Source organism: Ursus arctos, unplaced genomic scaffold (assembly GCF_023065955.2).
Source record: "Ursus arctos isolate Adak ecotype North America unplaced genomic scaffold, UrsArc2.0 scaffold_24, whole genome shotgun sequence".
NCBI lineage: Eukaryota > Metazoa > Chordata > Mammalia > Carnivora > Ursidae > Ursus > Ursus arctos.
The window spans coordinates 1,265,976-1,329,847 of record NW_026622919.1 but is presented as its reverse complement, the minus strand read 5'-3'; the positions used below and the strand labels follow the sequence as shown (position 1 = coordinate 1,329,847).

The 63,872-nt window shown below is 60.9% G+C and overlaps 5 protein-coding genes and 1 long non-coding RNA gene across 13 annotated transcripts in view; 1 reads left to right on the top strand and 5 right to left on the bottom strand.

The window, feature by feature from the left end:
- Window positions 1–15,700: 15,700 nt before the first annotated feature.
- On the bottom strand, window positions 15,701–22,383 carry LOC130544729 (uncharacterized). Of its 2 annotated transcripts, none has more exons than XR_008961261.1 (2): window positions 21,703–22,383; window positions 15,701–18,817 (listed from the first exon to the last, which is right to left on the bottom strand). It is a non-coding gene; the product is annotated as an uncharacterized LOC130544729 (long non-coding RNA). The 2 variants fall into 2 exon arrangements; XR_008961262.1 differs by having other exon boundaries at window positions 22,117–22,383.
- Window positions 21,403–29,250, top strand: GCGR (glucagon receptor). Of its 6 annotated transcripts, XM_048212325.2 has the most exons (16): window positions 21,431–21,546; window positions 22,864–22,955; window positions 23,241–23,350; window positions 25,119–25,295; window positions 25,377–25,479; window positions 26,238–26,345; window positions 26,425–26,546; window positions 26,634–26,740; window positions 26,817–26,973; window positions 27,059–27,218; window positions 27,289–27,349; window positions 27,586–27,655; window positions 27,978–28,066; window positions 28,176–28,314; window positions 28,388–28,429; window positions 28,770–29,250. In XM_048212325.2, exons 4-16 carry the CDS (start codon window positions 25,227–25,229, stop codon window positions 28,998–29,000), a joined length of 1,458 nt encoding a protein of 485 aa, XP_048068282.1. In that variant the 5' UTR covers window positions 21,431–21,546; window positions 22,864–22,955; window positions 23,241–23,350; window positions 25,119–25,226; the 3' UTR covers window positions 29,001–29,250. The 6 variants fall into 6 exon arrangements, with proteins under 6 accessions (XP_026339669.1, XP_044234669.1, XP_048068282.1 ...); XM_026483884.4 differs by lacking the exon at window positions 23,241–23,350 and having other exon boundaries at window positions 21,403–21,546; XM_048212312.2 differs by lacking the exon at window positions 23,241–23,350 and having other exon boundaries at window positions 25,020–25,295.
- A 4,918-nt stretch (window positions 29,251–34,168) lies between these two features.
- Window positions 34,169–42,907, bottom strand: MCRIP1 (MAPK regulated corepressor interacting protein 1). The gene is made up of 5 exons (XM_026483887.4): window positions 42,830–42,907; window positions 36,223–36,278; window positions 36,012–36,130; window positions 35,269–35,370; window positions 34,169–35,072 (listed from the first exon to the last, which is right to left on the bottom strand). Exons 2-5 carry the CDS (start codon window positions 36,228–36,230, stop codon window positions 35,008–35,010), a joined length of 294 nt encoding a protein of 97 aa, XP_026339672.1. The 5' UTR covers window positions 36,231–36,278; window positions 42,830–42,907; the 3' UTR covers window positions 34,169–35,007.
- A 438-nt stretch (window positions 42,908–43,345) lies between these two features.
- On the bottom strand, window positions 43,346–47,377 carry PPP1R27 (protein phosphatase 1 regulatory subunit 27). 2 transcript variants are annotated; one of them, XM_026483881.4, is made up of 4 exons: window positions 47,321–47,377; window positions 44,241–47,094; window positions 44,005–44,155; window positions 43,346–43,686 (listed from the first exon to the last, which is right to left on the bottom strand). In XM_026483881.4, exons 2-4 carry the CDS (start codon window positions 44,428–44,430, stop codon window positions 43,563–43,565), a joined length of 465 nt encoding a protein of 154 aa, XP_026339666.1. In that variant the 5' UTR covers window positions 44,431–47,094; window positions 47,321–47,377; the 3' UTR covers window positions 43,346–43,562. The 2 variants fall into 2 exon arrangements, with proteins under 2 accessions (XP_026339666.1, XP_057173840.1); XM_057317857.1 differs by lacking the exon at window positions 47,321–47,377 and having other exon boundaries at window positions 44,241–47,276.
- A 1,411-nt stretch (window positions 47,378–48,788) lies between these two features.
- P4HB (prolyl 4-hydroxylase subunit beta) lies at window positions 48,789–58,857 on the bottom strand. Its single transcript, XM_026483880.4, has 11 exons — window positions 58,602–58,857; window positions 57,434–57,640; window positions 55,954–56,087; window positions 55,657–55,794; window positions 51,780–51,884; window positions 51,466–51,591; window positions 51,129–51,329; window positions 50,763–50,883; window positions 50,470–50,651; window positions 50,291–50,377; window positions 48,789–49,702 (listed from the first exon to the last, which is right to left on the bottom strand). The coding sequence occupies exons 1-11, from the start codon at window positions 58,750–58,752 to the stop codon at window positions 49,622–49,624; spliced, it is 1,533 nt and encodes a 510-aa protein (XP_026339665.1). The 5' UTR covers window positions 58,753–58,857; the 3' UTR covers window positions 48,789–49,621.
- A 4,930-nt stretch (window positions 58,858–63,787) lies between these two features.
- ARHGDIA (Rho GDP dissociation inhibitor alpha) overlaps window positions 63,788–63,872 on the bottom strand; it is a 4,075-nt gene continuing 3,990 nt past the window's right edge. The window contains exon 6 of the mRNA XM_026483879.4: window positions 63,788–63,872. This exon is cut by the window's right edge and continues 1,299 nt beyond it. The gene's annotated coding sequence lies outside the window, so the exon portion shown is untranslated.

The following is a 63,872-nucleotide window of genomic DNA, read 5'->3' as shown; positions in this document are numbered from 1 at the left end:
GTGATCGTTTCTAATGTTATAGGGAAACATTAAATAAAGGGTCCGTTTCATATTTTGCTTAGAAGGGAGATAATTATATCGAACCTTGAAAAGAGAATTTTCTTCTAAAGATTTTAAGTCCTCTCTACACCAAATATGGGGCCTGAACCCACAACCCCGAGATCAAGGGGCGCTCGGTCTTCGACGGAGCCAGCGGGGCGCCCCTGCAAAGAAATCTGATTCCAGGAACATATCAAGCGATGAGTGCAGGCAGCACCGCACGGGTCTGATGGCCACACTGGTGTGGCTGCTGGGGACGGGAGGGGGCGTCAGCAGGACAGCCTGTCGTGTGGACACTCTTCAGAAGTGCGCATCCTGAGCGGGCCCTTCCTGGAGCTCTGGGTCCTTGAATGAGGCTGGTGTCGTCTGGGGCCATTGGGGACAAGGGTCGAACCCTGAAATCAGCTCAAACGTGTGCAGAGAGCCCAACAGGCCCTCGCCAGTGACCCCATGGCCCTGGGTCATCCGCCTCTTCCCTCCCCGCTCCGTCCAACTGGGGTGAGTTCATCTGTCTATTTATAAATAGTTGGGTTTTTTTTAAGTGAGCCTCAGACCACAGCACAGACTTGCAGGGCAGGGAAGGGTTTTCTCGCATCAGTGCACCTTCTCCAGCCAGACCCCCCGAAACACCCCGGGCCACCAGACCCCAGTAGTTTCCCTGCTTTACTGGACTGTGACAGCTGAACAGCAGGACAAAGTACGGTGGGGAAACCACTCGTCAGGGAAGTATTTTCCGTAAGAGATGCTCCTGAAAGATGATGGAAAACGGGAAAGTGGAGTCATGTGCTTTTTCTCCCCCCTCCTCTCCACCTGCCCCCTTCCCCCTCCCCCAGGGGGCTGCTACCCAGACCACCCAACCAACTGGCCCCCAGGGGTCAGCTTGTCCTGCTGATGCCATAAGGGGCCCTTTTGGGGAGATAGGGCAGAGGCCTCTCCTCGCAGCCCAGGCAGCCCTGGGACTAGCCCGTCCTGTAGTGTCCGTCCTCAGGGCAGCTCCTGTGTGTCCTCTAACAGAGGCTTGCCTCTGTCCTGCCCTGGACGGGCTTGCTCCTGGCTCCCCAGCAGCCCCTGTTGGGCTCCATCTTGACCCTGCCCCAGATCTCCAGGGTCCTCATCCACTGCCTCCCATGGGCCTGGGGGGCTGCTCCCGGGTTCGGGCCCCCCCCCCCCGGGGGGATCAGTGGGAGGTGTCCCTAGGCCTTGGAAGACCCCGCTCTGCCTTCTGCCCTGGGATCCCCAGAGAGACTCTCACCTGCCTGGGTTTCATTGCTGGGGAGTCACAGAGAAAGGCTGGGGTGGGGGCTGGAAGTGTCGGGGCCTTTCAGCCCAAGAGGGTCTGCTCTTTGCCTTTTGCGAGAACCACGGCTGGCTGGGTGCCCTCCACCCCTTCGCAAATGCTGATCCTGTTGGTTACCTTCCTTCGGGGAGACTGGCTTCTGACTCCAGGTCTAAATGATTCCTCAAACCGGAATGTCAGTAGCAAGCAGGATAGGCTCCAGTTTTCCTGGAGCAAGATACCGTGGCCCCGTGCATCAGCTCCTCCGTGGCCCTGATCTCGGCTTCTGCTGCACCTTCCACAGCATCTCCTGCCGCAGTCCAAGGGCTTCCCTCCAAAACACCTCCTCCTGTGTGGTCTTTGGACTGGACCCCTGCCGCCGTGCCCAGCTTGCTGCTATCTCCGTCCCTTCCTGTCCCCAGGGTGACCAATCCACCTTCCCCCATCGGTTCCGGGCCACCCTGGGCTGTCCCTCTGTGAGTAGGCTACTCCGAAAGGGCCCCTTGCTCTGCTCAGGCTGTCCTCTCTCTCAGCCCCTGGACGGCTTTGTTGCCTGCTCTCGGAGAGCCGGTGGTCCCTTGAAGCAATTCCCTCTCCCTCCCTTTGTGCCTTCCCCAGATCGGGCATTCGCTCTGTCTCTGCAGGCTGCCCCTGGCTTTCCAGGGCTTTCCCTCCCTCCCCTTCCCTCCTCTCTCCTGCTCCCTGTGCACCCACTGTGGGCGTCATCGGGGCCCAGAGCAGGGAGCAGCCCTCCGAGCGGGCCTGCCGTCCAGCCCTGGGTGTGCTCTCTGGAGAAGGTGGATGGCAAGGGAGGAGGTGCTGACCGGTCCTGGGGTCGTGCCGCGGGGCTGGGGGCTGCTGGGCTCCTCCGCACCCCTCAGAGGTCAGCCAGACATCAGCCGCCCAGGAGCAGAGGCCTCCCTGCCCCTCCCCGCCCCTCCCTGCCCCTCCACAGCCGTCGCTGCCGGCCAAGGTGCTCCCACCGCTGCTGGACCTGGGCCCGAGGTGACAGTCGTGACCGTGGCGCTCATGGATGGGGGGCCCCGCTCTGCGGGCTGGGAGGCCCTGGGGCTGTTGACCAGAGTGCCCACAGGTGGCCTCCTGTAACTCCTGTTTATCACCCCACGGCCACTGCGTCCTTCCGAGAGGAACCGTCCCCAACGCGAGTGTTCCGGAAGACCACTTGAAGTTGTGGGGTTTTTAAGTTTATTATTATTTTTCAGCAATCTCCACACCTCACATGGGCTCCAACTCGTGGCCCCCAGACCAGGAGCTGCTCACTTTTCTGACTGAGCTGGCCAGGCCCCCTCAGCTCTTGCAGTTGGTGGACAGTCTCATCGAGGTGTCCCTGACACACGAGGGACTACACACTTCCACAGGACACGATTTTATACGTTGGCCACACCCATACACCCGTGGAACCATCATCCCGGTCAAGACAGTGGGCACACCCGACACCCCCAAGCTCCCCCCGCCCCCCCAAACTTCCCCGCCCCTCCTCCCCCTTCTCACCCTGGGGAACCGCTGGTCTGCTTCCATCACTAGAGAGTTCTGTAACTTTATGTAAATAAAGTCATATAATATGTACTCTTTTTTTTTTTTTTTAAGTAAGCTCTATGCCCAGTGTGGGGCTTGAGCTCCAGACCCTGAGACAGAGCGTCGGACGTTCCCCTGCTGAGCCGGCCAGACGCCCCTGACCCACTCTTTTCTTGTCCGGCTTCTTCACACAGTGACTTTGAGATCTGTCCATGTTGTTCCTTACGTTTCATGGCTGAGAACTAGTCCCTCGTATGGCAGGATAGACCCCAATTTGCTTATCCGCTCCCCTATTGATGGACGTGGGCGTTGTTCCCGGTTTGGGGCGGTTACAAATAAAGCTGCTGGGACAATCTGTGTTCAGGGGTCAGCGCGGACAAATACTTCCATCTCTCTTGGTCAGTGCCGTGAAGAGGTCGCCGCGCTGTTCTCCACGGTGGGAGGTGAGACTCGCCGCCCGTCTCGTAACACTCGGTTGTCAGTCTTTTAACTTTCAGCCATTTTAATGGACGTGCGGTGGTGTCTCATTGTGGATTTACATTTTTTTTTAAACATTTTATTTATTTATTCGACAGAGAGAGAGACAGCCAGGGAGAGAGGAAACACAAGCAGGGGGAGTGGGAGAGGAAGAAGCAGGCTCATAGCGGAGGAGCCCGATGTGGGGCTCGATCCCATAACGCCGGGATCACGCCCTGAGCCGAAGGCAGACGCTTAACCGCTGTGCCACCAGGCGCCCCCTCATTGTGGATTTAATCTGCACTTTCCTGGTAACGAATGACTCGTAGCGCCTTCTCGTGTGCTCACTCATGTGCCACCATCCGTCCTCTTTAGTAAGGGGTTTGCTCAAATGCTTTGACCGGTTTTTACAATTGAGCTGTTTTCTTATCATTGGGTTTTTAAAACATAACCCCAGCAAACAATTTATTTGGGTATATATATATATTTATTTCAGGGTATATATATTATTTTCTTTGTAACTAAAAGTTCGATTTCAGGCGCCTGGGTGGTGCGGTCAGTTAAGCGTCTACCTTCGGGGGCGCCTGGGTGGCACAGCGGTTAAGCGTCTGCCTTCGGCTCAGGGCGTGATCCCGGCATTATGGGATCGAGCCCCACATCAGGCCCCTCCACTATGAGCCTGCTTCTTCCTCTCCCACTCCCCCTGCTTGTGTTCCCTCTCTCGCTGGCTGTCTCTATCTCTGTCAAATAAATAAATAAAATCTTTAAAAAAAAAAAAGTGTCTGCCTTCAGCTCAGCTCATGATGCTGGGGTCCTGGGGTCCAGCCCCGCACCCCCACAGGGCCCCCTGGTCAGCAGGTGTCTGCTCCTCCCTCCCCCTGTCCCTCCACCTGCTCTCACCCTCTCTTGATTGCTCTCTCTCAAATAAATAAATAAAATCTTTTAAAAAAATTAATGAAAGTTCTATTTCTTTGCTAGATATAGACCTATCAGGTCATCTACGTCTTCAGTGAGCTTTGGTACTTTGTGTTTTTCAAGGAATCTGTTGAATGTGCTGGCATGGAGCTGTTCATAATATTCTCTTAGGACCCTTTTAGTCACTCCACTGATTACAAACCGTTCACATTTTCTAAGTTTTGCATTTACGGCTACAGCACGTTTCCTCTGACATTGATCTCAGCTCTATTCCACATTTCTGATAGTGTTCTCTCAGGAGTCTGGGTGGCTCAGTTGGTTGAGCGTCTGCCTTCAGCTCAGGTCATGATCCCGGGGTCCTGGGATCGAGTCCCGTGTTGGGCTCCCTACTTAGCGGGGAGCCTGCTTCTCCCTCTGCCTCTGCTGCTCACCCAGCTTCTGCTCTGTCTCTCTTGCTCTCTCTCTCTCTGACAAATGAATACATAAAACCTTAAAAAAAAAAAAAAGATAACAAGAAAATCCCCAAGCTCTTGAAAACTGTACTACACACTTCAAAACAATCCATGGATCAAGAGGACATCTCAGGGGCGCCTGGGCTGTTCAGTCTGTGAAGCGTCTGCCTTCAGCTCAGGTCATGGTCCTGGGGTCCTGGGATCAAGCCCCACATCGGGCTCCCTGCTCAGCAGGGAGTCTGCTTCTCCCTCTCACACTCCCCCTGCTTGTGTTCCCTCTCACTGTCTCTCTCTGTCAAATAACTAAATAAAATATTGTTTTAAAAAAAGAGGACATCTCAAGGAAAACTGGAAAAAAATTAAAATGAATAAAAATGAAAGTGCAACATGTAGGACTTTGTGGCTGCAACAAACACAGAGCTTTGAGGGAAACTTGTAGCATTAAACACTTGGACGAGAAAAAAGGAGATTCCACTTTAAGATCTAGAGGAAAAAAGAGCAAAAATGAACCCTAAGCAAGGAGAAGGAAAGGAAATAATACAGATAGCAGAAATCCATGAAATTTTAAGCAAATAACAGAGAAAATCAAAGAAACAAAAAGTGTTTCTATGAAAAGGTCAATAAAGTTGACAGGCTTCCAGTGAGCCTGACAAGAGGGGATCTCACAACAGACCCTACAGACGCCGAAAGGCTATTAAGGGAACACAGTGAACAGCCCTACACACAGACGCTTGGCGACTTAGATGAAAGGGAGCAGCTCCTAGAAGGGCACAAACGACCACGGCTTATCCAACTTGAAGTCGATCACTTGAACAGCCTTGTGAATGTGAAGGACGTTGATTTCAAAATTTTAAAACTCCAAAGAAAGAAAGCTCTAGTCCTGATGGTTTTGCTTGAGAATTCTGCCAAACACTGGAAGAACCTTACACAACCTCTTCCAGAAGCTGTGCCGGTTCATCTTAGGAAACTAGTATTGCCCAGACGCCATAACGAGACAATGCGTCACAAGAGAACTACGGACCAACATCCCTCGTGAGTATAGATGCGAAAACCCTTAACAAAACATTAGCCCCCGGCACTTGGCAGCACCATGACCAAGTGGGCTTTATTCTAGGGACACAAAGCTGGCCCAGCGTTTGAAAAGTCAATGTAATTCGTTGACTAAAGAAGAAGAATTGACAAACTTTGATGAAATTCAACTCCTATACGTGATTAAAAAAAAAAAAAAACTTTCTGAAAACTAGGAATGAGAGGAACTGTAACAACAAAATTGAGAACGTCTCCCCAAAGCCCACAGCTAACATTACACTTGCTGCTGGGAGACCGAGGGCTTCCCCGGAGGCCAGGGAAGGGCCCAGCCTGGGGAAGTTCTCGCCAGTGGCAAGAAAACAAAGCAAAAGGCACACATAGAAAGGAAGAAATAAAACTACCCCGTTTGCCCGTGACATTGTTATCTACGTGGAAAACCCCAAGGAATCTACAAAAAGGGGGAGAAAGTCCTCCTAGAACTAAATGTTTCTTTTAAGCATAAAAAGAGAGATTTTTCACAAGAGTAACATATGCTTAAGAACTAAAATACACACTCGTAAACAACCTCGAGGCCGAGGAGACCATCGCAGGGGAAACCACGAAAACTTCCGATGAGCCACAAGGAAAGTACAACACAGCGGACTGTGTCACCACAGCCTGGGGAGGGAAGTTCCCAGCCGGAGACCGCCGCTTACAAAACCGAAACGGGTGCCGCGTCCGGCTCCAGCAGCTCCAGCAAGAGTGGAGAGAGGCCCAGAGAGAACAGAGGGAAGGACGTACGAAGACCAGAACGAAAGGAACTCAAAACTGACGCTTCAGAAAGACAGGAAACAATCCTAGCTCCGGCGGGACCCACGGGAAACACGGGAGAGGACACGGCGCTCGGTGAGAGCGCAGACTCAAACACTGGAGCGCGGACTCGGAAGCAGATGTGACACACGGCTGGATCGTGTGGAAGACAAGACTGAGCCGATGGTGTTCTATCTGGTGGACGGGACACGCAATCGGACCCTGGCGAAACGGACCCAACGGCCAGGGCTCGGTCAGGAACCGGCAACTTCCCCCTCTGCCCCGCTCCCCCCGGGGACCGAGCGGAGACAGCCAGCGCACACCCTGGCCACGGGCTCGCACGTCTCCTTAGCTGCCCGCAACTTCCCCGGACCAACAGCCTCGGTCACGCCCCAGCCGAACCCAGGCTTGCAGCGTGAGCTGTCCCCTCCTCCGCCTGCCTCTGAGTCTCCGCCAAAATCCCAGCACCGGTGGCGGCCCGAGCTCTGCGCGCACAGCCTGCTCGCTCCGTGGGGACGTCTCCGCCTAGAGGCACCGCTCCCCTGCATGACCGGAAGCCCGCATACACGGGCACGCCGGACCTAGCTGGCTTAATAGGTGAATTCCTACGAAACGTTCACGGACTGCTGCCGGAACAGACACTCCCCGGTCTTCACAGGCCAGGAGGAGCTCAGCTCCAGAATGCACACGCGCGCTCGCAGCTGCAGGGCAGAACCCTGGACAAACGGTTAATAAACTGAAGTCAGCCGCACGTCCGGAACGTTAGCCCTCATGCCCACACTGGGCTTACAGCAGGACTTCAGTGTCAGGAAACGGATGGGCAAACCAGACACAACTTTTGCAAAGTATGTGATAAGAAGTTCCTCATGTACTAATTGCTCCCACAAATCGCTACACCGAGAAACCTGATAGAAAAACAGGCTAAGGTGTTAATCGTTTGTGGGTCATACACCTTGCGTTACCTGGGAGTCTTCGGATCACATGGTACAGAAACAAGGTTCAAAACGACTTGTACGAAAGAAAATGTGGCTTACATAACTGAAAAGCCCGGGCGTTAGCCTTCAGGCATGGCTTGATCCAGGCGCTTCACCCATTCGTCTTCTCCTACCTTAGTACTGCTTTCCTCTGCATGGCTTCCTTCTCAGGCAGCCTCTCCTCAAATGGAGGCCACATTCCACCAGGTCAGATTCCCCATGGGGCGGGGCGGGGGGGAGCGAAGACGTGGATGACCTCTCCCAGACCCCACCTGAGCCATTCGCCTTCCCAAGTCAACCTCAGACTCAGCTGCTCAGGACAGGCTGAGCGACCAAGGCTGAGTTTCCAGGCTCCCTTAGCCCAGGAGTGGGGGGCTGCTGTTCACGGAAAAGTGGGGAGAGACTGGACAATGTTCTGCAGGTAAGAGCTCTGCCCACCGCAGCCCTGCCTGGAAACTAGAACAGCAGTGCAACATGACTCGGCCACGTAGGGAATGAGATCCTGCCATTTGCAGTGACGTGGACGGAGCTGGAGGGCGTCAGGCTGAGTGAGAGAAGTCAGTCCGAGACAAATGCCGTATGATCTCACCGCACGTGGAATTTGAGAAACAAAACAGATGAACGTAGACGGAGAAAAAGAAACAGAGAGACCAACCGAGAAACAGACTCCTCACTACAGAGGACACACTGATGGTTACAGGGGGAGGTGGGGGGGCAGGTGATGGGGATTCGGGACGAGCACCGGGGACGTCTGGAATGTTGAGTCACTGTTTTGGGCACCCACGTCTAATCTTACCCCGGACGTGAACTAACCAGAATTTAAATAAAAACTTGAAACTACGAAAGAAGGAAGGAAAGAAGAAAGAAAGAAAGAAAGAGACATCAAGACAGCTCTGGATCGTGTCCTCGGAGAGCTTCTTCTCCAGGCGAGGGAGAGTGACTGCAGCATCTGTTCTGCGCTCCAGGACACCGAGCGCTGGGGGCGCCTGGGCGGCTCCGTCCACCAAGCATCGACACTTGATTTTGGCTCAGGTCATGATCTCAGGCTCTGCACTTCATGGGGAGTCTGCTTCTCCCTCTGCCCCTCCCTGCACTCACGCTCGCTCTGTCTCTGTCTCTATCTCTCCCTCAAATAAATAAATAAAAATTAAAAAAAAAAAGCCAGAGCCCTCACCCTCCTGGAGACTCCAGCTGGGACGTTCCCCGACTGATTGCACGACGCCCTGGGAGCCGTTCAGGGAAGGAGCTCGGAGACCCTGGACTGGAGTCCGAGGGAGAGCAAGGGGAAGGGGCAGAGGCCAGCAGAGCCCCGGGGCGCACACCAAGGCCCCACGGCGACGGGCAGGCGGCAGCACCGGGCTCCGTGTCAGGCGCTGTCCGTCGGAGGGCCTGGATGAGGGCCGGGGTCCCGGAGGGGAGCACGAGGCTTCCCCTGGCTGGCAGTTCCCCAGGTGAACACCGAGCAGCCCTCTGACCCACAGCTCCTCTCCTCTAGGGCCGTCCCAGAGAGATGAGGTGAGGGGCCCTGCGGGAAACTCTCCCCACGGGGTCGCCGCCCCCTTACTCACCATAGCCAAAAAGCGAAGGGGGCCCGCATGCCCCTGAGAGGATGAATGGATACACACACCATGGCCGTCTGTCCCGCGGAAGGACATCCTGACACACACAACAGCGGGGGTGGACGGTGAAGCCATCCCCCCGGGGATGAGCCAGATGCGGGAGGCGAACGGTGCCCGATCCCTCTGACAGGTGCCCGGGGACAGAGCGTGTGCAGCCGTGCCCGGGCCTGGGCAGGTGGGTTCTGAACGTGACCACCTGGCAGCTACACGTCCCCGAGACTGTCCTAAACCCAGCGACCGTGCGCTTGAAAGGCGTGAACGGGACGGTGAGCCAATAAAGCTGTTAAAAACAGAAAAAGGACAAAAGGACGTGGCCGGTGGCCTCGAGAAGGACAGAGGGACGGCTGGAGCTGGGGCCCCTGGAGGACAGCTGCGTCCATCCGCACCTCCAGCCACCTCCCCTCCCCTCTGGGGAGTCCACTACCCCCGTAGGCTGGAGGAGAAGGTGGGCCCCGGGCAGAGCGGCAGGGAGAGCCTGTCCCTGCATCCCACCTGCCCGCTGCCCGGTGGTGTTGGTACACCTCTGGCCCCTGTCCTGCCGGGAGGTGGGTCCCCCGAGCAGTGGGACCGAGTGCTTCCTCTGGCTGTGCCCCTCTAGCCATGAGGCCCACCAGGCCTGGCTAAGCAGAGCCCACTGTCATTTGCTAGGCAAACGAATCAGTGGGAGAAGGAGCTGGGTGGGGGTGAGCCGGTCTGCGGAGCCGGCCCGCAGCCGCGGGGAAAGCCTGTCACCCCTGAGGTGGCCACTAGGTGGCAGCCACGTGGCGCCCGTGGCCAGAAAGGCCCAGGAGCTGGAGCGGGCCAGGGCCGGGGTCATGACTCAGAAGTGTGCGGCCGGTGGGCTGGGCGAGGTGCTCCCGGCAGGGCACAGGCCTCTGAGGACGCGGCTGCCAGGATGGAAGAGGGGCAGACAAAGGGAAAATCTACCGGAATAATTTCCGGGTTTGCCTGGGAACAATAGTGTTCTGGAAAACCCAAAACTACAGAACCCGGGCCGGGCTTTCAGACGGGGGGGGGGGGGGGGGGGGGCATGTGTCCGAGCGGAGAGGGTGGGAGTGGGCTCCCGGCCCACGGACCCCCCGCATCCCCGGCAGCCCATGCTGGGCAGGTGATCCAGGGGCCCAGCTAGGATCCCAGGGCCCCGCAGTGATTCCCACACAGACGCCAGCGCCGGGCCCCAGAGAGGCCACCTGAGAAGGGGGGACAGGCAGGGCGAGGGACATTTGGGTGGCCGGAGCCCACCTGGGGGAAGAAGGTAGGGGGACATGCCAGACCACACAGGCTGTCTGTCCAGCCAGGAACGTGTCTGTTCCTCCAGACTCCAGCTGGAGACAGTGGGGAGTGTGCAGCAGGAGGGACACCCCCGAGTTTGGGGCAGAGTGTGGAGGACGGCTCTGGCTGTCTCGGGCGAATGGTTTGGGGAGTGTGGTCGTGGGTTCCAGTGGGATGCGGGGCCGGAGGGAGAGGGTGCGGAGGACCACGTAATTGCAGGCCTTGGGGGCAGGTGCAGTGGAGGGGTGCAGAGAGGGACCCAGCTGGTTCCAGCGTGGGCCCCTGGGGTCTCTGCACCACCCCCTCCTGCCCTGTGTACGACCCTCGGGGAGCCAACCGAATGTGGCGTCCTTTTCGAAGTGACGGTTCCGAACCCCGTGAGGCTTACTGGAGAGACCAGGACCACCATGGGGCTCCCTCTCTCCCTAGCACCCTATACCAAGGGCCCCCCATGAGGGGAATTGGAGGACCAGCCACTAAGGCCTGCTTTGCCCCCAAAGGCCGCTACAGGGGCCACACGTGGGTGGCAAAGACAGGGCGGGGGGTTCGTTCTCGGGGACCCCCACCTCCCATGACAGGTCCCAGCACCCAGGCTTGGCCCCAGACCCCTGTGGTCCCTGGAGGCCTGGCCTCTGAGGGCTCTGCGGGCCATTCCCTCCTGGGGATCAGGGTCGGGTAGGACTCTGGGGCCCGCTGTCTGCCCCTGGAAGGCTCAGAGTTCCCTAGTGAGCCCCCACGCGGGCAGGGCACAGCTCCACGCTTCTGGGCGAAGAGCGGTTCCGGGGGGTCTGGGCTCCTTCCCCAGGGTGAGTCAGGGCTGAAGCCTCGGGGGACCGGGCGCCGGAAGAGCAGCTTGGTCTCGCCGAGGCACCCGCGCTTGCTGTGTGTGCGTGTGGCCTGTGGGTCACATGGCAAGACTGGTGCGGCAGCCGGAGGGTGAAGCCAACACGCGCAGCGGGCAGAGCAGACAGTCCCAGAGACAGAACCACAGCCCTGATCGAGCGAATCCTGACGCCGGGCCCTCAGCCATTCAGTGGGACGCATTCATTCTTCCCGCCAGTTTGAGCTTCCAATGACTTAAAGCCAGAAATGCCTTCCCTGATGTGGCCCATTTCAAACACTGGGACCGTTGGTGACAGCAGGGCGTCTCAGGCCAGCAGTGACTGTGCCGCCCGGTCCCGCTGCGGAAAGCGCGAGCTGCCTCCCTGGCCATGAGGACAGAAGAGCACCCGCCAGGTCCGCCCCTGAAGCTGGAGGCTGTGCCCGGACTCCCAGGACGGGAGCGTCTGCTCCGGGGAGCGCGGCAGGCCGCAGTGCAGCTGGTTTCGTGCGTGGGCATGGCAGGTACCGCCATGCTGCACCGTAAAGTCTTTAAAAAATCGTAGCGTGGCCCCAGCCACGTACCAGGAAATGTGCCGTGTTCACGTGGACGGCTCAGTGGCCCTGAGCACGTTCACACCCTTGTGCCGCCGCCACCGCCGTCCAGCTCCAGGACTGCCTCATCTTCCCATCGGGAGCTCTGTCCCCATAAACACCGACCCCCCAGCCCTGGCTCCCCCAGCCCTTCTGTGTCTACGGAGGTGAGGCGTCCACTCATGTAAGTGGAATCACAGTGTTTGTTCTGTGATGGGCCGAGGTCACTGAGCCTGTCCGCAAGGTCCATCCACATTGTGGCAGGTGCCAGAAAGGCCTTCCTTTTTCAGACCGAATAATATTCCATCCTGTGGATGGACCCCACTCATCCACTCATCCATCAGCGGGCACTTGGGTTGCTCCCACCTTTTGGCGCTTGTGAGTCCTCCCCCGTGACTGTCTGAGGCCCTGCTCTCACGTCTTCCAGGGACACGCGCGAGGCAGTCCAGGTTTGCCGTTTTGAGGAGCCTGCCTTACGTCTTCCGTCTTTGAGGGGGACAGCCCTCTCCGCGTCTGCAGTGCCCTCCCAGCAGGGAAGCCCCGTGGTACTCTGAGGGTCACGCTCCAGGGCTGGCGCAGACTTTTATCGACGGTCCTGGAAAGGCCTGAGGGGCCTCCCCTCCCCAGCGTCTCGCTGCCCGAGGCCAGGCTCATGTGGGAAACACTGGTGGGGGGTCACCCACTCTTGATCTTTTGGGGATGCGAAGGCCAAGCGGGACCCGTCTCTCCCTGGAGTGGTGGTCTTTAAGCTGCTCCGTGACCCCATCCTGGCATCCGTGCCCTGTGACGTGCTCCCCTGGAGCAGGGACTGGACTCACTGACTTGCCTCGGACCAACAGGAGGTGAGAGAAGTGACAGGATGTCCCCTCCCCGACCAGTCGTAAAGAGACCCGCTTTGCTCCTGCCCTGCCTCTCTCCACATGCTCCTCAGGAAGCTGGCTGCCGTCTTGCTTGCTGCCTGCCGGGGAAGCCGCCCAGGAAGGAACCACTGTCCCTGGCCAGCAGCCTGCAAGGACCCGAGGCCTTTGACAGCCACGTGGGGGAGCTTGGAGGGGGCCCCGCAGCCCTGCAGCCCCAGCTGACACCCTGACCCAGATTCCTGGCCCACAGAGAGTGGGAGGCGGTAGGTGGCGGCTATAAGCGGCTGGATCTCGGATAATTTGTTAGGCAGCAGTCAGTGACTAACGCACTCTGCTAGGACACGGCGTCCTGGACACCTCTGCGTCACAACCCCTGGCCACCACCCCTGCCTTGCCACCTGCTGGGCCATCTGGGGCCCTGGCATCCCACGGGAACACGAGGGACCCCAGCTCTGGCGGGACCTACCACCCACCCTGGCCTAAGGAGGGTCCAGAGCCGGCCGACCCCCACGGCCCCTCACGCGGCAGCTCTTCGTGTCCTCGGGCCTCCCGGGGACCTCGGCAGGCGCTGGCGCTCTGATCCTTCAGAGTGCACCCACCCAGCCCTCCCGCCTCCCAGTCTTCTCGCACTGGCTCAGCTCCTCCCCATCGTGCCTCCTGCAGGCCCTGGTCACCACCACCTCCACCCCCGTCTCCAGGAGCCGCTCCAGAGGCCCACCGACACCCTTGGTGCACACCCTTGCCTGGGTTTGGAAAGTGCCTCCTATCCATGAACTCCTCCCACCGGCCTAATTCCTCCCAGGCCGCCAGCATCCTGGATCTTCGGTGGCCGCCTGCATTCTCCTGGGGCTGCTGGACCACAGCGGCCTAGCTGCCGCTCCTTGTATAATGATTCATCCCCGCCTGTGGGGGACCCCCACTGCTCAGCAAGACTTGCCCCTCCTGACTGGTCGCAGCCCAGAGGGGAGGCAGGGAGGCTCGGGGGAGAGGTCTGCAGGGCCCGGACCCGCGAGGCTGTTCTCCTTAGCGAGGGCGTGTGGGCCGCCTGCTTGGGGGCTTCGGGGAATCAGAGCTGGGGTCTCGAATGCTTCCAGCAACTGTCCCACGGGGGGGGCGTGGGGTCTCCTCTGCTCTCAGGGCCCTGACGTCAGTGTGGGAGGCGGGCTGAGGTGTAACTGGCTGCTCTTTGTGGCCCCACCACCTTCCATCAAATCTGGGGCGTGATTTCCAGTAGGACCTGCTCCCTGGAGCACCTGTCGTGAGGCCTGCCCGGGCGTCCCGGGGCCACCAGAACCGCCCCGGCGGGGCTCCCACAGCAGACACTTGTTTCTCCATCTAGAGCCCGGCCTGCGATCCAGGCCGGCTCCTCCCGAGGCCTCGCCCCTCGGCTCCAGGGGGGCCCGTCCCTGTGGCCTCACGTGGGCGTCCCTCCACGTGAGTCTGTGTTCTAACCCCTTTTTAGAAGGACACGGTCATACTGCGTCAGGGCCCACCCTATGACCTCATTTTACCTTAATTACCTTAATTACGGTCACGCCCTGAGGTACTGGAGGTTAGACTTCGACACACATCTGGGGGGACTCAGCTTGGCCCTAACAGGGCACCTCCAGGTCTTGCTGCCCCGAATTCCCACTCGCTGGCTTCAGGGCTTCCTGCGGGTAATGCCCAGTCCTTAAAACTACCCCATACCTCTCAAATGCTGGAGAGGTGTGGCCAGTGGCCCAGGCCAGTCCCTTCCAGGTGAGCAGCTGTCCCCCCCCCATTGCCCACAACCCACGAGGGACGGGAGTGGCAGGTAACCCCAGCCCCCTGGCCCCAGGTTGTGTTGATTCACCTTTCTGAGACGAGAGAGGAAGGCAGGGGCCAGTCTGCGGGCTGTCTGTGTCCCACTGAGGGAGACCAGGCCGGGGACACAGGGAGCCGTGGTAGGCTGTAAGCCCCATGGTGCGCTAGGGGGCAGTGGGGCCGACCCACAAGTCTGTGGCTCCTGGCGAGCCCGACCCAGTGCATTGCCAGCCTTGATCCCCCCAGTGTCTTCCCTCGTCTCGCTTCTCCCTGCCTCCTCGTCCCCGCCCCCCTCCCTGGCCACTTGGCCTGGCTCATTGGGCAGGAGCCCGGGGGCCATTCCGTCTCCCGTCCTAATCGCCTGGGCTCTGATGACCCAGCTGGGGGGTCTGTGGCTCATCTGTCCCCACCACACCCTGAGCTCCTGGGTTAGGGGCCACCAGCCCTGCTGCCTCCTCCGAGCCACCTGTCCCCCGGCTTCCCCTGCCAGTGGCACCGGCCCCAGCCCCCCTGCTTTGTCACTGACCTGAACCTGGCCCGAGAGCTGGCGGCCCTAGGGCCCCTTCCCGCCGCCTCAGTCCCTCTAAGTGGCCTGATTTGATCCAGCCACAGTGGCTGACACCTAATGTGACTTTGCAGAGCCTAATGACCTGGATGGTGGCTCGGGGCAAGAGGCAGCCGGCGAGACAGAGGCCAGGACCCAGGCGTCCTCCCAGAGGATGGGGGTCACTCGGGGAGAGAACGATGGCCGTGGAGGGATGATGCCACTCTCCTTGGTCTGGCCCTCCTTCCTGCAAACCGGGGCCTGGGCTCTTCCCCCGGGACAGGCCCTGGGGGCAGTGGGCATGTCTGCACCAGCCACTTCACCTCCCAAGCCTCAGGCTCCCCATCTGCAAGATGGGGGCGGAGACCACAGCCCTCCACAGAGCCTGGTCTCAGGGCCCAGAGTCCCTGCAGTCAACTACGTGGGCTCTGGGCTCCTGCTGCCCCCACCTCCTGGGGGTCCTTAGGCACGCTTGCATTATTCAATTGCTCTGTGCCTCAATTTACCTTCCTACGTCCTACAGGGCGTGCTGAAATTCAGCACCACGTTCACAGCCACGTGGTAATATCTAGGAAAACAGCCCTGTAGCTGTCAAAGCAACTGAGTCCGTCAGAAGCCCGCCCACAAAAAGCTCCAAGCCCAGATGGCTCCGCTAGTAAATTCCACCAACTTCTAAGGAAGTGATAACACCTCTTCCATAGAAACTTCCAGAAAACAGGAGAAGGGGACACATTCCAGCTCACTTTATGAGGTCAGCATTTTCCTGATACCAAAACCACACACTTTTATTACAAAAATAAATCACACGCTAATATCCGTAATTGGTAGAGACGCAAAAATCTTTGTCAAAATCTTAGCAAATCAAATCCAGAAATACACAAAAAGGATACTTTATGACCAAATGAAATTTAACCCAGAACGCAAGCTTGGTACAACGTCTGAAAATCAGCGTAATTCACCACAGCAACAGACTGAGAAAAATCAGATCATCTCGTAAAAATAAAAGGCTGATAAAATGCAGCATCCATGCATGACAGAGAAAGAAAGAAAGAAGAAGAGAAAAGCCTCCCAGCAAACTAGGAGTGGACGGAACGTTCTCAGACTGAGAAGGAGTGTCTCCCTTCCTCAGCCTGCACGTTCCCCTCTGTAGAAAAACCCAAAGAATCTACCTACGTAACCAGAACCAGTAAGTGAGCTTAGCAAGGTCATAGGATACAAGGTCAATTTATAAAAAACGTATTTTTAAAATTTTTATTTTATTATTATTATTATTTTTAATTTATTCATTGACAGAGAGCACGAGCAGGGGGAGCAGCAGAGGGAGAAGCAGAGTCCCCACTGAGCAGGGAGCCTGAGGCGGGATTCGATCCCAGGACTCTGGGATCATGACCTGAGCCGCCCAAAAAGGATCATCTTTTCGATAAATGGCGTGGGAGCAGCTGGACCTGTCTGCCCAACAAACTAGACAAAACTCCCGTTGCACCAGACGCAGAATTAGCACCGATCGTAGACCCGAATGCTTGGCGTCAAAGTGATCACACCTGCGGCGAGCGGGGAGCAGCCTGGCCACCGCGGGTCAGGCGAAGATCCCTGAGACAGGGCACAGGAAAAACAAGCCGTCAGGGAAGAACTTGGTATTTAGACTTCATCAGAATCAAGAGCCTCCGATCTCTGAAAGACATCGACGATGGGGAGGACAGACGGCCACGGACTGGAAGCACATCCCCGCACACCAAGTGTCTGGTAAGGGACTTGTGTGCAGAAGGTGTAAGGAACTCTTACAACTCGATTACAAAAAAAGCCAGTTTTTTCAAGGAGAAATAGGTTTGAAGAGATGATTCATCAAAGACGTGCAGAGACGCCGCCCCGCTCGTTCCGGGGCCCCCGGCACTGAGCCTGTGCCCATCGCTAGAATGGCTCCGAAATGCACCCCGGCAGGGAGGGCCCGGGCGGCTGCAGCCCTCGGGCCGGGCAGCCGCTCTCTAAGAGTCTGGCTGCTTCTCTCTCTTATTTATTTGTGTATTTTAGATTTACTTACTTATTTCAGAGACAGTGAGCGTGAGGGGCGTGCAGAGGGAGAGGGAATCTCCAGCTGACTCCGAGCTGAGCGTGGAGCCCGCCGTGGGGCTCGATCCAACAACCCTGAGATCACCCCGAGGTGAACCAAGAGTCGGACGCTCTGCGGGCTCCCTGCCCCCCCACCTTTGGGTTCCCCAGCGGTTTCTCTTAAAGTGCTTCCTGGGGGAGGAAGGACCACGCACGGCCACCCAGAGACCCGCACGGCCCCCCCCCCAGGCCGCGGGCACCGAGCGCCCAAAGCCTCAGGGGTCCACAGGCTGGTGAGCGCAGAAGCGGAGTCGCGGCCCACATGTGCCGTGACAGCGAGGAGCCTGCAAGGCTTGGTGACGCATGGAAAGAAGCCAGGCACAAAAGGCCACACGGTCCATTTAGAGGATATTTCCGGAGAGGCAGACCCGCCGGACGCAGTCACCCGGGGGGCTGCCGGGGGCTCGGGAGGGACGTGGGGCGATAAAATGTTCCGTATCCTGATCACGGCGGCTACGGGACCGTGTTTGTCAAAACCACTGAACTGTACATTTCTCAAGGGTAAGCTTCTGCGTATGTAAATCAGGCCTCGATAAACCTGACTTTCCACTCCCGGGAGCGACCGGTGCGTACGCATACATGAAAATAAAGCGCGGGGCAGTGGCGGGGCGCTGTGGGCTGAGAACAGCCCACCCTGCACACGGGAGGCTTGTGCAGGGCCGGGGAGGAGAGGAGAGGAGGGAGAGGGGAGGAAGAGCCCCAGAGGGGCTCCAGCGGCCACAGGCCCAGGAACGGGGTCTTCCCCTCACCCCGGCGGCCAGGCAGCCACGTGGACAAGCGATGAGCCAGCGTCACGTGGACCGACACGACTGGGCCTCGGAGACATAGCGTGGAGCGGGTGAGCCAGCAGACTCGGCCACGCCGTGCCCCGCAGTCCACGCTCCTGATACCATGCCTCAACTGGACACTCAGAGGCCGGGGGCGCCGACACAGAGAGCAAGCGGTTGAGGGCGGCGGGACTCTCCGCGGGACGCGGGCAGTGGAGGCGACGGTGGGCACTTCAAAAGCCCCTTTGACATTTTCTTTCCTTCTTTCTTGGTTTTTGAACGTCATCTCTACGCCCCACGTGGGCCTCGAACTCACAACCCTGAGATCCAGAGCCGCGTGCCCAGTGCCCCTAGCGTTTTCTTTCTTCAGGCAACTGATGTTTTCTGTACCTTTTTAGTTCAAGACATCTCACATATTTTTAAAAGGAAATATGTAAACTGGGCAGTGTCCACACGGCCCCCTTACCCTGCGCCCATCAGAAGCTGCCGCGGCCGAGGCCCTCCTCACAGCCCGGGCGCTCACCGTCCATCTCATGGGGTTTGGTTCTGTCTTCTGCGAGACTTCCTCAACTCACCCTTCAACCCTTCTATTAGATTTTGAAAATTTCCGGTATTATAGTTTTACTTTACACGGGCTCTTTCTCGTTCTGTTTTCCAACCCGGCCTGTTACCGTCACTGCCGGGGAATCCGCGTGCCCACAGTTTCGACGTCTTGTTCTGCTTCCTCCGGCGCCCTCCTTGCCCTGGGTTCTCCGTCTGGCCAGGGCGGCTGCTGGCCCTTGGTTTCCCGCCCCCATCTCAGAGAGAGGCGCCGGACTCGGCCTGGGGACACGGCCTGGGGCCCACCTGCATGCGCTTGGGGTCTTCCTGCTTTTTGGTTCCTGCGGCCTGTGAATGGTTGCGTGAGATCTGTCGGGTCGGAGCTCCCAAGCACGGGGGTGCTCACAGGGCCTCTGGCTGACATGGGGGACGCTGCTGTGACAGGCTGTGGTAAGGAGTACAAAGCTGGGTATAAAACTTTATCCAAAGTCAGGTGTAGGTGGCCCGTGCCGACGCCAGGGAGAAACCGCCCTGGTCGCCCACAGCGGCTCCGTCTGGCCGGGGACCACCACCACCCACCACCCCTTTTCCCTCCACCTTCTCAGCCCTGATGCGTCCTCCCAACCCGGGGTCCCTCCGCACTGGGTTTCTGTCCACCACTGCCCAGTCTGGACACCCTTTTCTTTGCTGCTTATCATTACCCCCCAGACCAGGAGGGCAGGTGTCTGTCTGGTTCTCCCAGACAGGCAAGCAGGTGCTGGGCCTCGTGGGTCCATAACGCTCCCTAAAGCTGGGTCAAGGGCCTGAATGAAGCCCTGCTGGTGTTCTCTCCAGAACCAGCAGTGCAGACAGATGGAGCCCGCATTCCAGGGGAGAGGGAGGAGAAGCAGGGGGAGGGCAGTCCCCACCCCAGGCTTCCCCAGAACAACACAGGAGCCCACATACCTCTGGGGACAGGCCACTCCCATCAGGACCCTAGGGGACCCAGCGCAGGCGGGCGCCTTCCTCAGCCCTCAGGCCCCCAGACGTGGGAAGGCCCAGCCCCCTCCATTCCCAGCTCCCGCTCTGTTTATGTCTCATGAATCAGTTCTGTAAATAGAGGTGGCCCAGCCTGGGGAGGGCCCCCACCCCGTCTGTCCCATCCTGCCTTGTCACCCGGTTCAGGTGTTGCCCCCGTCCCGCTCCACACGCTGGGCATTTACTCTAACTCAGCCTGGGACCCAACCAAGGCTGCAGGGCACGGATTCCCCTGGGGATGGAAGGGGGAGCCTCCCAGTCTGCGCCGCCCACACAGTGCCCCACCCCCAGAAAAGGGTGGGGAGCTGGACGAGGGCTATGGCGAGGGCGAGGCAGAGAGAAAGGGGGTCTTCGGCCACCAAGCTAGGAAGCCTCCCCTCCCTCACCCCCTGCTGAGGCCGCGCCCAGGCAGGCAGAGCCCGAATTTCTGACCTTGGCCTCTGACCTTTGCCTTCTGCCCATTCCCAGGACCAAAAGGCTCGCTCTGGGGGCAGGGTCTCAGGTGGGCCGGTAAGAACAGGGGTCTGGAGAGCACGTAGGGACACACACACTCCCCCCTGGGAGCCCCTCCTCGTGAGTCTTCAGACAGAGGCTGCGCAGATGCCCAGATGCCGTAAAGACCAGCTACCTACCGACCTCTCCCAGGGCAGCGGGACCAGCATTAGCCCTGCTCCGGGGCTGCAGGAATGGTGGTCCAGGGGATACGGAGGCCCATGGGTACTGGTGCCCCCCAAAACAGACGTAGAGTTGGGTTAAGGGCCCCAAAGACAAAGCTGACCTGCGGGCGGGGCGGGGAGGGTGCCCTGGGTGACAGTGAGTGACAGTGGGTGGCCGGACAGGGGCTGACAGCAGAGAGGAGGCCCAGGCCGATTCCAGAGAAACACAGGAAGGAGAACCGAGATTAGCTGATGGACGGGAGTCCTTCCTGGGTTTTCCCTGCTGCTGATGGGCCGGAAACCAAGGGGCAGGTGTCCAGAGGCAAGTGGGTGGAGGCGGTGCAGCCTAGGGGAGAGGGCTCCAGATGGGGCCCCAGGAGCCACGTGAGGGAGGAGAGTGGAGGGGAGGGGAGTGCAGAAGCCGAGGCAGGGAGTGCCACCCGGGACAGCTCTCAAGGAGGACATGACCATCAGGGTCCCAGGGTGCTGAAAGGCCAGGAAAGATGAGGCCCCAAAGTGTCCACGGGGCTTGGTGACCCTGAAGCCACTGGGCATTGAGCAAGGGCTGGGATTCAGGCTTTAGACCTGGGGGAGGGAAACGGGGGAAGAGAGGACATCCTCAGGAGGGTGAGTGGGAGCAGAAGTCTGGGAAGGAGGAGGGGCAGAAGGAGTAGGGCGTCCCCCTTGGCCACAGGGCAGCATGGAGGACCAGTGGCCGGCAGCTGGGGACAGGTGTCCACCAGTGGGACTATTGAGTGAGTGGTGCTGGAGGCCCCCCCGCCCAGACCCAGGGTTAAAGGGACACCCCAGGGGGCCCCCCTTCCCCACTTGCTCTGCCCTCCCCCACCCAGTCCAGCCTGCTCTGCGGTGTGCTGGAAAGAAATGTCACCTAGGAGCCGCAGTGGGGTAAGTGGGGGGCCAGTCCTTGTAGCTCCACACCCACACCCGGGAAAGAAGCCGCGAGGATCCCCACACGGGGCGGTGGGGGGAGCAAGAGGAGGAGGCGTCCGGTCACAGCCCCCACCTCCCGCCCCCAGCCACATGCCCTCCACGGTCCCCCTCTGTTCTGTCCCCGTGGGGGGAGCTGCGGACTGGTTGTGACCCTGTCTGCAGCCTGTTCCAAGGGGTGGGGGTCGACCCGGCAGGGGTCTGCATAGCGAGCTCGAGGGCTGGGTGTTCGCGGGGTTGAGGGCCACAGGGCAGGAATCTGCAGGCAGGAATCTGGGGACGGGGCTCCGGGCGCGTCCGGGAGCGCTGTGCGGAGGGGCGGGCGGGGACCCTTGGCTGCCGCTCTCCTCCCCCCACCTCCCGGGGCCGCTCCCGCCCCCGCCCCTCCGCCTCCGCCGCCACCGCCGCCGCCGCCACCGCCACCCAGCGTCGCCGCCGGAAAGTTTGCGCGCGGCTGGCGCGGGCGTGGAGCTGGCGCCGACCCGAGCGCACGGAGGGCACAGAGGAGCCGGGGCCGGAGCTGGAGCCAGAGCAGGAGCCCGAGCGGCACACGGTGAGCGGGTCGGGAGAGACGGGCGGGCGCGGCCAGGGCCCTCAGAATAGGCAGCCCACAGGACCCCTGTCGTGGGCCCGGCGCGGCAGTCTTGGGGCCTGGGTGTCGCCGTCCTCATCCCCGTCGGACACCTGTCTTCCCAATCCCCGGACGCACCCTTCCAGCTCAGACGGTCAACCAGGTCCCGCGCCGTCGGGCAGGCTGGGGTCTCAGTGCTTCCCCTGCCCTCCCCTCCCTGGGGAAGGTGGCTGGGCTGCCAGGCGCTCTGTCCTGCTGCCCCAGTCAGCTAGTCCGCTCCTCGACCGGCACCCGCCCTGATGGCCCCTCCCCAAGGGGCGCACATGTAGCACTGTGGAGACACCCCGGAGGCATAGGGACCTCGGCAGCCCTGCCTGTCCCCTTTGGAGGGCCCCAGCTCCCCAGGGCTCCCCCAGCAGTGTCCGTTCCACCGGGTGTCCCTGGGAGGGGGCGAGTGGCCCTGGCACCCCATCTGGTCCGCCCTTCTGCGGGGCCCACAGATGTCACTTTGACCCGCAGGGAGGTCGGGTCACTGCCCTGCCCTGCTCTCACCTCTCCAGCGGTCTCCACTCCCACTTCTGGGCCACGGGGTATCTGTCCCCACCCTGAACTGCCTGACGCCCTGACGTCTGGGCACCCGCATCTTCCGAGGACCGGCCCTCACTGTCTCTAGGTCCTTCTGTGCCGGGGGATGAGGGTTGGTGGGGAGTTGCACCCTGGCCGGCATCCAGGTCAGCCCCGCCCCACGGGGGTGGGGAGGAAGCAGGAACCAGTCTCTGTCAACAGCCTTTGGCCCCTGATCCTGCCCTGGGGCCATGACCTTCCTGCTACTTGCTCTGTTTTCACAAAAACCGCCCCCCCCCCCCGCCCCAGCTCAGACCCATCTGAGGCTGGGAACCCTCAACCCCACCCATTCAGATCTTGGGGCGAGCGGGGGGTAAGCACTGCAGCCTTGCCTGTTTGATGGGCCGTCCAGCCATTCTGGGGGCCCCTCCTCCAGCTCCAGGTCTGGGAGTCCCTCAGCGATCCCCAGTGGAAACTGGTGGGACACCGGCGGGGCTCTGGGCACCTACGCGTGGCGTGTTCGCCCGGCTTGGGGCTAGGCAACTGCCTGCCAGCCAGCCCAGCATCTGGGGGGGTGGGGGGTGGAGCCCTGGGGGCAGGGTGGAGGGGCTGGGAAAGAGGGGGCAGGAGGTGAGCTGGGGCTGGGGTTCCTAGCCCGGAGACCCCTGACTCTGTCTCTCCACCGGAACCCCTGCGCACATGTCCAACACTGAGCTGCTCTTTGTGTTGGGACAGTCCAGGACCTGGGAGGGAACTGGCACGTCGTCCATGAAGGAAGGAGGCTCGGGTCCCGCAGGCCACGCCCCACCGCACTGGCTCCAGCAAGGGTAATAAGGTGGAAACGCTGGAGCTCTGGGGCGCAGGGGCGGCAGGCGGGAGGCCCCCAGGAGCGGGAGCGGGAGCGCGCGCCCGTGCCTCTGACCGCCGCAGCGCCCGGGTTTACTGGCTCATCCGGGGCTCAGAGAAAGGAGGCGCCTGGAAAACAGTCCACCCTCCTCTTCAGGTGGCCAAGCTCATTGCCTCCTCATGATAAGGAAGCAGGGACCCCCCACCCCCGACAAGTAGGAGGAACGCAGGCTCTGAAAAGTGAAATCATGTACCCTTGGTCCCAGGACCAGAAAGGGGCCGGCACGTGCGCCCGCTCCTGGAGGACCAGCCTCACATCCGGTACCACAGGCTGAACCCCGAGGCCCTCAGCCTTGCACAGCCCAAAGTCAGCAAGGTGGGCTCGGGCTTTTCCAAAAGATTAGCGGAGGGGCGGCCATGTGGTCCTGGAGCTCCTCGCTGGTCAGTCCCTGCAGGGCACCTGGGCAGGGAACATCTTACTGGGCCGTGTCCTTCCTCCCCATGTCCCCAGCCAGCTGTTGCCACTGTCCCCCTCCTTGCCCCCAGAGCCTCTTGCCTCTCAGCCCCCCTGCGCCCCTGAGCCTGCCCGCCCACCTCTCCTCTTCCTGCAGCACTTGGGCAGAGCGCGCAAGAGGCTGGTTCCTGGCTGTTCCTTACCCGCCCAGCTCAGTGGCCTGGCTGGGCAAGGGGCAGGGCAGCAGACAGGGCTGTCTGATGAGAATCAGGAGATAAATCCCCTTGGGTGACCCCAGAACTGGAGAGAGCTGAACCACCCCTCATTCTCCACCTGCCTGACTCCTGCCAGAAGAGTCCTCCGTACTGTGGCTCCTCCTCTCCTGAGCCCGCAGCCGGGGTGATTCCTCACCTGGCCCAGGGCCTGGGGACCAGTGACTGTTGGGTGAGGCCTCCGCCAGGCCTGGCCCGCACCCATGACCAAGGGCCGGGTCAGGAACCCCACGACAGGCTGTGACCTAGGTGCCCGCCTGGATCACTGAGCTCACCCTGCATGGTTGTGTCTCAGGGTCCCCTTACGGGTGACGAGTGAATCTCAGGGGAGCCCTAGGTTGAGCTGGCCCCACAAGGGCCCAGCTGGACTCTGATGGGAGGAGGCTGAAACCCTCCACCTGCCCACACCCCATACTGCCCCCCCTTACCCCTGGCCACTCACTGTCTTCCGGCCTACTGGTTGTCCATCTGTCCATCCATCCGTCCATCCATCCATACCTCCATCCCTCCCTTGCTCACTGCTTGCCAGGGCGCCCAGAGAAGGGCCTATCCACAGGCCTGGAGGGCTCACACAAGTCACTCCTACGGGGCCCACACCCAGGCCCTTAGGGGCCCCTCCCTGCTGCCTGCACGGAATTCAGTCCGAGTCAGAGAAAGCCAGAAAGGAGAACTGATAGGGCTCTGCTGCCCTTGATCTCCACTCAGACTTGGGCCAAGCCCAGGGCAGACCTCTCACTGGCACGGCCAGAGCAGGGGTCCCACGCCTGGGCCCCTGGCAGCCCGCATTAATGCTGTCAAAGGAACGTGCCCCAGGGGGACCCAGGAAACCAGGCCTGAGCCTTGCGTGGGGCCCAGAGGGTGCACTTAGATACCCCGGCCCTGGGAAGGGGGCTGCGTCTGATGGGGACCATCCTGAGCACGGGCCCTGCACTCCTGGTCCCCTGGGCAAGGCTGGGAGCTGGCCTGGGGCCACCTTGATAACCACAGCACTGTGATGGATGGCGCTGGCATTCCGCCCTGGCCTGGCAAGCTGCCTTTCCCAGGGGCTAAGAATAGGTGGGGGGGATGGCAAGGGCTGGAGGGAGGAGGTGGGTAGCTAGGGAGCGTAAGGCTGGTCAGTGCAACCAGCACGTAGGTGTGGGGCTCTGCGGCTGTCGGAGCTGCGAGAGAGACAGCCACGCCAGCCATGGGAAACCCAGCTCCGCCCGGGGGGAGACGCGTGGGCTCCAGGACCCTGGGCCGCACCCCCCAGCACAGGGCCAGACCCCAGCCCCGTCACTGGCAAAGAGCGGCTACTTCTGGTGTCTTCTCCCTCCCAGCTCCCACTTCCTCAATAGGACCGGAGGCCCCGGGGAGCGGTTTTAGGGAAGCAGCAGAGCCCGGCTGGGCCTCCTCACTTGTGGGGGGTCCCTCCACAGACCCTGTGGTCTGACCGGAAGTCCCCAGAGGAGTGTGTGTGCCCACAAGGACCCCTTCGCCCCAGCTGTGTAGCCCCAGCCAGATGTGGGGGGTGGCTGCTCAGAGGCATGCCCCCCACCCGGCCACACCGCCCCCGCCCCCGCCACGTCCTGCTGCTGCTGCTGCTGGCCTGCCAGGTGAGCGTGCCTGCCCGGTCCCCCTCCAGCCCCTCCTGCTGATGCGGCTCTGTCCCACCTGTCCCTTCATCTGTCCCCCAGCTGCAGGCCCCTTCTGCCCAGGTGATGGACTTCCTGTTTGAGAGGTGGAAACTCTATGGTGACCAGTGTCTCTACAACTTGAGCCTGCTGCCCCCCCCCACTGGTGAGCCCCAAGCCGCCCGCCCAAGTCCAGGGCTCGGCTGGCCAGCAACCACCGAGCTCACGTGCCGGCAAGGCCCTGTCCCCCACCCATCCCTACCCCTCCCCATTTATGGGGGAGCCACGAAGAGGCCAGTCAGGGACTTCTCCGAGGCCACATACCAGGATAGAACAGAAATGGTAGAATCGCCTCAGAACTGGGTGCTTTGCCCCCCCCCACACTGCTGGTCTCAGGGGCACTGTGTTTGCTCCTGTGGAACTCCAGGCCAGTGGGCAGAAAGTCACAGCCCACGGAAGTGACCAGACCACACAAGGCCTGGGCAGGGGAGGGAGATGCGCCATCATGGGGAGGGCTCAAGCAGGGACGGGGGCACCCCCTTCTGTACAAGTTCTGAGGACCACTTAGGGTGCAGCAAGAGACTAGGGTAGGAGTAGCAGCCAGGAGGCCGAGGGCCATTGTCCGATCGACAGAGGGCCTGTGCGGGGCAGACGGAAGGAGGGGGTTTGAGTCACAGAGTTTGCGCTGGACCGTGGACGGAAGCCACCTGATAGGGGTTCCATGCCCAGAGAAGGGGGCACTGCAAGGGGGGCACTGGGAGCAGGGACGAGCCCAGGTGGGTTTGGGGCACGCTGGAGACCTGAGGTGTGCAAGGGGAGGTGGCCGGGGGCATCCGGGGAGATCTGGGGGTGAGTACATGCTGGGGAGCAGAGGACGATGCTCGGGGGCTTCTCAGAGGAGCCCAGCCCTGCCCTGCCTTACAGAGCTAGTCTGTAACAGAACCTTCGACAAGTACTCCTGTTGGCCAGACACCCCTCCCAACACCACGGCCAACACGTCCTGCCCCTGGTACTTGCCTTGGCACCACAAAGGTAACCACAGAGGGGACGTGGGGGGTGGCGGGGGGGCCCGGGCTGCGGGTTGGGTGCCGACCAGAGCCTGGCCGTCCAGTGCAGCACCGCCTTGTCTTCAAGAAGTGTGGGCCGGACGGGCAGTGGGTGCGCGGGCCCGGCGGGCAGTCGTGGCGCAACGCTTCACAGTGCCAGATGGACGACCACGAGATCGAGGTCCAGGTGAGCCCGCGGCAGGGGCAGCAGGAGCCGGGGGCTGGGGGACGGGTGCAGGGGCTCCCCGCCCTGAACGGACCCGGCACTTTGCAGAAGGAGGTGGCCAAGCTGTACAGCAGCTTCCGGGTGATGTACACGGTGGGGTACTCGCTCTCCCTGGGGGCCCTGCTCCTGGCCTTAGCCATCCTGCTGGGCCTCAGGTATGCCCGCCCACCCCCGCACGGGCCCCCGTGGCGGGCAGGGCGGCAGGCAGGCCCTGACTCCGTGTCCCCGCAGCAAGCTGCACTGCACCCGAAACTACATCCACGCCAACCTGTTCGCGTCCTTCGTGCTCAGGGCCAGTTCCGTGCTGGTCATCGACGTGCTGCTCGAGACGCGCTACAGCCAGAAGGTCGGGGACGACCTCAGCATGAGCGTCTGGCTGAGTGACGGGGTGAGCACCCACCCCTGGCCTCCGGACCCCGGCCCCAGGGCGGCGGGCGGCCGTGTGAGCTGAGCTCACGCTGCCCCTGCGGCAGGCGGTGGCCGGCTGCCGGGTGGCCGCCGTGTTCATGCAGTATGGCGTCGTGGCCAACTACTGCTGGCTGCTGGTGGAGGGCGTGTACCTGCACGGCCTGCTGGGCCTCGCCGCCTTCCCGGAGAGGAGCTGCTTCGCCCTCTACGTGGCCATCGGCTGGGGTGAGTCGGCGGGCGCGGTGGGGGGCGGGCGGGCGGGGGCCACCGGACCGCAGCTGCGCTCTCCCCGCAGGTGCCCCCGTGTTCTTCGTCATCCCCTGGGCCGTGGTCAAGTGTCTGTTTGAGAACATCCAGTGAGTAGGAGCCGACCGCAGGATGGACCCGAGGCTCGCCCCGCCCCGCCCCCGTCCCCCGGGCCACAAGGTGCTGGGTAGGGTCTGTGGGGTTTAGCCGGACAGCACTGGTGGGGGGGAAGCAAGACTGCCCTGGGGGTCATTTATGACCATCTCCCTTCCTTTCCAAGATCCCCATGACGTTAGAGGGTGGGAGGCTGGGGGTGGCGGGACGTGAGCTGCCCCCCCCCCTGCAGGTGCTGGACCAGCAATGACAACATGGGTTTCTGGTGGATCCTGCGCTTCCCCGTCTTCCTGGCGATCCTGGTAAGGAAGCGAGGCACCTGCTGGCCCCACGGAGAGGGGTAGGGAGGCTGGCAGGGGGTCTGCCCCGCCCCCGGCCCCCCTTCCTTGTTGGGCGGGGGGCCTGCGGAGACAGATGACATCCCGCCTGGGCAGACGGGGAGGCCCTGGCACTCAGCCAGGACACTGGCCGCCGCCCTGGGCCTCGGGCTCGGCTGCCCATCCCTGGCTGGGTGCCCAGCAGCCCCGGGGCCACGTGAGCCAGGCCCGTGTGGCCGCGCAGCCCAGTCACAGGAGGGTCGAGTGGGGGTCCGGGGTTGCCCTGAGCCGTGCCCTGCACATACAGATCAACTTCTGCATCTTCATCCGCGTCCTTCTCATCCTCGCGGCCAAGCTGCGGGCCCGCCAGATGCGCTACACCGACTACAAGTTCCGGTGGGTGTGGCTGCGCACAGACCCGGGCAGGGCCCGGGGGGGGGGGGGGGGGGGACACTGGGGCCCCGTGGGCAGCGCGAGGCCCGGCGGCTGAGGCTCCCACCCACAGGCTGGCGAAGTCCACGCTGACCCTCATCCCGCTGCTGGGGGTCCACGAGGTGGCGTTTGCCTTCGTGACAGACGAGCATGCCCAGGGGACCCTGCGCTCTGCCAAGCTCTTCTTCGACCTCTTCCTCAGCTCCTTCCAGGTGCCGCCCTGCCCCCTAGAACCACCTGCTCCCCCCCAGGCCTGGCTGCCGCCCTGACCACCCCTCTCTGCAGGGCCTGCTGGTGGCTGTTCTGTACTGTTTCCTCAACAAGGAGGTACGTGGGGAGGTCTGGGACCAGGTGTGCAGCTGGGGTCAGAGGGATCATAGGCTCCCTGGCCTCACCCGTGCAGGGGGAGGAGCCCTTCACATCCACCTGCGTTTATTGGCCGTGGTCACCACGATGCTGGGTGCTGGACCCCTGCGATGGTCAGCCTTAGGCTGGTTCTCAGGGAGCACACGGTGAAGGGAGCCCAGGCACCGAAGACCCCGGTGCTCCATGCCGGAGCCTGCCTTGCTCTACACCCAGGGCACCTTGTGGCCCTTCAGGGCTGGGAGGCAGGGGACCCTGGGTGGGTGGGACCCGCCCAAGCCCCCCCCCCCTGCCCCCGCCCCAGGTGCAGTCGGAGCTGCTGCGGAGCTGGCGCCGCTGGCGCGCGGGGAACTCACTGCAGGAGGGGCGCCGCACCAGCGGGCACACGGCCTCAGCCCGGCCCACCGGCGGCCCTCCCAGCCAGAAGCTTCTGCTCTCCAGGGGTGGCGGCAGCAGCAACGGGGCCGGCCGGGACCCCTCTGCAGACAGCTGCCTGGTCGGCAGCCTCCCTGGGTTGGCTGAGAGCCCCTTCTAAAGCCCCGGGACCCCCCGCGGCTCTGGCTGGGGCTGGACTCAGGTGCTGAGAGAGGGCACTGCTGGACAGCCCGGAACCGGACGCCCGACAGAGGCTTCCCCGTCCCCTGTCCCGCACAGTGTGGTGGTCTGAGGGGGAGAGGCTCCCTTCTCCACACCTGCTCTGTGCTGTGGCGAGGGATGGGGTGCACGCGGCAAGCCCAGTGTTTCAGGAAATGTGTACTGTCCCACAATAAAGAGTTTGAGTAGTGGCTGCCTTGCACACCCTGGAGCGCTGAGCTGAAGAAGAGGTACAGGCTGGGCCAGGGCCTCCCCATGGCAAGGGAGTAGGCTTGGATGGGCCCAGAGCTGGTGTGCTCCCTCTGGGAGTGCCCATTTTACAGACGAATTGGAGCCGGAACCCCCGAGAGGGTCCCCAAGCATGAGTGGTGGCCGGCAGTGCTCCTCCCCAGCCCCGCTGGCACAGTTTCTGGTCACCCCCCCCATGCTGGCATAAGTGGGGCTCAGCACACCCTGGGCCAGAGTGGATAGTCCCCCACTTGTTTGGGCTCCCAACCCCCAAGAGGGTCACCCTCTGCCAGCACAGGGATGTGAATGGGGTGGGTGATGGCTGAGGGAAGCCAGCAGCACCGCAGTCTTTCCAGCAGCCCCGCGTGAATACATCTGGCTCTCTCCTGGAGCCACAGCCAGGGCTGGACTCAGGCCCAATAAGGGCATCGCCGGACGATCTGGAACCGGATGTCTTCTCCCGGCCTCTACCCGATCCTGGCTCCAGCCACAACCACTTGCAGACTGTGTAGCAGATCAAATGGGGGGAAACCAACCCCCCAAATTGAAATGATCTGAGTGATGGCAGCAGCAGTTTTCCCAAGACCTCTGCACGGTCCTGACATGATCACTAAGCAGAGAGGCCCGGCCCGCTCCACTCCACTCCGGTGTGTGGTAGCACAGAAGGACACTGTCCGCGGCGTGTGGGTGGGCACCCTGCCTGGCAGGCGGCGGGGGCTGCTGCTCTCCGGGAAAGAGTGGAGTGTCCTGTTTAGGAAGAACCAGGCAGTGCACTGGGGCGGGGAACCCAAGTGTTCGGGGACGCGCCCTGAGGTCCAAGCCGCCATCGCAGGGATGGTGTGTCCGATGCAGAGGATGGAGCTAAGTGTAGGAGCAGGGACTGGTGTGGGGGCTGTGGTCACCCCTCTAGAGTGTCCCTGGAGCCGGTGCTGTGATGCCTGTTGGGGTGTGTGTCGGGGGAGGAGGAAGGAGCCAGAACAGAGCACAAGTTACACTGGCCTGCCAGGTGTCCCTGCTTCAAGGAGCTGGTGGGAGGCACCCACCGAGCTCTGGGGCGTGGGGTGCCCACAGCCTCCACAGGCCACGTGGGCTGGAGTCGCTCAGGCAGAGCCAGGCTAATTGGAGAAAATGAGAGGACAGAAGGCCTCTCAGGAAAGGTAAATAAAATTACTCACCCGCCAGGCACTGGGGCCCTCCTGAGGGGGCCTTCACCCTGTGCTGCCCACACCCACTGCAGGCCTGGACGTGGCACAGAGGGAAGTGAGAGGGGTGGGGAGGAAGAAGGGGGAGGCTGGTTAGGGGAGGCTGAGCTCTCTTGTGGTCCAGGTGGGTGGCCAGTGTCACAGTGACGGAGGAAGTGTGCCGAGCAGGGAGGCGGCGCAGTCGGCCGCACCTCTGCAGGACTGGTGGGCAGTGCCAGCCAGGCATAGGAAAGACTGAGGCCCCTGACCTTGAGGCTTCAGGCTACCTCTTTTCCCAGGCCCTCCCGAGCCCCTGCCCACAGGGCACCCCCGCCAGCCCTTGAGGCCTGGAAGCCTATGTGGGGCACAAGTTAGTACAGGGAGAGCATAAGTTCTCCTTCACGCCAGCTGAGCTCAGGGTTGGTGACCGCCTTGGGGGGTGAGCCACTCACCTAGTGGCCTGACAGCACCCCCATCCTGACTCCCTCTGCCCTTCTCCTCCTTCACCTTTGTCCCTGTCCCCAAGAGAACTGGAGCAGACCGGTAGAGCTGAGGGTGGAGGCAGAGGCTTGCCAGGGGCTGGACTTGCCCAGCCAATAAACACTGACTTCTGACCAGGGAGCCCTGCAGGTGGAGAGGAGGGGGTGTGGTGGGAGAAGCCACTTTCTCACAGCCCAGCACCCACACATCTGTGTGCCCAGGAAAATGCACACTCCAGGCCCTCTGCCTCTTCCGCATCTCCATTGCAGTCCTTCACCTTAGGCCCTTCCCCCAAAGCACACAGGTACTCCCTTGCCTGTGCCCACATGCATGTGTGTGTAACACGCACTACTAAAATGAGTGTGAACAGTGAGAAAGAGGAAAACCCGGACTACACAATAAACAGGGATCAAACCTAGGAGAGTTGAGAGGTCATCCCCAGGATGGCAGCTGTGCGTCAGGCAGAGCACAACACTGGGGTGAGGGGACCTCAAGCACGGCAGAAAGTTCCAGGACAGACACCCTCAAGGAGATCAGAGAGAGGGAAATTTAGATGACCTGGTGGACAGTTCAAGACTTAATTAGTGTTAGTACATAGAAAGCTAAGCAAATGAAAAAAGAAGGCCATTAGTAACTTCAAGGAAAACAAAAAGTTGGGCAGAAAAGAAAAACAATCACAATTTACCACATGGTTCAGCTCTGAACACAAACACAGACGTCATAATGTAAATACTCAACATGACGTGACCAAAGTCAGGAGAGAAAGAGAGAACTGTCTAGGGAGCACGGTGGATGGGGAGAACGTATGTGTATTGTGGCAGCGGGGAAGAGGAGAACGAAATAGGAAAACCAAGAAGGAACCGTGTACGCGTGCTACTTGGAAATACAAAGCGTCAGCTAAAGAAGTGAAAATGGTTGTCTGTAGGTGGGGGTGGGAGAAGACGAAGGGGGTCCACTCTCTGAACTACCTCCACCTCTTCCTGGACACTTCCGCAGCCCTCATCCCCAGGTCCTCCCCCTGCTTGCTCTTTCTCTGACCTCACTTTCCACTGCTCAGTCCCTTTTTTCCCTACCTCCTTCCCTCCTTGACTGCAGTGCCCAGGGATCGGGCCACCCTCCTCCCTTATCGATATGTGAAAACTATCAATATCTAGATGGCTTCCCAGTCTCATCTCCAGCTCCTGTGACCCTCCCAAATCCACACTTTAGACTCATCTTCCCACTCAACCCCTCAAATTCCACAGTCTACATAGAGCTCCTCGCGTGCCCCCCACCCGGCGTCCTCTTCCTATGGTTCACCGAGGTAGCCCGAATAGGTCTCTCTGCTCCTACCCTCAATCTGCCGACAGCCTGTTCCAGCATGGCAGCCAGAGCAATCATTTTACATGCCATCCAGCCTGCGTACCTCGCTTCAGCTTACAGAAATGCAGGGCACGGAGGAGCCTGTTGACAGAAGGAAGTGACCAGCCAAATCCAGAATGCGGGGAACTCCGTCTTGAAGCACCCAGGGGTCTTCAATACATAAAAGGGGCAGGGGTGGTAAGACTTAAGGGACAGGTCAGGCAGACAGATGCAGCAGATACACTCTGCCTTCCCCTCCTGAGTCCATAACCCACCTAGAATATCCTGAGATGTTAAGGGGAACACGGACTGGGTATCAAGGATTTGGGGATTAGCATTCGTGCTCAGTACGCATAAACGTGCTCAGAGCGCACACTCACTCAGTGTCTACTAAACCAAAATTCTGATAAAACTAAAAGCCTAAAAATTGGAATAAGGCCAGTCTCTGAAAGGAGGTAAATGCAGGGTCATAAAACTTGCCCCATGGAGTTGCCAACACTGAATGAACTAGTGATGTGCACTAATGTATGTGTGCAGAGGGCACGTGTGCAGAGCACGTGACGAACCAGCGGTTGCACCCGTTTCACCGAGATGCTCGCTGCCCTCACCGTACCAGAGGCGAGGGGTCTCCCACCACTTGTGCGCAGCCACACAGCCCTGGTGAAGACCCCCAGCGCCTAGGACAGGGAGGAGGCAGCACAGCTGGGGCTGGGCTCAGACCGGAGGGCCCGTGCCCACCTGAGAGCTGGGCCAGGCCAACAGGGAGGACCTCCCCACTAGCTAGCATCCCTCTACCCCATGTCTGCCCCTTCCCCCTGTTCTGAGACCCCCTTTATGACCGCAGAGTCCTCACCCATTAGATAAAATCTCCAAATGCGACACATGGACCCAAGCTAGGGAAGGGATGGCTCCACTCCCAGCCAGCATGCCTCCACCCATCTGCTCCTCCTCCACCCCCACTCATTTCCCTGCCCCCAGAGCCTCGACCTCCAGGGCCCCCAACCGAGCTCTAGCATGTGGCCTTTTAAGCACACTCCCACCTCCGAGGTGTCCTTGGCAGAAAGACCACAGGCTGAGGGACTCCATTTCACACACGCTAAGTTGGCAGGGACACTGAGGGAAAAGCCTTTGAGGGGCCTCCTGGGGTCCACACACACGCGGTGGTGGGGTGGATAGGCCCACAAGTATCACCACTAGTGCAGGAGGCCAGGGAGGGTAGCTGGGGGCATTCAAACCCCTCAGCAAAACACCCCACAGGTCCCCGGGGAGCAAACACGGCCACGTGGTTAGAGACCTGGCTCGGGGCCTGGCACCAGCCAGCGCCCACTGGCAGCAAGCCAAGGCAGCTGTTTATTACATGACCTGTCCTTCCTGTGCCTTGTCCCTGGGGAGCACCCCCCGTCCAAGAAGATGCCTCCTGGTGTCACCTGTAGGCCCCGGAATACTCTTCCAGGAAAGGGTGTTCCCAAAATAAATTCCAGCTTGGTGTATCTGGGCCAGGCCTACCAGGTTTGAAGGTCAAGTGCACTTGGGTCTCTCTCAGTGACGCCCAGTGGACACCCCTTTATCTGAACGGCGGAAGAGCCACTCCCCCCGGGGTCCAGTGTGTAGGTCCAGGGCTGCAGAGGGAGGCTTCTGCCTCCAGGGCCCCCACCCCTAAGGCAATAGTTCCCTAAAGGGCATAGGAGAGCCACCTCAGCCTCTCTCCTCCATGAGTCCCCCACCTCCACCTCCCACTGCCCCCTCCAGGAGGCCCGGGCCCCCCCTGAGGAACCCGGGGACCCGATGGAATTTGTGTGTCAGGGGCCTGGAGCATGGCCGTGGATCTCCAGCCCTGTGTGGGCTGCTGGGACAGGGGCCTGACAGACCAAGGGGCCGGTCCAGTGCCACCCTCCTTTATTCACTGGTCCTTGGGCTCCAGTCACAGACACTTGGCTTTGGCGGGGCACAGGAAGGAAAGGGGACCCTGGTGACCATCCCAGCAGGTGGTACAGGGCCACGGTCGGCCTCACACCCCTGCCCGAGGGGACTGCTGTGGCCACAGGGCCGCAGACAGCAAGGGGCTAGGCCTGGTCACCCAGGACCCTCTCTGCAGGGGCGCTCGGTGACCTCCAGGCCTGGAGAGCTGGTGCCATCCTGAAGCTGATGCGCGGAAGGAGGGGACCGGACTGGACAGTGGGGTGAGACTCAGACGCTCCCCAAGGTGTCCAGGCCAGAAAAGCGGCAGGGCTTGGTGGAGGACACACAACGGGTATGGGGGGGCCACCCTTGTCCTGCCTCCTGGCCACCTCAGGGACAAGCCCAGTCCCACCAGCCTGGGAGACAGCAGAGGCCCCCTTGTCTCCCTCCTGACCTTGGAAGTGGCCGGGGCGTAGGGGCCAGCAGGGTGGGGGGCAAAGTGATGGGAACTGGAGAGCAGTCAGAGTCAAGGCCCTGGGGTAGGGGCTGGCAGCTCCAGAGACACAACTACAGGGAGAGTCGGGGCTGGCAGGGCCCAGACCCCCCCAGTGACAGGGGCAGCTGGAGACCCCCTGAGAAGAGAAGAGAGGGCTTGGGGAGGAAGGGCAGGCCTTGGCCATCAATCATGCCCCTCCTGGTCCTGGGGATGACAGCCCCCTGGGTGCGTGGCCCCTCCCCCTCCCAGGAGCTGAGCCCGCAGGAGACCAACATCAGGCGGCACCAGGTCTCCCAGAGGCCAGGGGAGGGACACCAGGCGCTTCAGGACTTCTTGGCGTCCGGCGTGTTCCGGCGTTTCAGATCACTCAGGTCGATGGGCTTGAAGGCTGTCGGGACAGAGCAGTCAGTGTGGCACGGACGGAGAGGCAGGTCTGGGCCCCCTGTCCCGTTTCTGCCTCTGGAAGCCCTGGGACCTGGTCCACTCTGCCACACTGTCTCAGAAGGAGGTGGGCCTTCCAGCCCTCCCCCGCAGCACAGCCCCCTGGCCAGGCCCCTCCCTCCTAGGTCAGCTTCTCCACTCACTCTTCAGACTGGGGTTCGGGACCTTCTCCACGTACTCCTCCACCAGGCCCCGCTCGCTGCCTGACATCTGGCTCCGAAGATCTCGCTCCACGCCCTGCCAGGCTGTGAAAAGCAAGGGGGTGGTGTCAAGAGCCCCCCGCATGGCTGGGTAGTCAGGGAGAGTCCAGGTGGTCAGTGCACCCTTCCCAGCCCTCAGAGCATCCTGGTAGCTCCTCCGCCCCCCTCCCGGCCCCCCTACTTCACAGCTTTCAGCCCCCAGCCTGGCCTGCTCTTGACCTGAGGTTGGTCCTAAAAGCCTCCCCTCTCTCCTCTCTGCCCCTGACTTGGCTCCTATCAGGCCTGCCCTTGTCTTTACCACGACCAGGGCCGCACTCAGAGAGACAGCTGTGGCCCATCAGCGCTTGATCCTACACGCAGGCTTCCCACCTTTCCCACATCCTGGCACACGTCACTCATGGACATGTGGGTGCACATGTGCTCACGCAGCCTGGCCACACCACTTCTCAACACGCCCGGGTCCTCCTGGAGCGCACCATCGTCCCGTCTTCCACAGTGGTTCCCTTTCCTGGAGTCAACCTGATCGGCTCCAGATGCTTCCTCCCCTCGGAGCGGCCTGCCCCCCACGACCAGAACCAGGCCTCCTCACTAGACACAGCCCCTGAAGGCTGGGGGAGAGCCCACACCCTGAAACGGCAGGAGGGGGGCTCTGGGGAGTTTCTTGGAAGGTACGGTGCCCCACGTACCTTCATAAATGAAACGCACATTCTCCTCATGGGCTGGGGTAAAGATCTCACTGCTGCTGGTGGGAGAGCGGGGGCTACTGTTCCTCTTGCCGTTGTAGACGACTCTGGAGACAGGGGAACTGGGGGAGCCCAGCATGTAAGGAAGGGCTGGGGACAGAGTGGGCCCATCCCCTCCCCTTCAGGGGAGGCCACTCCACCACCCAGGACCCACCTGGTCATCGCGGGGGTGTCTGGTCCTTGCGCTCCACTGCCGGGTCCCCTCAGCCTCTAAAAGGGAAGCCCAGACCCCGGGAGTGGGACAGAGTCACCCTCTCCACAGGGGCTTCAGAGTGGGGAGGGGTGTGGGGCCCACCTTCTTCCTCAAGCTGACGACGAACTGCTGGGTGAAGCCCAGCCACAATCCTGGCAGAGTCAACCAGACGAAGGCTGGGGGCCAGCAAAGTGCCCCTGAACTCAGAGCCCGTTCATTCCAGGGAGCCCACAGCCCCTGGACCACCGCTACTCAGGGAGCCCCGTCCCCCCAGTCAGGGAGCTTGGGATGGTGCCAGCAGCAGCGCCCGGATTCGGCCTTCCAGAGCCACAGAACACCTCTCAGGAAGTCTGGGTCTGCAGGGAAGAGCTGCAGTGACCCCAGGGAACCCTAACTCAGCCTTCCCTGCTGCAGGGCCTGGCGTGCTGTCTCCACCGAGCCTGGTTCCCATCTGTAAAATAGGGACAGGCTTCGTGGTAAGGAGTGCAGAAGAGCCTGAGGCCCGGGGGTGCAGAGACCCCGCCCGGCTTCTGGTCCTGGAGGCCAGGGCACGAGCGAGTCGGGGCCCCGGGTAGGACCCAACAGGGCAGGTGGGCTGGAGGAAAGGTGTGAGCTGGGAAGAAGGTGCTGGGCCTGACCTGGGCACCGAGACCCTAGGGTGCCATCTGTATACGGCCTGGCAGCTCAGATTTTACAGCCTGGGGGGAGGGGTGGGTGGTTTTTTTTTTTTTTTAAGATTTTATTTATTTGAGAGAGAGAGCGATAGTGAGAGAGAGAGCACAAGCAACGGGGAGAGGGAGAAGCAGACTCCCCGCCGGGCAAGGAGCCCGATGTGGGACTCAATTCCAGGACCCCGGGATCATGACCTGAGCCGAAGGCAGACGCTTAACCAACTGAGTCATCCAGGCGCCCCCATGATATTTTTTTTTTTAACGTTTTATTTATTTATTTGTCAGAGAGAGAGGGAGAGAGAGAGCGCACAAGCAGGGGGAGTGGCAGACAGAGGGAGAAGCAGACTCCCCCCTGAGCAGGGAGCCCAACGGGGGGCTCAATCCCAGGACCCCGGGATCATGACCTGAGCCGAAGGCAGACGTTTCACTGACTGAGCCCCCAGACGTCCCCAGGGTCAGTATTTTTAAGCTCAGTCTCAAACTGGCCAGGGAACGGTGCCCTCTCTCTCTGGCTGACAACACAGCACAGAGTAAGGAAGCTGTCTACACAGGGCCAGTCCCAGGCCTGGCCCCAGAACAGACAACCCTAGCTACTGGGGGCAGAGGGAGGGGGCTCTTGAGCACAAGAGCCTCTGCCCCCCTGCGCCCCTCCCCCCTGGAGCCCAGAGCATGGAGCTGCAGCCCTTCCCAGAGGGCCAGAAAGGGGGGCTGCTGTGGGCCTTGCTCTCTGGTTTATTCAGTCATGTCATCAATGACCCAGCCTTTGAACACCTGCACAGGTAAACACAAGCCCAGGGAGCAAGACAAGACCCACAAAAGAGCATAAAACCAGCTTCCTGGAGCGCACATGGCAGCCCACGCCCCACCCCACCCCACCCCACCCCGCAGAAGGCCAGCCCCTTACAAAGGGACTTCTCCTTCCCTGAACTCAGGGGTCTCACTGCCCAAGGTCCTCTTTCTCAGGTGTCAGCCCCCCGAACACCAGAGTAGAGGGAAAGCCCCCTCTGGCCTAAGGACACCCTGGGACACTCACTGGGCTGTCAGCAGTGGGACAAGGTGGGAAGCTCCAGTTACACGACAGGATGGAGGGGCCAGGAGTACCGGCCAGCCCGCCTGCCCTCAGCCAGGCCATCTCCTTCTGCCCAGGAGCCCTTAGTCTTCCTACAGTTTGTCCTCCTCCATGCAGGAGGCCCCTGCTGCAGGGCACCTGCCCTCCCCACCTCACCTGCCCCGCTTCAGGCCTCTCCTCCAACGGCAGCCTCTGGGGACCATCTGGTCTTTGTGGGCACTGAGACCTCATCTTAGGGTCCCTACTCATCCTCTCAGACTAACTCAGGTGCTCAGCCCCCTTGGCTCCCGTCACTCTGCCTACACACACATGTGACAATGGGGTTCTCTGGACACCTCACTGCTCCTGTCTGTCTCTGCAGAGCAGTTGGCCTGCAGGGGCTGTGCCTGTGACCTGAGCCCAGACCCACAGAGTGCTTGGTCCCCACACTGAGGACCCAGCCCTGCTGCCCACTGGGCTTCCTGACTAAACCAGCAGCATGGTGAAGTCACACCAGCTCCCTGTCCCAGGCCTGCTCATTTGTCACCAAAGCCCTCCTGTATGGACATCCCACTTCAGTGCAGGTTTCTGGTACCCTGGACAAACTGGGTAAGGAAGAGCCTCTGCTAGGCGTCACACACCCAGCAGCTTCTCACAGCCTCAGGGCTCGAGGAGCAAATAAAATGACACTTTAAAAAGGAGCCACTTTCTGCTTCTGTTCCCAGCAGAAGGTCACAGCCCCCCAGGCTGACTGCTACAGCCTGTGTCCAACCAACCTGTCTTCCCAGACCGGAGAACCCTCTGCACCCTCCCAGCCTTCCCTCCAGCTCAGCCCCCCTCCCCGGGGCCCTTAACACCAACCTCTTGTACTGGCCCCACCCCCACCAGACCCTGCCGCCTGGCGAGACTCAGGGGCACCGAGAGGCTTCTCCTGGAGAAGCAGCCTCCTGAGAGGCCAAAGGCCTGCTGCTCCCCTGGGGACAGAAGAGACAGTGACCTGCCACTCACTCAGCCTCCTCACCTCCTACAGTGACAGGACCTCCAATCCCGACCCCAAATAAAGTTTCCAGTAAAAAAAATGCACCCCCTGACAGTGACAGCCATTCTAGTCCTGGGTACGTGCCCGAGACAAGAGCCATGCGGCCGCCGGGAGGTGCACGGGAGCAAGCAGAGAAGTGCCCCTCACAAGCCCCCGAAGGAAGAGTCACTAAGAAGGGGGTATATGCCGAGCCCACTCCTGCCACGAAGACGACACGGCTGGGAGCAAGAACCACCGCAAGAGCAGGCAAATCACAGCACTGAGGCTGAGCAGAAGCAGCTGACCCGGAAGGCCAGGATGGAAGCCTGGGGACACGAGCCCGCTGGGAGCAGCCCCCGGCAGACGGCCGAGCACGGAGGCTCCGACGGGAGAAAGGGCAGGAGGTCATCAGCAGGGAGACATCTTAGGGCATAGCTGCAGTGCAACCTGGACCTAAGCGACCGCCGGACCCGCACGGTGAACCCTCCACGGCCTCAGCAGGAACGGTCTCGGTGGGGTGAGGGGAGGGTGTGGGCGGTGAGCCAGGGCTGCCTGTCCGTGAGGAACACTACGAAGGGAGGCAGGAGGCCAGGCTGGCCACGGGGCACGTCTGACGAAGCAGAGGGACATCTGAGTGTGTGTACCACCAGGGGAAGGTGCTGAGCAGGGCCACGAAGAGAGGCAGGTGTGGAGGAGGCAGGAAGGACCAGAGTGCTGGGGAGAGTGGCACCAGCCTGAAGGAGTGCCAAGGACACCTGGCAAGACAGGCCGAGCCATGGAGGACCACGGAGCCTCCGGTCCATTAGGACGGGGACTTGGTACGCAGGTGAGGGGCAGGCAGGAGCCCTAATCAGACAGTACCTGGCCTTCACCACTTCCCAAACCACCGCCATCCCTCCCTCATATGCTTTCCCTCTTCTGCTCACAAGGACTAGAGGCACAATTATTTCCTTAGCTCTGGGGGCGCCTGGGGGGCTCAGTCGGTGAGGCGTCTGCCTTCAGCTCAGGTCATGATCCCGGGGTCCTAGGATCCAGCCCCGCGTTGGGCTCCCTGCTCAGCAGGGAGTCTGCTTCTCCCTCTCCCTCTGCTGCTCCCCCTGCTTGTGTTCTCTCTCTCTTGCTCTGTTGAATAAATAAATAAAATCTTAAAAAACACCACCACCACCACCACCACCACCACCACCACCACCACCACCAGGTCCCATCTGGCAATTGCTAGCACACTGATGTTTACAGCTTCCTTCCGATCTTGGTGGCCATGATGTGAGGGGCAGCTCAGCTACTGGTGTCTCAGATCTAACGACAAAACAACGGTCTCCCCTCGGCCCACAATCCCACCATCCGAAAGCCCAGGGCCATCCTTCCCAGAGGCTCCAATGTGCTCTCCAGCTACCTCTTCCCATTTGCAGCCACCCCGATCCAACTACCTCCCCCACAACAGCACAGCCTCCTGCACCATTCTCCCCAACCCTGGTCCTGACACCCCTCCCCAAGTAATTCCCTGCTCTGAAGCCCTGGGCCCTCTAAAGCCCTCAGTCTGGCCCAATCTATTCCTTCAGGTGTGTCTGACTGCTGGGCTCCAGCCCACCCCCGAACACAGTCTCTGTAACAGACCACCTCTGCCAGCTGCCATCACCACAGAGAACCGCACGCTGCCCCCCACTGTGCACTCTGCAGGGCTTGGCTCTTGTCCGTGGCTGCCGAGCTCACGGCAGCCGGTGGTGCGTGCTAGGCACACAGCAGGGTCCAGAACCATTCTGCGGCTGGAGGTCATCCATCCTTGCTCTGCTGCCCCCAGGGAAATCCCTTCCCTCTCTGGGCCTCAGAGTGCTCATCTAAGCCAAAGCAGCCCCCAAGGAGGCTCCCTAGGCTCTCCTGCTTCACAACAGACAGGATAATCGCAGAAAGAACACACTGACTGGGCACATCTGGGAGTGGCAGGGCCACTGCTGACTATGAAGCACGGTCCAGGACAGTGCTGGGCACCCCAAATGCAGAGCCAGCCCATTCATAGGGAGGTGGAGGCCCAGGAATGTCCAGGACGTGTGAAAAGGCAGCAGTGCCACCAGCCACAGCAAGCAGTTGCCACCGGGCAAAGTAGGGTCTGAACCCCCAGTGGCTCCCAGGACCTAAGCCTCCAGGGCCACAGCAGCCAGGGCCAGGCCCAGACAGCTCAGCTGACCTGAGCATCCCCGAGCCCGCTGCTGCCCTTGCTGGCACCTGCCCGTGGCAGGTCCCTGGATACCCCTGACATCAACACAGTTCTACTTAGAGACAAGAAGGGAGTCTCTCCGGATGGGTAAGTTTTGTACCTTGTTCTTGCACGGGAACCAAGGACTTTCTGAGAGCTCCTGGGGGGAGGCAGGGCATGGGGGAACCCAAAGCCCAGCTTCCAGCCCCCCAGTCTCAAACTCTTTCCCCACACGCAGCCATATGCCTAAGGACAGGAGAGGAGAGGACACTCTGTTGTTCAGAAAGGTGACAATGAGTATTCTAGAGTTAGAATCAGTGATGCAAATGGCCGTCGTTCTGTGTTCCTTGGGAATTTATGATGTTCAGATTTTCTTAGATTCCATTTTCCCATGATACTCTGTGTCTCTGTGGTACTCAACAGTTTCAGCCATTAAGACTTCTAGAAAATGATCTACTAACCAAACACGGGCCAGAATACTGCTCTACTCGATGCCAACAGCGGCAGTCCCCTGAAGACCCACGGGGGCAAAACCTCTAAGCACCGCACCCTCACCCTCCTTCCTGGCTGATGGCAGCAGCTCCCATCCCAACCAACAGCCCTGAGCGCCTGCACCCCCACCACCAGACCCAGAAACGTCGCCACCCCCTCAGCTCACCCCAACTCAAGCTCATGTCCTGCAGGACGTGGCCCCTGCTCCCTTTCCTCTCCACTCCCACTCCTCTCCAGAAGTTCCCTACCCAGAACTCACTGGCTGCTCCCCAATGACAGCTCAGGGGCCCTTGCTCAAGGTGTCCCCTCCGCCCAATAGGGTCTTACTCATCCTTGGGATTCAGCTAAAAGACCGCCTTTTCTTGGAAGCCTCCCTGGGGCTGGCCAGAGGACGGGACATTGCACCTCCATACCCCCGAGCTTTGTCACAACCCGAGTTGCTTTTATAATTAGAAACAGGACACAGGGGGACGGACACACACACACACACACACACGCACGGCTTCCAGCCCGGCACTCCTCGGTGGCACTCTGTCCACCACCAACTGTGTGGCAGCCCCCAGGGCGTTGTCAGGCTGGGCAGCCCAGTGAGCTAACTCCCTGAGGGCCGGGCGCATCTTACCCCCCTTGCCACCCTGCACCTAGCCCCGCACCACCTGGCCTGCGGAGGCCGGGACTGTGGGAAAGGGTGGACAACGGAAAGCCGGAAAAACTGCGGGGGACCTCGCCAGATGCATTTCAAGAACCAAGAAGCATCCTCAGAAATGTTCCCTTTGGAAAATGGAGAAGGCGAGAGACATTTGTCCACCTCGGCGGCGGCTGCTTCAAAGACTGAAAAGGGCGGGCCCCCCGGTTGCCCCTTCCGAGCCCATCTCCCCGGGATGTCGGGGCGCCCGGTCCCTAGACCGCCGCGGACCGGCCCCGCCACGTCCCCACGCCCCCTCCTCGCCGCACCGCCCGCGGCGGGATACGCGCCGCCCAGCAGGCCCAGGAACTCGGGCGCAGCAGACCGAACCGGGGGCCCGCTCCCGGCCCTCCGCGACCCCGCCCGGGCCCTCCCCTAGCCAGCCGCCGCGCCAGGGCGGGTCCCGGCCGCGCCCGCCCCGCCCTCACCCCCGCCCTCACCCCCGCCCCCGCTCCCGCCTCACCTAGCCCGCTCGGCCACCGCCGCCGCCGCCAGCTGGGGCCCGGCCGGAAGTGACGTCACCGCCGCGCGCGCAGGCGCGGGGAGCGTGAGAGCCACGTGACGGCCGGTGCGCCCAGGACGGCGGGGGCGGGGCCTCTGGGGGCGGGGCCTCAGGCCCGGGGATTGCGGTGCCGGCGCATGGGTTTGCTCTGGGCCCGGGTGCTGCGGGATAGAGCGTGGGCCGGGCCGGCGGGGTCTGAGTCCGGGGGCAGGGGGCGCGGGGCCAGCGGGGCGGGTCCGGAAGCGGGTGGGGTTGCGGAGCCGCGGGAAGCCCAGCTGAGGGGCTGGGGACGGCTGGGTCCTGGGGGTTCAGGGCTGGCGCGGCCGGAGACCTCAGAGACCCCCGAGAGTCTGGCTCCCTGCGCTGGCGCTGTCCCCTGGACCCCCAAGCCTGGCATGGATGGCAGGGCCCGCTGACCACCGGAAGCGGGGGAACTGGGACGGTCCCGTCCCCAGTAATCAGGCTACCACCAGGGGCTAGGGAATGACGTTTATTGAAAAAGTAAAAAGTGTCACAATAAAAAATTCACCTGGAGAAAAAGCCAGGCCAGAAGTGTGGGGGATGGGGTTGCGCCCAGGTACGGGGGTCCTGGCCGCCTGCCGGCCCTACCGGTGGGGCAGGTCCAAGCACCTGGGGGAGGTGGGCACCCAACTTCTCTAGGGAGGGCCAGAGCCCTGGGAGGGCAGCACAGGGCTCAGTCCATCTTGGTCCCTTTGAAGAGCTCCACCAGGTCCTTGAAGTCTGGGTCGATGAGGTCTGAGGGCAGGTCTCCATCGTCGTTGGCTGCCTCTCTGTCTGCCCCCAGGGAGATGAGGTACCTGGGGTGCAAAGGCGGCAGTGGGGAGGTGGCCCCAAGGATGCTCTCACCCCAACCCCCCCGGATTGCAGGCTGGAGTCCTGAGGTACACCTTTTTTAAAATTTTTCCAGGAGGGGTGAAGAGGAGGAAACGTGACCCTCCAGAAACAATAGCCGACTTTGCCAGTTTGCTCTAGGGAAGGCAAGAGGGCAGAAGGGAGATTCTAGAAGCTCTTAGGGTTCTTAGCTGTACCACCAGGGCCACCTTTGGGAGACCACATCCTGGAGGCCACTTGAGGCCAGAGCCGTTGGGATGAAGCCCCTAGCCTGACCCTCTCACCTGGCTATGTCCGGGTATCCGTCGCTGCAGGCGATATGCAGGGGTGTCCAGCCAGTCTCGTCCCGCTGGTGGATATCAGCCCCGTATTTGACCAGCAGCTTCACACACTCCAGGTTTCCAGAGAGCACAGCCTCGTGCAGGGCGGCCAGGCCTGTGCAGTGCAGAGCAGGAGGGGTCAAGGCTGAGACCTTCCCCTGACACCGCACAGACCCCGCGCTGGCCCCACAGGCACTCACCTGAGGGGTGGATGGTGTCCAGGGCGACTTTCCGAGCCCGGATAAAGCGCCCTACCTGTTCCAGGTCCCCTTGGCGGATGTGGTCTAAGAACAGGACGTCGTTCGGGAAGCGCACGCTGCGGTCTGCCAGCAGCCGTCTGCGCCGCTGCTGTGGGCTGTACCGGGCATAGCGGCTGGTCCTGCTGGGCATCCTGGGTGCTGTGGCGGGCCCACCTTGTGGGGACCCTACTGCTCGGGGAAGGGACGTGTCCGGCCCGGATCAGACAGCGCATGCAGTGTCCCCCAGCGCCACCGCGGCTCCTCTGCTGCCCTGTGACGGAGCAGCCCCTCTTATAGAGGACCGGCGGTGCTATATAAAGCTGCGCAGTCATGCTCACGCCGGGAGGGGCCGAAACCGAGCAGCTCCGGCCTGGGCTCAGGATCATGTTCAGGAGCTCATCTTTCAGCCCACCTGTCGCTGTGCCCTGGCCAGAGGGGTCAGATCCTTCCTGGCCACTGCTGTCTGCCCCACAGCTGGGCCTAGAAGGTGCCTTACAGAGGGCAGGAGAAGGCACTAGAAGGACAGGACCCATGAGGAAGGTGAGCGGGTACCAAGGTCACGGAGAGGGCCCAGGCGTCTCCCAAAGGCCTGGAAACTCAGGGAAAAGCCATGATGTCTGGGGAGGACGGCTGCTCCCACCTCCTGGAAAGCAAGGGGGCTGCCCACAGCTGAGGGGGCACAGGGCCCTGACCGTGCCAGGGAAGGCCCAGGCCTACCCGTATCCCTCCCTGTCACTTGGCACCTTCTGTCGGGCCTGTATCCCTCTGCTTCCCCCTCAGAAACTTCCCAGGTTAGAATCTAAGTAAATGCCTCTGCTCCCGTCTGCCCAACCCACGCTGCCCATCAGGAAGCCCTCCCCACAATGCCCTTATTTCCCTCCACCCCCATGTCCGCACCCTCCACACTTCCCCTGCTTCCAGGCTCCGGCCACTTACTGCCGAGGACACACGTGCTCCCGCTTAAGAGAGCATCCAGTCTGCTCAACCAGGACGGGCCATCATATCCTGCGGGGTGTGTGCCCGGACACCTGGAGAGCTAAGCAGTGGAAGGCTAAGGAGATGCGGAGCCAACGCTAGCTGTCTTCCTGCAGCACCCAACGTCTGGAGGTGGCCTGGGCCTCAGTGGAGAGAAGAGGCAGTGGACATGCGGGCACACAGCCGGAAGCATACCTGTGGGGTCAGGGACAGCGCCCGCAGTGCGGGAGGTGGGCTGGCTGCATTTGTTAGGGCCGCTGTTACAAAGTGCTGGACTGGGGACTTAAACGCTATTTTCTCGTGGCTCTAGAGGCCGGAAGTCCATGAAGGGGTCAGCAGTGTTGGTTCCTTCAGAGGGAGAATCCGTTCCATGCCCATCTCCTGGCTTCTGGTGCTGGCCCTTGGTGTTCTCTGGCTTGTAGACATGGCACTCCATCTCTGCCTTCATGTCCGCGTGGCCTTTTCCCTGTGTGCGTGTCCGTGTCCAAATTTCCTCTTTTTATGAGGACAGCAGTCATCGGATTAGGGTCCCCCTATTCCAGCATGACCTATCTTGACTGATCACATCTGTGACACCTGCTATTTCCAAGTAAGATCATAGTCTGAGGTCCTGGGGGTGAGCATTTCAACATAGGAATATTGGAGGGATGCAGTTAAGCCCGTAACATTGGTGAGATCCCCCTGGGTGGTCACCCAAGTCCTGAATGAGGACAGAACCCAGACTGATGGGCACTTGACGGGCACTCTGCACAGGGCTGGGGCAGGCAGCCTGGTTACCAGCAGCCTTGCGTCACCAGGCTGCTTTCAATCCGACAAAACCGAATCAACAAATGTCTCTAACCCCCTCTAGGTGCAAAGCCTCGGGCCAGGTGCTGTTGGGAAACGGGGCACAGCCTAAGACGGACTCCCTGCCCTGACGAGCGTTCCCAGCCCGTCTCAGAGCCCCCACCTGCTGGCCGGCCCGGCCCCACGGGACCCCAGTGCAGGGCTGGTGCCCAGTTTCCTGAACTCCAGGGCTCAGGGGACAGTGCCAGGTGATCTTAACCTCTGGTCACTTGGGAGGAGTCAGTACAGCTGCTTCGGCTTCTTTACAGGAGAAAACTTTCCTTTGATGTGAAGACTGCCTCTTCTGGTGTCGTGGAAAGTTCTGTCTGCCCTCCCAGAACCCTGGATGAGGCTGCCAGGGGCGCAGCCCTTCCCAAGAGTGACCCAGCTTTGGGCCGGAGACAGGCCAGCCCCAGCCCCAGTGAAGCACCCCCTGGTCCATCCAATAAAGGGAGCTGAGAGCTTGGGGGTTGGTGGCTTTGGCGTTTCCATTTGGATCAGAGAAGGGATGGGTGCCCAAAGCACCCCCCCCCAGTCACAACAGACCCCCTGAGAGGTACTTAATGTGCTTTTTATTCTCGCGAGGACACGGGAGTGCCCTCTAAACCACGGGCATGACCTGAGGCATCCCGTTTTGGAAACCTTTCGTCAGAAGCCAGGGGTGAGCGTCTGACCTGAGACTGTTGACCAAGCCTATCTCTCACGCAGCCCCAGTACAACCAGACCTGCATTCATCCAGCTTTGTCCCCGACGCCCGCGTGAACCTGTGAGGTGGCCTGGTTTGTACCAGGTTAGGCTTCTGCCTTCCAGAGGACTAAAGCAAACCAAGACATTTAATCCGAAAAGCTTACTTTGAAAAGTCCGAGGAACACAGCTAGTTAGGCTTCGCACCCGGCAGGAAACAGGAGCGCGAGGGCCTGTTAGGAGAATGGGTGCAGGCCCCTTGCTGGTGCCTTCCCTGCCGGCGGGTTCTGAGGCCAGAAGACCTCAAGGGGCTGTTGCACTTCAGGGACACCTGGAGAAAGCAGAAGAGAAGCAGGGAGGGGGAGAGGGAGAGAGGGCGATTTGGGATGTCACAGGCTGTTAAGCCTTCACTGCCCACCCTGAGCGTGTGAAGCCGCCTGCTAATCCGCCAGCCCCGCCAGGTTTTGGACTCCACCCCGCAGCCTCCCAGCCCGGCCAGGCCCTGGAATGTGCTCATCAGCTGCCTTTGCAGAAGGGGAAAGGTATGGGTGACTCACTCCCTGTCCCGCGAGCGCATGACCGCGCTGCTGGCGGCGCCTGGGCCCAGCTCTCTGTGCACAGGACCTGGCTTGGCACAGCTGGGTCCTCAGGGTCACCCACACCTGTCGCCGGGCGGGGAGCACGGGATTGGGCCCAGCCTCCCCCCCCCCCCCCCGGAGCTGTGGCTCCTGGTGGCCTCGCTGAATGCCGATCCCCGATGCCGATGCCGGTTTTCTCCGCTGGAGGCCGTGTGTTCCCCTGGGGGAACGGAACGGCTCACAACTTGGAGGGCAGGGCTACCATCCTCTTCCCACAGAAGCTCAAGGGCCCGCACTCACCTTTCCTTGGATACTTGTCTCATTGTGTCGGCCGGAGCAGGACTGGAGTGGACGAGCTGGAAGCAGCCCCGGCACAGGCCACCGAGGACCAGGGCTGAGGAGCCAGAGGAGTGCTGCCCAGGGCACTACACTGTGTACCGCTCGCCTGGGCTGGGGTCTGTGAAGGCAGGAGGGCGGGCCGCCGGCAGTAGGAAGGGCGAGGGCAGGCACACGGGCCTGCGGCTGGGAGAGGGAGCGGAGAACACTGGGAGAGCCACGTTCACAGCACGTTTTAGGGTCGTGTTTCCCACTGTGCACCGGAACCAGGAAGCCCCGACCGGCACACAGGCATCCGAGCTGGGGGGCCGGGGATCAAGCAATCCATGCGTGCTTCCTGGTCTGGGGGCACGTCGGGGCTGGAGGGCTGGTGGGATGCCCGCAGTGGCAGAACACTGAGCGTTGTGTGCTCTGTCCTTGACCTAAGGTGGACTGTGTGTCCACTTCCATTCCCTCCCAGAATGTCCGCAGGCGGCCCTCCCGTCCCACCTGCCACTGTAGACATGCTCGGAGAGCGACAGATGCAAAGCCCCCGGTGGCGCTGTCCATCCGGAAGGCAACCACCTGAGTCCCGCCAGCCCCCGTGCGGGGCTCCGCCCCGGGGCCCGGAGGGGTCGCTAAGTCAGGCTCACAAGGGCCACCCGCCCAGCACTGCAGCTAAGCTTCCAGTCTGGGAAACCAGTTGCTCTGTGTGAACTCTAAGCAAGCTGAGGTTCTCCAAGTCAATTACACTGTGAAACCTCAGTGACTTGCTATCTTAACACGCGACCCTGCCTTGCGAGGGCTTGGCGTTACGCATAGCAATGCTATCAGTTCACCCGTTCCCAAGCACCGCCGAGTTCTCATTTCTCGTCAGACCCTGCGGTGGCAGGCACAGACCGCGCTGGCTGGGCGGGCTCCACGTGGGACAACTCCGTGTCCCGATGCAGCGTGGAGCAGCACCCAGGCGGTGGCAGCTAGATGCCCCAGGACCGCGCGGGGACACTCATCACCCTCCAGCTGAAGCAGCCAGACAGCCCCGCAAGGGGCCGGCGAGGCTCGCAGGCCGTGCGCTGGGTGACTACCTGTGACCCGCCTGGAGAGCGTGTAAAGCAGAGATGACGAAAGGTAGTAAAATTTCAACTTTATTTGGCCAATGTGTTCAATTCCAATATCGTGGTAGAAATGGCTGAAGAACGGCCTGCACCTGGTTCGGCTCAAGCAGCCTTGGCCGTTTCCCAGCCTGGAAATGGAGGGTTCTGATTCTGCCTGCTGCAGACCTCAGGCGGCCCTGGAAGTCACAGCACCGGGGAGCCTGGCTCGGGGGAGGAAGGGGAGCTGCCCGGGTCTGTCCTGGGCTCAGCCGGCACCCACCACCCCCTCCAGTCATATGAGGCTCCCCTGTGACAGAGATCCAGGGTCTCCATTTAAGCCAACAACGTGAGACCCATGCTCCGTCACAGCAACACCAATGGGAGGTGAGAGGGACCCGTCCAGCCTGGCCCGGCCCCTCCCCACGCAGAGGACAGGAGTCTCCAAGGAGGCCCGGCCACAGTGAAACAGCCACCCTGACGTCCAGAAATGTCTCAAAATCCCACAAATGGAATTTTTTAAAGTGATAAACCTAATAGGAAGGAGACTTCACCTGCGTGAGATTCCAAGACATTTTAACAAGCACTTTGGACAAAACCATGTACAAAAAAGTACATCACAATTTAAAAAAAACGGCCCAACAAGGTGAGCTGGCCTGGAGAGAAATCCCTTTCCAAAAATTGAAAAGAAGTAAGAGACGGGTCTAAATTTACACATGTGTTAGGATGAAGTGTTGCTTCAGAAAAATTCCCTGCATTTCCGGTCGGTGTTCCCTCCTTCCCGTGAGGGTCCTCGGGCTTCCAGAGGCGGCGATGCTGGGACGCGCTGCCCGTGGGGGTGTCGTGTCTGGGGCGCCCAGGTCTGCGCTCCACCTCACAGCTCATCTCTCACAGCTTTCTGACCGTCCTCCTCCTCCAGGTCAGGCTCTTCCGCTTCTTCCAGATCTTCCAGATCCTGGGGTGGAGGAGGGAGGACACCAAGGAACCCATCAGGAAGGCTGTGCAAGGGGCGTGGTTGGGCCTGTGCCACAGCCCGGCCCCATCACCCACGCCCTGCACCCCAGGACCCAGCTGGCCATTCGGACAGAAGCAGCCCACTTTGGTCTCCAAGAGCAGACGTGACTGGGTGGGAGGGGAGCCCAGGACCCCAGCAGCATGCGCTGACCGACCCCGCCAGCTTCAGGGCACGCTCCCTTGGCAGGCCTGCGGCTGCTTCTGGATCCCCCCCCCCCCAACACCCAGCAGACACTCTGGCCCGAGCACACTTGACGACCCTCTGCTTCGAGCCCCAGCTGCCCAAGCTGACATGGACAGGCCTACGCGGCTGTCCAGAGGGACACCTCAGCCAACTGGCCGGGGACGGGCATGTGACTCCCGGCTAGCAGGGAGCCTTACGGGACAAGTCTAAGGGGCCACGAGCAAACATCAGCATTTTAAGACCCTTCTAAAGGCTCGGTCTGGAGTGTTCCTCAGGGAGAGTGGCTCTGCCTGGCCCGGGTACACACACATGCCCCACCAGCGGTGCCCACCGGCCCCCACTCACGTCATCGTCCCCGGCCCCGTCCTGGCCACCACTCTCCAAGAATTTCTTAAAACCGTCTAATGTCCGCTCCCCATTGTAATCAATGACCTATGGAGAGGGAGAGGGAGGGGGAGGGTCAGGGAGCTGGGAAGCGGCCTTCCCCCCCCGCCCCCCCCCCCCCCCACCAGGCTGGGCCGCACCGTCCTGTCCGCGCTGGCCGGGAAGAACTTCAGTGTGGGGAAGCTGTGCACTTTCACGGCTTCCACCTCGTTGGCCGTCGAGTCCATCTTGGCGATGACGATGTTTTCATGGTCCTTGTACGTCTCTCCCAACTTATCCCAAATGGGAGCCAGCTGTTTGCAGTGCCCACACCACGGGGCATCTGAAAGAGCGCCGTGCTGAGGTGCTGGGCCCGGAGCCACTCTCCGCCCGCCCCCAGCGCGCACGCCCTCATGGGGCGGACAAACTCGGGCAGCTGAGGGGCTTCACTTACAGAATTCCACAAAGACATTCTTTTTCTCGTCAAAGGCAACTTCTTCAAAGTTTTTCCCGACTAGCACCTTGACGGGCTGCTTGTCCCAGTCTTCAGGCAGCTCCTGGCTCATGAGGTGTGGCTGGAGGGCAGGCGGAGCAGGGTCACGGATGCCCGGGGGCCCCACCGGCCCTTGGGGCCCCCAACCCCTGGCTGGGGCACCCGGCTGCCCTCAGACGATTAGAACTGCTCACAGAGCCTTGGGAGAGGGCCGTGCCCGTGAGGTCGGGGCTGCTCTGAGCTCCCGAAGAGGGGGACCAAGAGGGGGCCCCGTCCTCAAGAGTCTACACTCAGGCCAGCCCCACACCAGGACGCGGCCCCCCCCACCTTGATCTTGCCCTCCAGGAAGCGGTGGCAGAACTCCTCGATCTTCTCTGCCGTCAGCTCGTCCGACTCGGGCTTGTACTTGGTCATCTCCTCCTCCAGGGTAATGAGGCGCACGGCGGGGCACTCCTCCTTCTTGAGGCCGAAGAACTCGAGGATACGCTGGTTGTCAGTGTGGTCACTGTCGATGAAGATGAACAGGATCTGGGGGAGGAGAGGCACGGTGAGGCGGGGGCCGAAAGCGGTTTCTGCTCCCCACATTGCCGCGGCCCCTGCAGGACAGTCCCGAGCGCCGGAGGAATCCTGGGGCCGCCCAGCAGCGGGCCCGCGAGCTGCTCACCTTCCCCTTGAAGCGTTCAGCGGCCTTCTTGAAGTTGCTCAGTTTGCCATCGTAGTCAGACACGCTCTTGGGCAGGAACAGCAGGATGTGGGTCTTGATTTCACCTCCGAAGATCTTTGGGGCTGTCTGTGTTATAAGCATAGGTCACTGGGTCTGAGTCATGAACTGAGCCATGAACACAGGATATTCTCTCCGCAGCTATGAGGCCACCGACGCCACACTCCGTATGTGGGGTCCCCGGGGCCGGGACCTCATGACCCTCCAGCACACCCCACCCCCACTCTCAGGGCGCAGGACCCACAGCAGAGCCTCACCTGCTCCGTGAACTCAATGACCAGCGGCAGCTGGTTGTGCTTGATGAAGTCCAGCAACTTGTCCTTGGTGACGTCCCCCTCAAAGTTGTTGCGGCCTTCGTCAAACTGTGGACGCAGAGACAGCCGTGAGCACCCTGGAGCTCCCGCATCCCCAGGCAGCCCCCGGCAGCCCCGGCTTGGCAGTCTGGCAGCCACCTTCCCATCTGGGGGTTTTGAGAGCAACGGGCTGCAGAGAGCAGCACTTTCCGGGCACCAGGCACCAGCGACACCAAGGGGAGAGTGTGGGCCTTTCAGAGCGGCTGCAACGTCCTGCTCCGGCTCAGAACACGCCGTCTCCCGAGCGTGCTGTGCCCTTGGATGGAAGCGGAGTGATGAGGGCCGTCCCCACAGAGGGAGGTCAGCCAGGGCTGCCTCCACCGGGCAGACGCCAGGGACTGGCACAAACCGAACACTCTTACGGCTCAGCTGCCATCATCTGGGAAAAACCAACTTTCACGAGACTGTTACTTGTTATTACAAATAACTGTTATTATTTTAGAGGAACAAGTTTAAGTTGCCTCCTCACCCAACTTGGGGCTGGAACTCAAAACCCGAGGTCAAGAGTCACCCGCTCCACTGACTAGGCCAGCCGGGCACCCCTGGATGAACAAGGTGTTTGAAACATTTCTCAGGGGCCCCTGGGTGGCTCGGCCAATGAAGCGTCTGCCATGATCCCAGGGTCCTGGGATCGAGTCCCGCATCGGGCTCCCCGCTTAGTGGGGAGCCTGCTTCTCCCTCTCCTTCTGCCGCTTGCTCTCTCACACGCGTGCACTCTCTCTAAAAAAAACAAATAAAACATTTGAAAAAAAAATTCCTCAGTTCTAATTTCTGACTCAATAAAAATCAGTAGGTATAACCTGCGCCCCAGGAGCTCCTTGGGACCCCAATCACACGTAGAGTTTGAGGGGTCTCGGGCCCGAAGGTGGGAGGCCGCAGCCTTGGCTCTGGAGGGGGCACAGACCGGCTGGTGCTCTGCCTGAGCCCGCCCAGGTGAGGGTACAGGGGAGCCTGCCGTCATTCCCTCTGACCTGTCAGATCAGACCCAGCGAGGGAAACTAGTCTCCTTTTCTTCCGGGTCGTTTCCTGCTGCGCTTCCCCAGAGGGACTCCTAGAAGAGCAGCTGGCCACTCCCTGCCCCCACCAAGGCTCCGTTAGAACCCGAGCGTCAGCCTGACGACAGTGGCTGCGAAGTTAGACCAGATCGAGGGCTGGACACTGGGAACCCACCCCCCGCCCACAGGCAAAGCTGACACCTGCTTTCTCTCCCCCAAACCTGGGACAGAGGAGAGGGGAAGGGGCGGAGAGGCCAGGAGGCCCGACTCCACCAGGCCTGCTGCTGAGCCCCAGGAGAGGCACACAGGCCACGGCACCCCCCCCACTCCTCCAGAACCACGTCCCCACCCCCATGCTGTGAGCAGTCTGCCCGATTTCACACCGAGACGCCCGAGGAACAGAGCTGCCCCAGGCACCTGCTCGAGACGCAGTCTTTTCGGTAATGGTGCCACATCCCACTATGTTCACCGGCTACTTTAGTGAAAAGCAGACAATCGGCCCTCATTCAGCTAGGGACAGAGGCAGAGGCCAGCTCCATCAGGCCTCAACGACAAACGTCCCCAAAAGGCTCAACGCTGCAGGCCGTGAGGAGAGGCCTAGCCCCACAGCTATTCCTAACCCTCCAGCTTCAAAAAATAAAGAAAAAGCAAACACCGTGACAACAAAGACACAGGTAAGTAGCTCAAACCAAAGGTCCAACTGCCAGTGACCCATGACCCAAGCCTCCAGCGAGTGACAGCTGGCCACTCCTGGGAGCCCACCTGTCCTATCCACTGGGGAGGTACCCAGCTCAGTGAGGCCGACCCTAAGCACCGCGGGCAGACAGGACCCAGCACACTTTGAGGAACTGGGCTGAATAGCCTGGAGGAAGGGGAACAGCAAAGGCTGGGAAAATGAGCCGGACAGTGGAGAAGACGGGAGGCGGCATGGCAGGAACTCGGGAGCTGGACCTGAGCCTCCCTCCTCATCCGTGGTGCGGCCTACAGGACCGCAGCTGTGGCCACCACTGACCTGCATAGCACCAAGTCCCAGGGCTCTGCTGAGCTTCTGCTCAAGGCTGCCCCCCAACCGGCATCAGACCCAAGAGGGTCAGCTGTGCCCAGTGAGCATGGACCAAAGGAAGGAAGCACGTGGTGGTCAGCCCTCCCACCAAGCTCCTGCACGTGGAGCCTCTGCAGACCGTCAAGGACACGTGAGCGCCACGGGTCCTGCGTGGAAACTGGTGCTCTGGGGGCGCCTGGGGGGCTCCGTCTGTGAAGGGTCTGCCTTTGGCTCACGTCATGATTCCAGGGTCCTGGGATCAAGCCCCACGTCAGGCTCCCTGCTCAGCGGGGAGTCTGCTTCTCCCTCTGCCTCTACCTGCTGCTCCCCGTTTGTGCTCTTTCTTTCAAATGAATAAATAAAATCTTAAAAAAAAAAAAAAAAAGAAGGAAAGAAAACTGGTGCCCTAGAGCTTCAGGGTGACGGGGGAGCACTGTGTGGACACAAGAGGGTGTACAAGTCTCGATGGCCTCAGAGAAACTCCTTTCTCTGTCAGCCTCAACCTCAGGACCCAGGACTCTTGCCACCCCCAGAGCCCCCCCCCCCATGCCCCCAGGGGCTCCCACGGGCTCCGCTCATCACACGTGTAACTGGAACTTCCTGGGCCTCCATGCGATGACCACGGGCTAATCTAGCGACGCCGCATCCTTTGCGGAGCACTGTAAGGAGTTCCACCGAGTGAGGAGAGCTGGCGTCCTTTGACGAAGGACGGACCACAGAAACAGCGGAATGGCAAGGACACCACAAGAAAGCCACCCCAAGCCTGGGTGTCCCCGGTCCTCTGGGGCACGGATGGTGCCTGGCAAGGTGCCAGACGCGGCAGTTACTACAGAGCTGACCGTGGCCCGGCTGCCCCACACGTGGGGTGCACACACACAGGGGCCCCAGCCCAGACCTGGTGCCCCTTCTGACCACACGCTATATAGCTCTGCTGGAGCTCTAAACCTGCCCTCTTCCCACAGGGACAAACCAGAACTCCGAGGCCCTATCTCCACCCCCGAGGACATGCCTCCTGCCCTGTCCCCACTCTCCTGGCTTGTTCTCCCTCTCCATTGCCTGTGCCATTGGAATGGTGTGGACACACCACCGGCCAACGCAGGGCAGCTGTGCTCCAAAATCATGGGGGTTCAGCCAGCCCACCTGGCTCTCTACTGGCTAAAACAAAATTCAAGAAACCCCTGTGACCCCATGGTAATGCTGTACATATGAGCCTGGCCACATCCTAGCAACGGCGCAGGCGACTGAAAGGCACGTGGCACAGGACCTGTGCTTGCCACACCGTGGGGGCCGGGCTGGGCCTGCGGTGGGAACACTCGCCCAAGAGGCAACACTCCAGTCTCTGTTTCCGGTGAACAAAAAGGTCGTGGAAACAGGAGTGCAGGTCGCACAGCGGCCACGTACTTACAATCGTGTGCTCAGAACCAGTTAAAGTGGCAAACTTCGCTCTATGTATGTTGCACCAGTTTCTTTGAGAACAGCTAACCCTGCAGAGTGGCTGTGCTCTCATGAGACACAGCCCTGGAGCTGGCACACTAGCCGGAACAAAGGGCCCACAGCGCAAAGTCTGAAGGCCACCATCCAAGTGGCTCCTGCAGTCTGACGTTGCAAAACGGGCCCTCGATAAGTCCAGCTGGCGGCCCAGCGCCGCCCGGGCAAGGTCCTCAAGCGCTGGGAGCAATAAGGAAAGCAGCCCCCCGCCACAGCATCTCAGCACCCGGGGCGGGGCCGCAGGAGGGCCACTCACCTTCTTGAAGAGCACAACCCCGTCCTTGTCCAGCTGGTATTTGGAGAACACATCACTGTTGGATGTGATCCCAAAAGGTATGTCATCGATGGCCTCTGCTGCCAGCAAGAACTGCTTGGCAAAGTCCGACTCCACGTCCTACAGTGGAAAAGAAGCAGAGGTGGCGAGGCGCCCTGACCCCGAGGATCCCTGCCTGGTCAGCAGGACAGACCACGGTGCCCAGGACACGGGGAACCCTCCGACAACGATGGGGGGCGGGGGGAAGAAGGCCCCGAGATGAAGTTCCAAAGCCTCTACCTTGAAGAAGCCAATGACGGTCACCTCGCTGGACTCCAGCAAGGCCTCCGCGGCGGCCCCGTCGGGCAGTGTGGTGGCAGCAGGGCCCGTGCGCTTCTTCAGCCAGTTCACGATGTCCTCGGCTTCTCTGCCAGCTGCGCCCAAACACATGCAGGTTCCTCTGAAAACCAGCACCGCCCCCCCCGGCCGCTCTCCGAGCTCTCTGCCAAATCCAGAGCGGGATATTCTCTTTCCACATGAGAGCCACCTTGTCCACACACCTGTGCAAATCTTAAGAGCCAAAAAGGCTTTTCTGTGCACGTGAGAAGCTGCAGTGTAGCTGAGAGCAAGGAAAAGGCAGTGGCTACCTCTGGGCAATGGGGTCACAATTCATTTTCCTTGTCTGGTCCCTCTGCATTCTCTGAATTTCCCTGACGTTTAAACTCATTAAACACACACACACACTTTCCCCCAATGGCTTCACTCTAGGATCGTCTTAAAGATGTGGTAGAATTTTTAAAAAAAGAAAAGAAAAAAGTCTGGCTAGTAGGTCAGCTGAACACCAGCTTTCCCTGTGAAAACAGGCTGAGCTCCAGCTGGCCTCGAGCATCCAGGCCGCTCAGGTGTCCCTGAGCCCAGCGCACATGCCTCCCGGACTAGCAGGGGAGAGTGAAGGTGCACCTGCGTGCCACCCAGGGCAGACAGAGTGAAAGGCTAGAAGCCTGCTCTTCCTGAGACTGAGGCCAATCACTTTTTCCCCTCAGTTTGGCCGCCTGGTCCAACGTGAGAAAGGCTGGGGAAGCTCACACTTAAAAGGATTCTCCGAAGTGGCAGCTCAAAGCTGAGTCATCAGTTACAGGTGGAATTAGGAGTAGCTATCTCATTCGCCAAAGCTACGTGTCAGTGATGGGATCATGGGACCTGTGAGATTCCTGTTGCACAAGTGAACACAAGTGAACGTGGGAACAATAAAGCAGCAGCCTAGGAAGGAGACCAGAGTCAATGGCATCAGGATTAACTAGGCTGCTCCAGAGGACTCTGAGAGCCGCAGAACCAGTTCTATAGACGAAAGTCTCTTGTCTCGTCAGTACCTACCATGCCACAGAGGGGCCCAGCCCCCAGGAGGCGGCCACACGGGCTCCTGCCACACAGAGCCAGGCTTGCATCCGAGCTCCGCTGTGACAGGTGAGTGACGCCAGCCTGTCACTTGGCGGCACTCGGCTTGGCAGCCGGCACACCTGAATGAACTATCACTACACTTGTTGCTCCACGTGGTCCTAAGGGCCCCAGCCTTCCTCTCCTCACTGGTCCATTTTAGGACGAGCCTCAGCTTGCTACCCCTGATGGCTGTCCCTCTCCACCCGAGAGATTCTGCAGGGATGGAGAAGACTCCTCACAAGAGCCTGAGAGGCTGAACTGGACTGAGAACGGGGTTCCCCTCCCTGCCCTTCAGGTACGTTCCACGGCCTGCAGGCAGTTAAGGGCAGTGTGGCAGGCACACCTGTGTACTCCCTGGGAGCAGCTGTGTCTCCGTTCTTGAAGAACTTGATCGTAGGGTAGCCACGGACACCGTACTGCTGGGCTAGGTCAGACTCTTCCGTGGCATCGACCTTTGCCAGCCTGATCTCCGAACCCTCCGCCTTCAGTTTCCCAGCGGCTTTGGCGTACTCGGGGGCCAGAGCCTTGCAGTGGCCACACCAAGGGGCATCTGAAAAAGAAAGTGGGGTGCTAGAAAGCAGCACTGACCAAGTTCCACCGCTTCCCTTGCCTTCTCCTCCGTACTTCCTTCCATAAAAACCTTATCTACTCACCAAGATAACCCCCCCCCCGTGAACACACACGGCTGAGCTATCGCTGATAGCTCGACGCTCTTGGGCAATATCGGGACAGAGGCCACGAACGACAAGCCCACACCAAACCCCTGCTGCCCTGTCACAGTCAGCACAGGACAAACTCTAACGAAGGGTACTTTCCTATCACCTGCAGGCAGCAAGGGCAGTCGTGTCCCTGGGACTGCCCTCTGGGAACGCCAGGACACCTGGACTCGTGGCAACACCGGGCGTGAGTGCGCGAGCCGCAGCTGTGCACACCTGCCGAGACTCCTGTTTAGCAGCGGCTCCCCACACCGGAGCAGAGCTGCCTCTCAGCTAAGGTCAGCAGCCGCGCCAGGCTCCAGATTTCCGTCCCCAGACTGGGCGTCAACACTTACAAAGGTTCTGGATGCTGGGTGACAACACGGCGGAAGGCAGCGCGGGCAGGAGCCCGGCGCTCTGGGGGTGGGTCGCAGAGGGCAGTCCGGGGGCTGCACCCCGTGTGCCCCTTTGTATTTGTGGCGGTTAACACGGGTCCACCCCGTTCTCCCTAACAGAGGGACCCTGCCATGCGGACATCAGGCACAAAGGCACGAGCTGGCCGTGGGCCTGCGGTCACCCCCAGGGTCCGGCTCGGGCAGGAGGGGCGCTCCCGGGACGCTGACAGCAGCTCCGTGGGCTGCCTCGGCCCCGCGGAGGAGCCTCCCCAGAGGCGGCGGTCCGTGCATCCGAGGGTGGGGTGGGGGTCCCGGAATGCCGGCAGCCCTGGAGCCCCCCAGTTCCCCGGCGCCGCGGCCCCTGCATCCCCCCGTCCCAGTCCCCGCCCCGCGGCGGCCAGGCCCGGGCGGCGGCACTCACAGAACTCCACCAGCAGGTACTTGTGGGCCGCCAGCGCCTCCTCGAAGTTGCCCTTGTGGAGCACCAGGACGTGGTCCTCCTCCTCCGGGGCGGCGGCGCCCGCGCGCGTCAACGCGGCCAGGGCCAGGCAGAGCAGAGCGCGGCGCAGCATGTCGGCAGCGGGCGCGGCGCTTCGGTTGGCGCCGCCGGGACAGCGAGGCCACGAGAACGCGCGCCGGCCGCCCCGCCCCTATAAGCCCGGCCGCCGCCGAGCGCGCGCCCGCCCGCGCCCGCGCCCGATTGGCTGGCGGACTCCAAGGCCCGCCTTCAAAGTTCTCTGATTGGCCAACTGCGCTGGCCCCCGACCCCGGATTCGGAATCGCTGTGGAGGCTGCCCTCTCCCTCGCCCAGGATTGGCCGAAGAGCTCGCGCTCGCACTCGTCCCGGGCTTCTCATTGGCTTCCGCTGGAGAACTTTCTCTTCCTCGACTTGTGACTGGTGGCTTTCTCCTACACCTTCTGCGGGTCTGGAATGGCTGCTGCCTTTGGAGGCCCGGGCTCTGAGGCTCCTGATTGGCCAGGAGATGCGCGCACCCCCGCGCGATCCTTCGTCGAACGTGGCAGTGGGGCGGAGTTCCCAGGTGGGGGCGGAGCTGCGCCTGCGCCTCTGAAACCCCTCGTGTTGCATTCTGATTGGACGGCTTGTCTGTAACTGACACCGCCCCCCCAGCTCTGCGAGCCGGAAGTTGGGCTAACGCAACTTCCGGTGCGCGTGAGGTTCGGGTGGTACCTGCCGAGGACCGTGGTTGGGGAAGCGGACGGTGGCATGCGGGGCTCGGCCTGCGGGCGTGGGCCCGGCGGCTTCAGCGGCGGCGGGTCGGGGCGCCTGGGAGGCGCATGGGTGGTGCGGGGAAGACCAAGGCCAAACGTGCTGGGTCCGGAAGGCGGGCAAGAAACCCTCCCGGAGCGGGCGCAGGAAGAGGGGGAAGTTGGGCCGTTCCACCTGCGGGTCCGGAAACGGGGAAGCGGCCCTGAGGCCTCGGAGCAGGCGGCCGGAGCACCGCTCGGCGTCCGGCCGGTGGAAGGCTCCGGGGGGCGACGCGGGGCCCTGCAGGTCCCGCTCCGCTGTCCCCGCCGGCTGCCGACCCCTCGCCGCAGGCTGATGGCCCCCGCGCGCTACCCCCGAGGCTGCTGAGCACGGGCCGGGACTTACTGAGTACCGGAATTCCTGTGATTTTTTTTATATTGATACGTTGCATTGATGTTTGAATGCATTGGGTTAAATGAAAGTGGTCAATTTTAGCCGGTTGTTTTTTTTTAACTAGCTTCTAGGAAATTTAAAATAACGGTGTGGCTTACATTTTATTTTTGTTGGCACTGCTCTAGACCGATCAGCTTGTCCCTTTCCCTGACTGCTCAAAGCCTCTGCCACCACCTCCGCCTTCTCCTGGCTGCCCTCCCCACCCCCACTCCTTGAACACTCCGTTTTTCTCCAGAAAACCTTCCTCTTTCTTTGTATTCACTTCCTTTGTTACGAAAGTCCACCACCACTAGTTTTAAGACTCATCATCAATTTAATAACTTGGCAGGAAGGAAAGAAACACGCCCACATTAAATGTACACGTTGGCTGTAATAACATCCTCATTTCAGAAATGGTACATTAAAAAAAATGCTTTCATACTTTTGAGAGTTTGCATTTGTTGCTACGTTGTTTTGAGGGCATGTTTTCTCATCTCCTACGTGGGGCTCCCTCATATAGAATATGAATTCCTGAAGGTCAAGCTGAGGTTCTCCGTGTCCTTTCCCCTGTGCCAGTAGAGCAGGGGTCAGCAGAGGTGGTTGTATCTGTTGTGATCTCTTGTCTTCCAGGAGCTGGGACTTCCGGCACAGAAAGGCTATGAACATGTGTCTGGCAGGTGCCGGCCTCCAGCCCCACTTCTGTGGGGTCCTGGCCTGCAGGGTCAGTTAATGAATGGCAGCTCTTCGTGACTAATAATTGGAAACGAAGTCCCCTCTGCTCTCTGGGGTGGATGGTAGTTGCTGCTGCCCTGTCTCCCCCAACGATTTTGGGGTTGCCGTGACCCTTATTTTACAGACCACAATTGGGGGCCTGATAGAAGGGATATTTGCATCTTGTCGAGATTTCGGAGGTGCTCGTGAGACCAGTGTTTAGGTGCCTGCATATCGGGGCTTGAGTGTTTGCTGCTGCTGGGGATAGAGTGAAAAGATTGAAGACAGCGTGACGTTGCTTACTTCGTGGTGGTCCGGAGCAGCGTCACCCCAGAGCATACAGTCTTGACAAAAGATGAGAACTTTGGGAGCCAGGGGAGAACCAACCAGACAAGGATCCAGTTGCGTCTCTGAGTGAGCCTTACTCTCTTGAGTCTGTGCCTCCGTGGCTGCAGCTGACGCACCTTGATGGAGGTGATGACGGTGTGGCCCGGGCGGCCACAGCCAAGTCACGTTCTGTGAAAAGCAGGGCCCAAGCAAGGCTCTGAACGGGGCACAGCTGCACCGATGTGCCTTCGCAAGGTGTCTGCTCGCCTTGAATTGCCTCATGTACCAACCTGCGCAGGAGCAGCAAAGCGGGGTTCTCAGTTGGAAGAAGGCCTGGTTTGGGGAAGGTCTGCGATCCCCGGTTTCTGTGGGGTTGGTCCCAGAACACAGGCTGGTTCACTGAACACCTCTGCCGGCCTCAGCTTTGAGGGGAGGGTATCTGCGTCCTTCCTGAGACCCGATCACATACCTTCCAAAAGCAGCTCCAGAGAGAGGCCATGGGGCTGTGTTCACCTTGTACCCTGGGTCATGAGCTGGAATGTGCCCGTGGAGGTCAGCGCCCGCCTGCCCCTGTGGCCTTGGCTCTGACATCTCAGGACCAGCAGCACTGGTTCTCGACACCCTCCAGGCATCTCTCATTTTCTGAGAAGGTGCCTGTTAAATCTCATGTAAACTACCGAGTGATAAGATGTTTTGATAAATACTGTTCTCAAAAATAGAGTTCTCGGGGCGCCTGGGTAGCTCAGTCAGTGAACCATCTGCCGTATGATCCCAGGGGTCCCACCTCGGGCTCCTTGCTCAGCAGGGAGTCTGCTGCTCCCTCTCCCTCTGCCTCTGCTCCCCCTGCTCGCGCTGGCACGCGTTCTCTCAAATAGGTAAATCTTTTTTTGTTTAAATGAGTTCTCAGAATAAAACTCCTTTCCAATCTGTGATGGGGTAGGAGGTGTTGAGGGAGTCAACAGCAGGCTCATGGACCCCCAGGAAGTGCTCTCTGGGCCACTGAAGGACAGCTCCTGACTGTAGGGTCCCACTGCCAGGCAGGGCCACACAGCCCTGCACACGTGCATGCTGGGACACAATGGGGAGCATGGTCCCCGGGGGGGGGGGTGGAAGGGGGTCCTGATTATGGGGTGGGACAGTGCCGGCCATGAAGACTATTATAAGTCACAGTAATTGGTGGTTAATCAGTCACATCAGAGGTCCTGTGGCGTCCACTGGCACCTCCTCAGTGGGAAAAGGGCCATCTGGGAGTAGATGAGGAGGGGGCAGCTTGGGGGTTCCTGGGGGACATGGACAGAGGACAGGATGGAAGGGGACCACAGTCACAGCCCCCAGACTGTACAGACAAGTTCAGGGTGAACTAAGAGGATCAGGTTAGACTTGGGACCCAAGAGACACGTCCAGCAAGTTCTGCAGGCACTGCCCTTGTGGCCCTTCTCCCAGGGAGGGGCCAGAGCAAAGTCCTGGCTCTTGGCAGGGTGCCCCGTACAGCTCGGCACTTAGGGTCCGAGTTCATGTGTGTAACTAAAGCTGGGAAAATCCATGGCCTGACAGAGCCTCAGAAGGCCCTGGCCCACTGAACTGTTGACAGCAGTTACCCTGGGTTTAGATTTTCACTGGACCTTTAAGGAAGTGTCGTGGGAGAGGTGTGGCAGTGGCTGGCCCCAGAGCTGCCTTGGGCCCGCTGAGCTGGGAGCCACTCCCTGGTGATACCTCTGGGGACAGCGGTGAGTTTCAGAGGCGGCTGCGTCCGAGTTCAGTGGGAGAGGCACCCAGACTCAGAGCCTGGAACGGTGCAGCCCCACTGCCTCTTCCTGCCCGAGCCCATCCCACCTGACTTGGGGCAGCCCCCCTCTTTGCCCCTGTGGCATGTGGAATCAAGAACCAGGACCTCCGCTGCGTCCTGTTGTCTGGGCAGGACGTGCCACTTCATCTTGTCGTCCAGCAGGGGGCCCTGGTGAGCGGGGACCGAGGCAGTGGCCAGCCCTGTGGGAGCCGTCCTGGCACAGGCTGCGGTCGCTGGTCCACCTTGGCCCCAGCCAGCGATAAGCTGCTGGCAGGGCACACCCTGGTGAGCACTGGAAGGAGGGGCAGGCTCCCAAAGGTGTGGCCAGCGGAGCCTCGAAGAGGGCAGCTACCCATCCCCACGAAGGGCAGCACAAAACCACTTTTCTAACCCACTCAGAACACAGAAAGAGAAGTTTCACAACGGGTGTCAGGCCAGATGAGAGGGTTTCTGGGGCTTACGTTACCCATCTCCCCTTTTACCACCCTGGGGCTGGGGAGGGGGCACTGTAGTTGCCAGATGCCCTGGGGTGGTGAGCAGTGTCACCCTTCCCCCCGCCCCTCCCCCAAGGTCCTATAGAGGCCGTGCTGGTCAATGGGACTCCCCCTGCTGCTCTTTTGCACCTCCAAGCAGTGAGGTCCCCCAGTCTCCTCCCATCTACCCCACTTCACCCATCCCACCTTTGGACCCAATCCCATCAGGGCCTCCAGGGCACTGCAGGGCCCTGCCGCCTGCAGCACTGACTTCCGGTGCACCCTCCCACCCCCACTGCAGGGCTGCCCAGGCACACCACGTGGGGACCCTCTCATCCCACTCCCTTCATGGACTGCTTCTGGCACAGGGCTGTCTTCAATGAGGTTCCCCTTCTTCAGGGTTGGGGCATCTCCTCCGTGGAGCCTGTGCTCCAGACCCCCAGAAAGACCTGTGCACCCCCCAACACACTGGCCAAGAACCTTGGGCGATCTGGGGAGACTCCAGGCCTACACCCAGTGAAGCACTGGCCAGATGAAACTGGTATGAAAGCCTTCAATTCGTTCTCCTTCCACGGCCACAGGCGCGGTGACTAAGCCTGGGGAAGCCCCAGCACCACCCTAGGCATCCCAGCTGCCCCTCCCTTCCCGAGACAAGCAGCAGACACCCTGGCTCCTTTGGGGCAGTTTATTTCCCGGTCAGAAAAGGAGAAGCAGGGTCAGGCTCCTGAACATTCTAGGCCCGGGGCCTAACAGGGG

What these genes read in the sequence shown, in the direction of transcription:
- GCGR (XM_044378734.3), top strand. Translation starts at nt 25,227, where the DNA reads ATGCCCCCCACCCGGCCACACCGCCCCCGCCCCCGCCACGTCCTGCTG. An exon ending in TGTCTGTTTGAGAACATCCA is followed by an intron (nt 27,350 to 27,585) that starts GTGAGTAGGAGC and finishes CCCCCCCTGCAG; the next exon opens with GTGCTGGACCAGCAATGACA. An exon ending in CCGTCTTCCTGGCGATCCTG is followed by an intron (nt 27,656 to 27,977) that starts GTAAGGAAGCGA and finishes CTGCACATACAG; the next exon opens with ATCAACTTCTGCATCTTCAT.
- MCRIP1 (XM_026483887.4), bottom strand. An exon ending in TGTGCGTTTCATTTATGAAG is followed by an intron (nt 35,371 to 36,011) that starts GTACGTGGGGCA and finishes TGCTTTTCACAG; the next exon opens with CCTGGCAGGGCGTGGAGCGA. An exon ending in CCCGAACCCCAGTCTGAAGA is followed by an intron (nt 35,073 to 35,268) that starts GTGAGTGGAGAA and finishes CTGTCCCGACAG; the next exon opens with CCTTCAAGCCCATCGACCTG.
- PPP1R27 (XM_026483881.4), bottom strand. Translation starts at nt 44,430, where the DNA reads ATGCCCAGCAGGACCAGCCGCTATGCCCGGTACAGCCCACAGCAGCGG. An exon ending in GGACACCATCCACCCCTCAG is followed by an intron (nt 44,156 to 44,240) that starts GTGAGTGCCTGT and finishes TGCACTGCACAG; the next exon opens with GCCTGGCCGCCCTGCACGAG. An exon ending in GGATACCCGGACATAGCCAG is followed by an intron (nt 43,687 to 44,004) that starts GTGAGAGGGTCA and finishes TTTGCACCCCAG; the next exon opens with GTACCTCATCTCCCTGGGGG.
- P4HB (XM_026483880.4), bottom strand. Translation starts at nt 58,752, where the DNA reads ATGCTGCGCCGCGCTCTGCTCTGCCTGGCCCTGGCCGCGTTGACGCGC. An exon ending in GTACCTGCTGGTGGAGTTCT is followed by an intron (nt 57,641 to 58,601) that starts GTGAGTGCCGCC and finishes TTTCTTTTTCAG; the next exon opens with ATGCCCCTTGGTGTGGCCAC. An exon ending in TGCTCCCAGGGAGTACACAG is followed by an intron (nt 56,088 to 57,433) that starts GTGTGCCTGCCA and finishes GTTTGGGCGCAG; the next exon opens with CTGGCAGAGAAGCCGAGGAC.